We start from the raw sequence: 72,089 nt of genomic DNA, 5'->3' as shown, positions 1-72,089 counted from the left end.
CGTTAGTGTAGGCGGTGAAAATCGTAGAGGGAGACCGAGAGTGTACTACAGTAATCCAGTTCAACTGGGTGTAAGTATCGTTATGCAGACGTGAAGGGGTGCGTAGGGTACTGTGTTATAATCCGAAGCAAACCAGTTGTCGTACTGAAGACAACACGAAGCCGCCACACAGCGTCGGCGGCTACGTCCATGTAATCGATCTCGGAGTCAGTAACGAGTAAGTCTGGGATTGTATTATGATAGTTTGGTGCTGGGTGTCGGAAGGACGGTTAGAGTTTAAGATCCCGTCGTCATCGAGGTCATTAGAGACAGAGGGCAAGCTCTGACTCTTTCGAGGATGGGGAAGGAAATCCGCCGTGGCTTTTCGAAGGATCCACCCCGGCTTTTGCTTGGAGCGACTTAGGGAAATCACAGAAAACTTAAATCTGATTGGCGGACGCGGATTTGAAGCACTGTCACTCCCGAGTGCAGAGCCCAGAGCGGTCGCTAACCGCTGCTACGGCCACGTCGGGGGCCCGGCTACTCGGTCAGTCGTTACGGAGCGGGAGGTCACGTGGTGGCAGGGAGGCGGCCGGTTAGGTGGCGTGTCACAGCAGCAGGAGAGACAGACGCACCACTGTGCGCCGACGGCGTTTGTTGACAGTGGAGGCGGAAGGGCCGGCAGGTGGACGCGCCACTGCTGCCGCCCCCGCGAGCCAGTCGCGTCTCAGCCCCTTGCTCATTACACCTGACACTACACTGGGTTCAGATAAACCCAACTACACCGGAAGCACAACGCTACGCTGAAATGTAGGGTGTGAAGCCCACAGTAATTTCACTGGGAAAGGGACTGAAAGCGATTGAAATTCAACCACGGCTGCTATTGATGACTTGTCCACAGAATTCACGTAACAACAGCGTGTTCCCGAACAGCTCCCTAAGTATGAAAGCCATATGTTAGAAAACGTCTTTCCTATCATCCACCTTTACGCGAGCAAGCAAAGCAAGGTGACTGCTAGGAAAGTTACAGTCTTTGGTCGCATGGAGGTTGCACGTACGTTCGCAGTCTTTTGGAGGCCGTACTGGTTCAAGTGGCTCTGAGCACTATGGGACTTAACATCTGAGGTCATCATTTTCCTAGAACTTAGAACTACTTAAACCTAACTAACCTAAGGACATCACACACATCCATGCCCGAGGCAGGATTCTAACCTGCAACCGTAGCGGTCGCACGGTACCGGACTGCAGCGCCTAGAACCGCTCGGCCACACAGGCCGAGGCCATACTCTGTTGACGAATCTGGTAACACGGAGGCTCAAATTTCAGCAAACTTGCTCGTGTGGACGGAGAGACCGGGCACACAGTTCTGTTTCCGCTGATTAGTCGCGTACTTTTCGCCATGTGAACGCTACTTGCAGCTTTCATTGTTCTATATGTTAAGATCGTAACCATTAGACTAAATTTACTGCGATGACCATTTCGACGCTGCAATAGGCAATACTTTATGGTGAAAATATTGCCTGGTAGCACACTTTGGTGTCATGACCTGTTTACTGTACATGATCTTTAGCTCTATAGATGTGCTTCCTTCGTGAACAAGATTAAATGTACTGATCCAAGAAAGCAACTTTGTTCCATGTTTAGGGATCAGATCGGTCTTTCATTAATTCATCCATGAACAAAGGCCATGGCTCACGTTACTATCCCGCATATTTAGTATTACTACGGGGATCAGAAATCATGTGGAGCTCCGTTTTTTGTGATTAGTGGTATTATATTCTACGTGGTCCCATGGAGGTAATACGTAACTTCATTACTGAATTTTTGTATTTTCTGATTATGTTTCCGTCTGATAAGCTAACTACTGTCCGCACTTAATTCTTACTACGAGTGGTTGTAGGCTGTACGATCATTGCTACGCAATACACAACAAGAAACAGAAGCTACATAAAATTTACCTCTTCAAAATAAACACAAAAACATGCAAACATTCAGAAATAAATAGCGAAATTTGCTGAAGCATTTTCTCATAAACCGTATGACTGTGAACAGATGTTCTTGGAATGTTGATTCACAAACCAGATTCGCACACGAGGCAGCAACATCATACCACATGAAATATAGCAGTCAGTACAAAAGACGGGATTACATTCATTCCTGCATTAGCGGTAGCACGACTACGGTCCATTCAGATGCTTGAAGCTACACAATATTGAATACATAAAATACTAATCGCAATTAACCAAACAGAGTAGGTGTAAGTTCAATGTAGTGGTCTAAAATAAGCCTTAATTGCACACAAACTATCACGTGCAATACATCATGATTCCGATTAACGTTTTTGAGTTACCTAACCTGAAAGAAAGTTTCCTATTTTTTCCTATTTTTACTGTTATCCAGAACAGGGAAACAGTTTTCAGCTGTTGTGTCGTAAGAAACGCTACGGGCGGTTCCAGTTTTGTTACTCTTTTGTCGTATTTCGCTTTCTATTCGAGGAGGCTGGTATTACTATTTCTAACACATAAAAGTTAACAATCAGGGCAAGTACACGTAATCTTAAGGTTTCATACTTATGCTAAATATAGAGGAACTACATATATAGAAATCAAGTGAATCCTAGTTTTATTTTGGTGATATGCGCAGTACGCTATGCCCATTCTATACATATTCCTATCCTGATAGGTAAGGCTTTCTGTGTTATATATATTACAAATGATACAATATACTCAAGTGAAATTGACACGTCCTTTACACTTCAAATGTACTGAGAGAAAAGTTTTCAAATGTTTCATGCACGTTAAAATTACAACTTTATCATGGCTCGAATTCGGATACTCGCCTTTTGCGAGAACTGCGCCATCAATAGTTCCAAAACCCTTACAGCTTGTATTTCACAAGTGGCAATGAATAACAGCTTCGAGGCTTTCGGCAGACGTTAGCTGAATATACTAGGTTGTGAAGTCGCACCATTAGAAGTGTTCCCAGCCTAGCATTAACCATAGCTTAGGTTTCATCGTTTTGCTCTCATTTTATTTTTTCCGCCATTACTGTCCTTAGTGTGTTCTATATCCGGTACCAGCCCGCTAGCAAATTGCGGTGCACCTACAGGCCATAAGCAATGTGTTCTTGTCCGTGAAGGTAATATTCGCGGAGCATCCACGTTCAGTAGGCCAACAGCCTTACCGTTCTCACATACCAGCGCGTAGCCACAACGCGAACTTCACCAAGTGACCCCCTTAAAAATGTGACACGTTTTGCAGAGATCGCGAAACAGTATGCGTGTTGTGGATTGGCAAGAGAGCCAACCCACTATGAGAGGAAGCCGAAAGGCACGCGTTTTAGCTCACGCAGGCTGGCGTGAGGTCTGGAACAGGTCAAGGAAATTAGACTAGCAAAAAAGAACGTAGCTGAGGAATACTTAACTTTAATCCATAATTGGTGAACATCGCTCTTGACGGTACATGTTTTACAGCATCAATAGTAACTGGTAATTGCGCCTTGCTAGGTCGTAGCAAATGACGTAGCTGAAGGCTATGCTAACTATCGTCTTGGCAAATGAGAGCGTATTTTCTCAGTGAACCATCGCTAGCAAAGTCGGCTGTACAACTGGGGCGAGTGCTAGGAAGTCTCTCTAGACCTGCCTTGTGGCGGCGCTCGGTCTGCAATCACTGATAGTGGCGACACGCGGGTCCGACTTATACTAACGGACCGCGGCCGATTTAAAGGCTACCACCTAGCAAGTGTGGTGTCTGGCGGTGACACCACATTGCGATCCTCTATACGTTCTCAGATTTTAAGATGCAACAGTTTTTTGTATCTTCTTCCCAATCTTTACCCTTGCCACATTAGTACGTCTCTCATACCTCATTTTACAGCATATACAAACATTGAAGCGGCAAAAGAACTGGTATAGGCATACGTTTTTTGGTATTTTACACACTAGTTGATCGATGTAAAGAGGCACAATACGGAGCTGTTATCGGCACTACGTATATAAGACAACAAGAGTCTGCCACAGTTGTTAGATCGGTTACTGCTGCTACAATGGCAGCTCATCGAGATTTCATTGAGTTTGAACGTGGTGTTACAGTAGGCGCACGAGTGATGGGACACAGCATCACCGAGAAAGCGATGAAGTGGGGATTTTCCCGTACGATCATTTCGCTAGTGTACAGTCAATATCAGGAATCCGGGAAAACATCAAATCTCCGACATCGCTGGGGCCGGAAAAAGATCCTGCAAGAACGGGTCAACGGCGACTGAAGAGAATCGTTCAAATTGACAGAACTGCAACCCTTCCGCAAATTGCTGCAGATTTCAATACTGGGTCATCATGAAGTGTCAGCGTGCGAACCATTCAACGAAACATCATCGTTATTGGCTTTCGGAGCCGAAGGACCACTCGTTTACTCTTGATGACTAAACGACACAAACCTTTACTCATCGGCTGGGCCCGTCAACACCGACATTGGACTGTTGATGACTCGAAACATGCTGCTGGTTGTACCAGTCTCGTTTCAAATTTTATGGGGCGGATGGACGTGTACAGGTATGGAGACAGCCTCATGAATCCAGGGATCCTGATTGTCAGCATGGATCTGTAATGGTGTGGGGCGTGTACAACTGAACTGATATGCAACCTCTGACACGTCTAGAAACGATTCTGACAGGTGACAGGTACGTAAGCATCCAGTCTGATCACCTGCATCCGCTCATGTCATTTGTGCATTACGACGGACTTGGTCAATGCGAGCAGGACAATGCGTCACCCGGAACGTCCAGAATGGCTACAGAGTGGCTTCAGGGACACTATTCTCAGCTTAAACACTTCCGCTGGCCACCAAACTTCCCAGACATGACCATTATTGATCATATCTGGGATGATTTGCAACGTGCTGTTCAGAAGATATCTCCAACCCCTCGTTCTCTTACGGATTTATGGACAGCCCTGCAGGATTCATGGTGTCAATTCCCTCCAGCACTACTTCAGACATTAGTCAAGTGCATGCGACCCCTTGTTGCGGCACTTCTACGCGCTCGCGGGAGTCCTACACGATGTTAAGCAAATGTACCAGTTTCTTTGGCTCTTCAGTGTACCTTCACAGTGCAGCTATGGCAATACCTTTGAGAATTTATATAATAGCCAGTAACCACCTGACCTCCGATTATTTCTTTAAAGAATAGAATCGCTCCGTTTTAAGAAAAAAAAATCGTTTGTGTCGTAGATCAATGTTAGTGACGTCACATTTCCTGAATTATGTGTCATACACTGACATAATTTTGAGTATACATTCATTGGTACTGTATGCACAATATGTTGCGAGTAGATTTGTAAGTAAAGGACTAATGAATTAAATAATACGTCATGCTTGGTGATAAAGTTTTCCAACATGAACAGAAAATCTGTGGTAACTGACAAAACTTTTCCTTTCACAACTTTGTTGGAATCAGCGATAAAAAGTTTCGAAAAGCTTTTAAATTATGTGTAAACTTTGTTCGAAGTCTCTAAAGATTGTCAAATTCTGGATAGTTATAGTTGGTTAATTTGTACTCTGTGAGTTACGCTGCTTCAGAATATAAACACAATTTTAGCTTTAATACATGACTAAGTGTGTTAAATCTTCACCGTACGATTTTTGAAATTTTCAGTTCGATCAAGGAGTGTGTAAAATACCAAAAACCCAATTTTTGTTCTCCCTGGAAGCCATTAGGAAGGCAACCTGCAACTAGTATTGGGCGGTATTAGCCGTTTAGTATTGTGCACTGGTATGCAAAACTTTAGGATGGAGGTAATTTTCACATTTAGTGACTGCCAAGTAACATAGCTCGATTAAACTTTGATCACACATAGTAAGGACTGTTATAGTGTAGGTAACAGAAAGAAAAATGCAATGAGACGAAGAGAAATACTTTTATTGATGGATCAAATGGCTCTAAGCACTATGGGATTTAACAGCTGAGGTCATCAGTCCCCTAGACTTAGAACTACTTAAACCTAAGGACAACACACACATCCATGCCCAAGGCAGGATTCGCACCTGCGACCGTAGCAGCTGCGCGGTTCCGGACTGAAGCGCCTAGAACCGCTCGTTCACAGAGTCCGGCCACTTTTATTGAAAGAAAATAATCACTCTGAAGTCATCGTGATTCATGGAGGTTCCCTGATATTACAAAAGCGGCGACATGGTTCTTAATAGCGTATGTGATCACTGGTCAGGGCAATGCATGCTTTGAAATGGCTCCCGTGTAAGGATTTGTTGTGCAGGACATTCCATTCGTCCACTTGCACGGCTGTCAACTACGGGATGGTCACTGGTGCATGTGGACTTACTGCAATACTTTTGCCTGAAGCATTCCACATGTGGTCGGCGAGAGTTAAGTCGGGAAGCGGGCAGGTCAGTCCATTCGCAGAATATCCTCCACCTGCAGTACACTGTGTGGTCGCACAAGGTCATCCAGAAAAATGAAGTCAAGGCCGAATGCATCCCTGAAAAGACGCACGTGGGTAAGAAGTGCAGTACCACAATTACATTGACTGGTAAGTGTACCGTCTTCAACAATTTGGTGGTCAGCACCTTCGAAGACGGTACAGTCATTAGTCTACCTTTCTCGTGACCATGTACATCTTTTCAGGGGTGCATTTGGTGGCAAATATCATTTTTATGGACTGCAAATTGCGACCACACCAAACAGCGCAGGTGGAGAGCTCTTGGAACAAGAGCATTTTTAGCGAATGGACTGGCCTACTTAAATATCATGCGTGGCATATGTTCCACGACCACATGTATCAACGACCATCCAGCAGTTGGTAACCGTGCTGGTGGAGCAATGGAACGCACTACCTCAAGGACTCCACATGACTCCTGTGACCAGAAAGGGAGCACGTTGCCGAGCATGCATTGTCGCCCAAGATGGTCAGACATTCTATTAAAAACCATGTTCCGCCATTTGTAATGTCAAAAAGACATCATAAATCGCGGTGACTTTTGTGTAATTACTGTCTTTGAATGAAAGTGTGATTTCTGTTCCTCTCATTCTCTATATCTTTCAGTTACCTTCTGTATTATACTGTAGCAGTTCTTTGTGAACTTAAGTTTCATCAGGCTATACAGTTTAGCAGTGACACTTAATCCGAAAATTACTTTTGTCCTTAAGTTTTGCACAACAGTGTAGTAATATATTACAAATTATATATTAATATAGTAATACGTGATATACATTGTAATAACTATAATATCACACTATCTTCCTGGAAATAGCTGTTTCACAGCTCCACTTCAGTGTTGCTATTTTATTTACTTACATGTAATTTCGGTGTGGCAGATCCGTTGTCAAGCGATCATTCTTGTAATTAGTCAAGTTGTCAAGCTGGAACCTAGCAACATCACTGGCCACAGTTGGACTAAAAGTGCCTCGAGATAAAATGAGAGAGTTTCGAATGTACACAGAAGCATACAGGCTGTCGTTTGTATCTCGATTCATTCGCGAATGGAGTAGAAAAGGAAATCGATAACATTGGTACAATTGGTACGTCATGCATTGTACGGTAGAGTAAGGAGTATGCAGGCTGAATTAGTTAGAACTTACACCCCTTTCATTTCGTGAGCGCTTCACAACATCGACAATAGGCTTTCGGTAAATGATAGTAGGCGGAGTGGCTCTTAATGCTGTTATATTCAGATATTAAAGCACATGAGTATATTTTCATCGTTCAATGAGCTTTCTTACCGTTACTTAAAAGCCCTTGACCAGACTAGTTAATTGAAACTTTTTGCAAAAGTATCGGAGAAGTGTGTAAAGTTGAAATGCTTGGCGACATAAATCGGCTGTTTCGGTGTAAACAGTCCCAAAACGGGCTCTCATGTTGGGCTCCACAGTTGTATCTAGCGTTCCGGCTATTTTCTTAATTTCCACAAAACTGTTCATTTAAAAATGGCCATCTACATATTTGAAATAGTTGTCCTACACTGGTTCTGATACGCTAGCTGCTATTTACAAGACCGTCAGTTCAACCTGAAGTAAGAGACCCCACTACGCTGAGTTTACACCGCAATAGCCGATTGCGGCGGTCCTGCTTTTCAACTTTGACACATTCCTCGGATAGTTTTCCGGAAATTTTCAACGATGACGTTAACGAGCATTGTATCACTGGACTCGTCTATCACAAGACTCGTCTCTTCAAGAGCTTTGGAATGCAGTTAAGGTATATATCGCTCCATTAGAAAGTACATACTTGCTGAAGTATACAGGTCGATTCAGGAGATAACAACATCAAATTACGTGCCGCGCTGCCTGTGAAACTTTAGTTACTCCACCCTTTGTGTGTAGACTGGATTGGCTGGAAGTTACTGTTATCACACAGAACTGGACTTGGTCGAGAAAAATTGTTCTCTCTAGGAGATTTGATTTTGATTGGTGTATTAATAGAATCATCATGTGTTAACAAAACAACGTAGTTTCAGAATAAAATATACTACGTTAGATTTTTACGAAGAAGAGGGCGGGGGATGGGGTATTTGGTATTATAGGATTTTTGACTATTTTAGGTGCAGACGAAAGGAGCGAGCAGATGGCAATGAAACAAGCAAATAATCATAATACACACATCTCCAGAAACCGACACTGTTAATCACTAAGGCTACATTCATTCCGAAATACCTAACGTAAGCGAGGCGAAAATTACGAAGTGATAAGCGGCATCCTTTTGATTTTGTCATCTTTCCGGATGGTTAAGGAGTGTTTCGACAACAAGTGTATCATCGGTGGTGGCTCACTGGTTCAAAAAAAAAAATAGCTCTGAGCACTATGGGACTGAACTGCTGTGGTCATCAGTCCCCTAGAACTTAGAACTACTTAAACCTAACTAACGTAAGGACGTCACACACATCCATGCTCGAGGCAGGATTCGAACCTGCGACCGTAGCGGTCGCGCGGTTCCAGACTGTAGCGCCTAGAACCGCTCGGCCTTTCATTTCCGCGACTTGAACCCCCTGTTCTTCTGGGGATATTCTTTGATGTTTTGCAGTCTTGTTGATAGTTTCGATAAACTCCGGGAGAGCGATGTGGAAGGTTGTCAGTGGATTCGGAACACGCCTGGAATTTTTAAACATGAAAAGCTATCGATGAGGAGGCGTGGTGAAGCCTGCCTTCACATGAACGGTGACCATTTGGCTCGTATGTTGTAATGTGTTTGTACTCAAGAGAATATCTGCAGTTTAGATTCTCGGTAACTCTTTTGCAAGGTGTTCGTATACTGACTTGTAATACTTCGTAACGGAGAAACCACTGGCTTCGTGCCTCATGTTCATTAGGATTATTTTCTTTTTTCATTGTCCTATAGTCACTCCTTTCGTTCATACCTTTAACAGTCGAACAAACTGTAAACGTGTAGCGTAAACAGTTGGAGTGTACTGTGTTACTACCTCCCCTCGTTGCTTGTCACCCGTGAACATGATGGCTCCTAGACTCTGGCCACGTCTTCAGTTCGTTTTGCTACGTAATAAATATGGCACTAGCCAAAGGCCTTGTCACAGTGGTAACTCCGGTTCCAGTCTGATCACCGAAGTTAAGCGCTGTCGGGCTTGGCTAGCACTTGAATGGGTCATCGTCCGAGTCTACCATGTGCTGTTGGCAAGTGGGATGCACTTAGATGTTGTGAGGCAAATTGAGGAGCTACCTTGATTGATCAGTAGCTGCTCCGGTCACGAAAACTGACAACGGCCGCCAGAGCGGTGTGCTGACCACATGCCGCTCCATATCCGCATTCGTTGATGCCTAGGGGCTGAGGATGACGCGGCGGCCGGTCGGTAGCGTTGAGCCTTCAAGGGTTGTTCGGAGCTGCAAAGATGAACACTGTACAGTAGTTAAATGTGGTTTAGTCATAACGTCGAGGTACGTAAGGCAAGTTACCAATGCCCTGCAATGAAATCGTAGAATTATCAATAGTCAGCATTAACATGCCACGTCACTAGGTCCAGTTACGATTAAGTTTAATGTGGCGAGCACTATTCCCTTGTATCGCAGGCATCGCGAAAAATGGTTCCGTGTGTAGCCGCTAAGCCCGCATCTCGTGGTCGTGCGGTAGCGTTCTCGCTTCCCACGCCCGGGTTCCCTGGTTCGATTCCCGGCGGGGTCAGGGATTTTCTCTGCCTCGTGATGGCTGGGTATTGTGTGATGTCCTTAGGTTAGTTAGGTTTAAGTAGTTCTAAGTTCTAGGGGACTGATGACCATAGCTGTTAAGTCCCATAGTGCTCAGAGCCATTTGAACCATTTGTAGCCGCTAAGACTTTCTGTTCAAGTAGTTAAACGTGTGGACGATGATGAAACGTGCAAGGGAAACGTTAAAGTTTAGTACGCGTGGTGTATGCAAACTGCGGTAAGTCAGTTACGATGCTGAACGTAGCGAGATTCAAGTAACCACCGAAAAGAACAACAATAAGAAAAGGGTCAACTGACGCAGTGGATAAATCTGTTTTTAGGTAGCAATTTCTGAGATAATATGAACAATGCAATAAATACTAACTTTGCGAAAAACTGGCAGTTGCTGTTGCACTGGACCTCAAGACTGGTAAGGAAACACCGAGAAAAGTTTTTCTCTGCGTAGGATTTGGCTCTAAGAGAGGCCACCAGAAAGGGGTTGTCAGAGGTGCAAACGAGCTAACGAAGAAAAGAACAAACATGTGATTCAGAAATAAAACTACCTACCCGCTCGTATAGCATAACGCGTAATGCTACTGCTTTCCGAGATACGGAAGTGGCGAGATGCGGATCGCAGCCGTGCGGCGTATTAAAGTTTGTGACTGGCCAGCAAGAGCCCCACGTTTGCTTAGGCAAACACTGCGCTGGTCCCCTATTTCAGTCTCACAAAATATGCACACACAGAACAAAGTTTACGCGATTCGAACACAAGTAGCGCAACAGACTTCCCTTCCTTCGATAACGTCTGCGGCGTCAAGAACGGCCTCCGCCCTCAGAGTTTAAATACGATAAATTTGCCACATTTAAGTAGAAAGGATCCGGACCTAGGCGGGACTGACTCTAAGAACAATAAGAACTCAAACGACCAGTGGCCTGTTCAGAACAAATGTAAATTCATACACGTTCCATTGTGAATATACAGGAGTGGAAAAAAATACCGAAACACCGCGGGAAATTGATACTTGAAAGTAAATGTAGGTGCCAGCCGAGCCTGCGGGTTGCGCTGTTGTATTTCGTGGTGAACGACAGCTGTGCTAGGCCCTCAGCACGTTGCAAGTGTCAGTCATCGTCAGAACGGTGTTCTGTGTAGTTGTGAGTGCATCATGTTGAAGCCAAGTGAATTCGAACGATGGTAAATTGGGAGTGCTCGTATGCTGGGTCCTTCCGTAACGAAGATCGCCGACGTGTCTCATGTTTCAAGAAGCACCGAATCGATGATTTATACCACAAACAGCGAAAGTGGAAAAACATCATTCGCTAAACCACAAAGCGGACGAAAGTGCTAATCGAGTGACGGACGTTCATTGAAGAGGATTGTGACGAAAACAAGAAAAGTTATTGCATAAATGAACGTCAGAGTAGCGAATTCTGTCAGCACCAAAACAACACGACGGAAGCTCCACAAGGTGGCAACTGCAGGCTTAGATGGAATACCAAAACCACTCATTGGCGATGCAAATGCTCGGAGCAGGAAAACTTGGCACCGAAGCCACATCACTTGCTCTACCTGGATCAACAGCAGAAAGTCATTTCGCCGGATGACTCTCGTTTTATTCTATTTGCAACTTCCGGTCAAGTTTTCTTCCCGAGATTAAAATACGGCAGGGTTGCGTGATTATTTGGGCAGCTATATCGTGGTACTCCTCGGAGCCCATAGTTACTCTGCACGGTCGCATTACTGCCAAGGAATATGTCTCCGTTGCGGCTGATCAGGTCCATATCACGGTACAATGTTTCTTCCCCAATGGTGGTGCTGTGTTCGATAATGACAGCGCCCCTGTTCATACAACTCGCATCACCCTGGACTGGTGTCGTGGGCACGAGCATCAATTGTCTCACCTCCCCTGGCCATCACAGTCACGAGATCTCAGCATCACTGCGAAACATTTGTAAGAACGTGCGAAAAAGAAGTAACAAACCAACCATAGAAAGAAATACATTTTAAAGAGATAACGGTATTTTCGTTCTCTTGATGCAGCTACAAGAAAACGCGTATTTTTTTTCACGAGACGTGAGTCGCTTTATTGAAGTAAAGCGTAATCATTGGTCTGTAATTAAAAATACTTGTAATCTGATTTGTTTTCAAGATCGAAAAACAGTTCGTTAACAATATGTTGCTTTCTGATGGACGGAATCAGTTTTGGAGAGGAGTCCCAGAGGTAAACGAAGACCACCAATGAGACCACCAATGAGACCACCTGATCGCTGGGATAAGGAACTCAGCAAAGTTGCGCGCTTCAACTGGCAGAAGACAGCAGCCGACAAAGATGTATGGAAACACCTCTTAAAATGTATTTAATAACTTAAAGAGGCTACAACTTGTATAGACTGAATTAGCTGAACAATAAATAAATAAATAAATTGTTGCTTTTTACTTGCGGTAATCTGTTCGATCTTAAAAACATATCAAATTACAAATATCTTTAATTATAGACCACTGACGATGCTTTACCTCAATGAAGCCCAACGCATCGGCTTAAAAAAGCACGCATTTTACTGTAGTTGCAACAGCAGAACTAAAATACGCTGACGAATTGTAAAGGAGCTATGGACAATGTGGCCACACAAATGAATAATTTTAATTTCCACGTAACAGCTTAAGATTTGTTAATTGCGTACCATGCCTAATTTCGAGGATACGAACGTTGCTCAGTATGACGACTATCTGCGTCAACGCCAGCCTGGAACTGCGCTGGAGATGGGTCTGCTACCGTCCTAAGCACCTCATGTGGGGTGTGGACCATGCAACGTTCACCTGTCGTCACACACCTCGTGCACCGCTTCAAGTTCCCACGTTGCGTCCAGCATTTTTGTCCATGACCACAGATGTTCTTCAACAATTTGTGGCGCAATTCGCTGACGGCCTGTCGCAGGAGCAATTCCAAAATCGCCAGGTAACTCGAACTTTCGAATCATAGTCTTGAGCCACGACACGGAAACAGGACCTCTCCGTATTTCTTTAATGCGCCGATAGCAGCAGTGCTGTTGCTGCTGTTATCATAAAACAGCTGTACGGTTAAAGCCCTGCTCACCTTGTCCAGACCCATGTTGACTGTCTGCAGCTGTAATACGCACTGATGCGCGTGTTTCGTCCCTACGTCGTCGTATCAGTACCGGCGCCTGACAAGTGATGACACCAGTACTACTAACGACTCAAATACTGCAGCGCACAGTCCTATAAACTTGTGCGAGGTGTATTGTTTAACGAAAGAGCTAGGTCAGTGTTTAACTGTTGTATTTGGCACCGTATTCGGCGTACAGACGTGTAGCGTGTGCCAATGTTCCACGTGCGTGAACGTCTATGCTGTTACTGCATCACCCTCCCCCCCTCCCCCTCCCCCACCCCCCAAGCCCACCGTGTCATGGCGGTAATCATGACAGAGGTGCCACCATCATTGTATACTGATTAGATTCCTTTCAGGTTACGCTCATACAATAACTCACTACTTAGCCATCATATACAACCGCTCGCTCACCGATAGATCTGTACCTACAGATTGGAAAATTGCGCAGGTCGCACCAGTGTTTAAGAAGGGTAGTAGGAGTAATCCATCGAACTACAGACCTATATCATTGACGTCGGTTTGCAATAGGATTTTGGAGGATATACTATATTCAAACATTATGAATCACCTCGACGGGAACGATCTATTGATAAGTAATCAGCATGGTTTCAGAAAACATCGTTCTTGTGCAACGCAGCTAGCTCTTTATCGCACGAAGTAATGGCCGCTATCGACAGAGGATCTCAAGTTGTTTCCGTATTTCTAGATTTCCGGAAAGCTTTCGACACCGTTCCTGACAAGCGACTTGTAATCAAGCTGCGGGCCTATGGGGTATCGTCTCAGTTGTGTGACTGGATTCGTGATTTCCTGTCGGGAAGGTCGCAGTTCGTAGTAATAGACGGCAAATCATCGAGTAAAACTGAAGTGATATCAAGTGTTCCCCAGGGAAGCGTCCTGGGACCTCTGCTGTTCCTGATCTATATAAATGACCTGGGTGACAACCTGAGCAGTTCTCTTAGGTTGTTCGCAGATGATGCTGTAGTTTACAACAAGTTCACTAAAGAGACAGCTTACACTACGCTCGTTCGTCCTCTGTTAGAATATTGCTGCGCGGTGTGGGATCCTTACCAGGTGGGATTCACGGAGGACATCGAAAGGGTGCAAAAAAGGGCAGCTCGTTTTGTATTATCACGTAATAGGGGAGAGAGTGTGGCAGATATGATACGCGAGTTGGGATGGAAGTCATTAAAGCAAAGACGTTTTTCGTCGCGGCGAGATCTACTTACGAAATTTCAGTCACCAACTTTCTCTTCCGAATGCGAAAATATTTTGCTGAGCCCAACCTACATAGGTAGGAACGATCATCAAAATAAAATAAGAGAAATCAGAGCTCGAACAGAAAGGTTTGGGTGTTCGTTTTTCCCACGCGCTGTTCGGAAGTGGAACGGTAGAGAGATAGTATGATTGTGGTTCGATGAACCCTCTGCCAAGCACTTAAATGTGAATTCCAGAGTGATCATGTAGATGTAGATGTAGATCTGCAGGTCTCTAGTGCGCTTTGACGGCTAATAACGTCACACGCGAGGCGAGTTACAAGGCGCGCCGCTCAGACTGCACAGGCTGCACGCGGCTCGGCTGCCGTAGTGTTCGGCTCAGCGGCCGCCCGCAGGCACCTGCCGGAGCCGGGGCGGTCCCACGCCGCCTTATCGAGCGACCGGCGCCGCCATATTGCGGCCGCTGTTTATTATGTCATAAAGCCCTCCTCCTGCAGATGATTGGCCGCCACCTGGTGACGTCACGCCAGGTGCGCCATTGTGGCCGGCGCCGCAGCATCCTCGGCCGTCCCCCGCCCCCTCCACCCACACCTGCGGCGGCTGCGTGCGATAGCATCGCCTCTCCTGCCGCCGCGCTCCGTGCATACCAGCGCAGCGGCGGAGGATGCAAACGAGTAGGCAGCGTCAGCGAGCCGGGTGGCACGGTGCACAGCCCACGGGACGTGCCTTCTCGCGGAACACGGTTCCAACTTTGTCCGGCCATCCAGATTTAGGTTTCCCGTCATTCCCCTAAATCGCTTAAGGCAAATGCCGGGATGGGGCCTGTAGTGTTGGCAGAAGAGCCAACACCGTGTTACTAGAGGAGGCCGAAATTCACGCGTTTTACCTCACGCAGGCTGGCGTGAGAAGGGAAGAACTACACTGACGTGAGGTCTGGAACATGACAAGGAATTAGAATTCAGAAAGCGAACGTAATTAGTTTGATACTTAACTTTAATCCATCAATGATGAACGTCGCTCTTGACGGTACATGATACACAATATTATCTGTTCAGGATACATAGTAACTGAATATGGCGCCTTGCTAGGTCGTAGCAAACGACGTAGCTGAAGGCTATGCTAAACTGTCGTCTCTGCAAATGAGAGCGTCTGTATACAGTGAACCATCGCTAGCAGTGTCGGCTGTACAACTGGGGCGAGTGCTAGGGAGTCTCTCTAGACTAGACCTGCCGTGTGGCGGCGCTCGGTCTGCAACCACTGACAGTGGCGACACGCGGGTCCGACGTATACTAACAGACCGCGGCCGATTTAAAGGCTACCACCTAGCAAGTGTGGTGTCTGGCGGTGACACCACAGAGCCTTTGAAAACGGTAAGGCCATTTCCCTTCCCCAATCCATTTTGTATGCGTTTAAGCGTCTCAGATTTAGGGGCGCTCGCCGGCCGCGGTGGTCTAGCGGTTCTAGGCGCGCAGTTCGGAACCGCGCGACTGCTACGGTCGCAGGTTCGAATCCTGCCTCGGGCATGGATGTGTGTGATGTCCTTAGGTTAGTTAGGTTTAAGTAGTTCTACGTTCTAGGGGACTGATGACCACAGTAGTTAAGTCCCATAGTGCTCAGAGCCATTTTTTTTTAGGGGCGCTCAACGACGATGTTATCAACACCCACATGAAGATTGATTGAAACGAATGTGGTTCTAAAATAAGGCAGAAGAAGTAAGAAGCAGTATGAGATGAAATCGCCCCCACTCTATAACAGTTACACCCACAATCATCCACACGAGCTCAAATTCTGTTAATAGCTTTAAAATAGTCATATTTTGTAAAACCGACAGTCAAAACATAGGTGAGATGAGACAAAAACTAAAACATAGGAATGTGTGGCTGGGTGATCCCTTGCAAAAAACATGACTAAATCCACACCCGGTAGCTGAGTGGACAGCCGGCACGGTAGCTCAGCGTGTTCGGTCACAGGGTTGGCTGCTCTCTGTAATAAAAAAACAGAGTTAATCGATCAACAACAAACTTAACCTGAAGTCTTACGACGTTCGCCCAGAGCAGATTCAACTAACAAAAGCGAACAAAATGAGATTAAAACAAAAAAAAGAATCATCAGCGCGGCAGAATGTCAATCCTAAGGACCCGGGTTCGATTCCCGGCTGGGTCGGAGATTTTCTCCGCTCGGCGACTGGATTTTGTGTTGCCCTAATCATCATCATTTCATCCCCATCGACGAGCAAGTCGTCGGAGTCAAATCGAAAGACTTGCACCCGGCGAACGATCTACCCGACGGGAGGCCCTAGTCACACGACATTTACATTTTAGCATGACTGAGCATGCCAACCTGATAACATATTGAAAACGTTGCCCCAAAGCAGAAGATTTCAGAAAGCCTTAAACGACATGCCACACTCGTGTCAATTTCAGTTGAAATAGAGGGCAAATCTGTTAGCAAATGGGCTGCTGCTGTCTTGTCCGAATACCAAACACAGCTTACTAAAATGTGGTGTAACGTTATCTGCACGACACAAGCGTCGCACGTGGGTCTTCTAGCCGGAACGAGAAGCCGTGCGCTAGAGGGCTGTGGATGACTGTAACGTAACAGCGAGTGATAGCATGCAGGGGCGTGGCACACTGAAGTGTCTGAGTATCACGGCACGACTGCTTGGTTGCCACATCCGCTGTTTTGTTCCCCTCGGTACCACTGTGCATTTTTGAAGGTTCCCTGTTCTTAGGAATTATTAAGAATAGTATTATTCTTGTGTATTGACGTGTTCTGCTAAAATAACAGCTGATGAAAGAAATGTTTGCTAATTATAGCCTACTGAGAGTGATTTATGGGGAAAAGACCTATAAATGTTTATTAGAAATATTTTACGCTAAAAAAATAGGTTAAAATTTGGAAAGATTTACTCAATAGTAGCATACATCCTGTTAAAAAGTGCTTTTGTGTTAGTATGAGGTTGTTATTCAAATATATTAAAAGTAAGTAATTAAATTGTCCTACATCAAACAATCGTTTTTCTTCTGGAAAATGCATCAGTTGTTCATTTTCCTAAACATAAAGCTACAATTTATCACCAGTTATTAAATACCTACAACCCTCCAAAAATCGACATTTTGTGCCAGAAGTATGAAAAATTCGTAATGAAATAAATAAATATATAAATTTTGAAATTATTTCGTTTATGAATATGAGCTTTCTATTACTCTCCTTGAAATAAGAGCCGGCCGGGGTGGCCGAGCGGTTCTAGGCGCTACAGTCTGGAACCGCGCAACCGCTACGGTCGCAGGATCGAATCCTGCCTCGGGCATGGATGTGTGTGATGCCCTTAGGTTAGTTAGGTTTAAGTAGTTCTAAGTTCTAGGGCATGGCAGTAGCACAAGTTTATATGCCAACTAGCTCTGCAGATGATGAAGAAATTGATGAAATGTACGATGAGATAAAAGAAATTATTCAGAGACTGAAGGGAGACGAAAATTTAATAGTCATGGGTGACTGGAATTCGTGTGTAGGAAAAGGGAGAGAAGGAAACATAATAGGTAAATATGGATTGGGGGGAAGAAATGAAAGAGGAAGCCGTCTGTTAGAATTTTGCACAGAGCATAACTTAATCATAGCTAACACTTGGTTCAAGAATCATAAAAGAAGGTTCTATACATGGAAGAATCCCGGAGATACTAAAAGGTATCAGATAGATTATACAATGGTAAGACAGAGATTTAGGAACCAGGTTATAAATTGTAAGACATTTCCAGGGGCAGATGTGGACTCTGATCACAATCTATTGGTAATGAAATGTAGATTAAAATTGAAGAAACTGCAAAAAGGTGGAAATTTAAGGAGATGGGACCTGGATAAACTGACTAAACCAGAGGTTGTACAGAGTTTCAGGTAGAGCATAAGGGAACAATTGACAGCAGTGGGGGAAAGAAGTGAAGTAGAAGAAGAATGGGTAGCTCTGAGGGATGAAGTAGTGAAGGCAGCAGAGGATCAAGTAGGTAAAAACATGAGGGCTAGTAGAAATCCTTGGGTAACAGAAGAAATATTGAATTTAATTGACGAAAGTAGGAAACATAAAAACGCAGTAAATGAAGCAGACAATAAGGAATACAAACGTCTCAAAAATGAGATCGACAGGAAGTGTAAAATGGCTGAGCAGGGATGGCTAGAGGACAAATGTAACGATGTAGAGGCTTTTCTCACTAGGGGTAAGATAGATATTGCCTACAGGAAAATTAAGGAGACCTTTGGAGAAAAGAGAACTACTTGTATGAATATCAAGAGCTCAGATGGAAACCCAGTTCTTACCAAAGAAGGGAAAGCAGAAAGGTGGAAGGAGTATATAGAGGGTCTATACCAGGGCGATGTACTTGAGGACAATATTATAGAAATGGAAGAGAATGTAGATGAAGATGAAATGGGAGATAAGATACTGCGTGAAGAGTTTGACAGAGCACTGAACATTGCCCTTGTATAGACCCTCTATATACTCCTTCCACCTTTCTGCTTTCCCCTCTTTGCTTAGAACTGGGTTTCCATCTGAGCTCTTGATATTCATACAAGTGGTTCTCTCTTCTCCAAAGGTCTCATTAATTTTCGTGTCGGCAGTATCTATCTTACCCCGAGTGAGATAACCCTCTACATCCTTACATTTGTCCTCTAGCCATCCCTGCTTAGCCATTTTGCACTTCCTGTCGATCTCGTTTTTGAGACGTTTGTATTCCTAATTGCCTGCTTCATTTACTGCATTTTTATATTTTCTCCTTTTATCCATTAAATTCAGTATTTCTTCTGTTACCCAAGGATTTCTACTAGCCCTCGTCTTTTTACCTACTAGGTCCTCTGCTGCCTTCACTAATTCATCCCTCAGAGCTACCCATTCTTCTTCTACTGTATTTCTTTCTCCCATTCCTGTCAATTGTTCCCTTATGCTCTCCCTGAAACTCTGTACAACCTCTGGTTTAGTCAGTTTATCCAAGTTCCATCTCCTTAAATTCCTTCGTTTTTGCTGTTTCTTCAGTTTTAATCTACATTTCATAACCAATAGATTGTGATCAGAGTGCACATATGCCCCTGGAAATGTCTTACAATTTATAACCTGGTTCCTAAATCTCTGTCTTACCATTGTATAATCTATCTTACAGTTTAAAACCTGGTTCTTAAATCTCTGTCTTACCATTAGGTAATCTATCTGAAACCTGTCAGTATCTCCAGGCTTCTTCCATGTATACAACCTTCTTTTATGATTCTTGAACCAATTGTTAGCTTTTATTAAGTTGTGCTCTGTGCAAAATTCTATCAGGCGGCTTCCTCTTTCATTTCTTAGCCCCAGTCCATATTCACCTGCTACCTTTCCTCCTCTCCCTTTTCCTACTACCGAATTCCAGTCACCCATGACTATTAAATTTTCGTCTCCCTTCACTGTCTGAATAATTTCTTTTATTTCATCATACATTTCTTCAATTACTTCGTCATCTGCAGAGCTAGTTGGCATAAAAACTTGTACTACTGTAGTAGGCGTGGGCTTCGTGTCTATCTTGGCCACAATAATGCGTTCACTAAGCTGTTTGTAGTAGCTTACCCGTACTCCTATTTTTTTATTCATTTTTAAACCGACTCCTGCATTACCCCTCTTTGATTTTGTATTTATAACCCTGTATTCACCTGACCAGAATTGTTCCTGCTCCCACCGAACTTCACTAATTCCCACTATATCTAACTGTAACCTATCCATTTTCCTTTTTAAATTTTCTAACCTACCTGCCGGATTAAGGGATCTGCCATTCCACGCTCCGATCAGTAGAACGCCAGTTTTCTTTCTCCTGATAACGACGTTCTCTTGAGTAGTCCCCACCCAGAGATCCGAAAGGGGGACTATTTTACCTACAGAATATTTTACCCAAGAGGACGCCATCCCCATTTAATCATACAGTAAAGCTGCTTGCCCTCGGGAAAAATTACGGCTGTAGTTTCCCATTGCTTTCAGCCGTTCGCAGTACCAGCACAGCAAGGCTGTTTTGGTTAGTGTTACAAGGCCAGATCAGTCAATTATCCAGACTGTCGCCCCTGTAACTACTGAAAAGGCTGCTGCCCCTCTTCAGGAACCACACGTTTGTCTGGCCTCTCAACAGATACCCCTCCGTTGTGGTTGCACCTACGGTACGGCTATCTGTATCGCTGAGGCACGCAAGCCTCCCCACCAACAGCAAGGTCCATGGTTCCTGGGGGGAGGTATGAGACTTAACATATTGTAAGGTCATTAGTCCCATAGACTTAGAACTACTTAAACCTAACTAACCTAAGGACGTCACACACATCCATGCGCGATGCAGGATTCGAACCTGCAACCGTAGCACCAGCGCGTTTCCGGACTGAAGCGCCTAGAACCGTTCGGCCACAGCAGCTGGCTCGTTCGACTGAAAAAAAACGGACTAAAAAAAAGAAGAAAATAAAAAAGAAAACCATCGACTGGAGCCTCACTGACACCGCTGCTTTCTTGTAGCCGTCAATAGTAAAGCATTTTTTAACACACTGCTGGTTCACAGCCAGGCGATCGAGCAGCAGCCTGTGTGAGGGCGGCGGGCGGCTACAGGTAGGCCGGGCTACGGCTGCTGGGGAGGGCGGCGTCGTTAGTGCGCGGCGCGGCCGCCAGGGGCGCCCCCATCGCCACGCAGCGCGTCAATTACTGTCACTCCATTCCAGGCGCTCCGGCCGGCCATTAATCGCGGCGCACGCCGCCTGTCAGCCTCCAGCACCCTCCAGCAACAGCCGAGCGCCGCCCCGTGCCGCTTCGCGCTGGACCCGGGGTCCAATGGAGACTGCCCTGCCACTGTAAGCTACACCCCAGATCACAACTGCATTTGAAATCTTTGATCAAGGCGCAAAATTATTCGTGGTATTGCAGAATGGGACACTGAGTATTATGTCAAAGCTGGTAAAAACTCAGGCCCTCGACAGACATGAAAAGGCATTAACGCCAATATGTCACAAAATTCTGCGTGTGTTCAAAAGAATGCTCTACATCACATTACATTCTTCCAGTTTGACACTGTTTCCTACTGCAAGAATATTTTATGCATGGTTAAAATCTGGTTTACACGAAAGCAAATGGAACCAAACAAACAAAAGGGCACTGGCAGGCAATTCGCCAGTGTTCACTACCATTCGCTTGTATCTGTGAGCAGTCGTTTACACTAGAGGGGACGAAAGACGTCACGAGGTAACGAACGTACCTTATGAACATTGCGTTATTGCTTTTTGGTGCTAATAATCGGCACACAGGATACGACACTACATAGGGTGTAACAAGAAGGTATGGCCAAGCGTTTAGAGTAAGAAAACGTGTTTTATGGACGTGGGTTCTGAAACACTTCATTTCCGTGTTACAGATGATTTTCTCCTTCTCTTCACAATCACATTAATCATGGAAAACACGCAAGAAAAGAATGTATCAGCTCAGTATGAAACACTTTCCTAATTAAAATTTTCAATATGACCTCCTGCAGCAAGGATACGTGCATCAACCCGCCATCGCGTTGAATCCTTGACGCGCCACCGTATCCCTGGAGAACTGCGTACTGTTTCTAGCCTCCCACAACTCGAGCTTGAAGGTTCTGAACATCCTATGCCGGGATTTCAAAACCCCCCCACAAATGAAAGTGTAGTGGCCTTAGATCCGGAGAGCGTAGAGGCCAAGAAATTGGTTCACCTCTACGAAGGTGGCAAAAGTGGTTCAATGTGATTGCGGCTTGATGCATGTCTGCTTGCTAATGGACGACGTTTTGAACATTTCACTTAGAAAAATGTTTCATATTGTGCTGATACGTTCTTCATCTATGTGTTTCCTATGAGTAATGTGATTACGAAGAGAAATCAGAAGTATCTCTAACATTGAATTGAAGTGTTTCTGGACCCATGTCCAAGCTACATCCTTTTTTCCTCTACGTGTGATGATTGTATCCTGGAAGTCGGCGCATAGCCTGTATAGTTAGAGGACCCTGCAGAACTCTGACATTCAGAAAGGATTGTGCGACATACCGACGGGAGCAGTGTTTCCGGCGAAGTAAGCACAAATGGTTAAGAAATAAAGAGTTTAAGTATCTGAATGTCTGGCTGACTGCGGAAGCGCGCGAGTAGCACACTAAACGCTGAACTGCAGTTCCGGGTTTCCTTAGCACTAGTCCACAACTTGGCCGACATGTCGACTCACGCTTTTTGCAGGCTTCTCATTACATATGAGGAGGAAATTTAAAAGCAGAACATTAATTACCGACGGCCAACATAACCTGAAGTAAGTCTAGCAATTACACTCTGATTATTAACGACTGGAGATGTTTACGTTAGTGACGGTATCTCATTTCAATAGTTGCTGTTTCTCAAACAATTTTTGATGTCTGAACTGACATATGCGAAGCACATCGACGATTTTATTGAGCTACATGCATGGAATATGATGTCAGTATAATGTGGTGAATGAAATTATATGATTAATAAAATCGTCTATATAGTTTTCTGAAGGGCAGATAGGGTAATATTCGGTAAACAGTTTTCCTTAATCATCAAAAATCCCTAACATATCTGCGATATATCAGTAATGTAATTAGAGAGTCCACGTGCGTAAGCAACGAGATATAATTTAATTCTGATCAGCGTAATAGATGCAGCCTGTTGAGTAACATCGTTGGAAAAATGTATTTGACAACAGACTAAAACATACATATGCATCTTATATGAACAAAAGAAAAGTGCAATTACAATTAATAATATGTTGTAGTCACCCGCAGCGTCGATAATTGCTTGGCATCTCTCAGGCATGCTTGAAACCAAGTTTTCCCCGTATTCACATGGAAAAGACATCCAAATGAGTTGCAGCTGTTTCAGAGTGAAGATCTTTTTCCCTTGCAACTTCTTGTTCATGTAAGACCATACATTTTCAGTAGGGTTAGGGTTAGGTGACTGCGAGAGCCAGTCCAGTACCTGCACACCTTTTTGCTTTTCACTTTTGGGGTCAGTTTGCACACTGGGCCCCATTCTTCAAAGCCATCCACGCTTGTAGCCAATCTATAGCGTATTATCCACTTTTGTACAAATGACTTTAATTTTACCTTATTTTTAGACGCCCTGGCATAATTCATTTTTGAACCTTCATGGTGGCTACAGAGAAACACAACCTCAAAAAACGTTGCGTAAGGTGCACTGATGTCTCTTCTTGTGTATGTCAGTCACGAATTCAAACTAATGCTCTATGCACATTACACGAAGGACAAAGGTGCCCTCTATTGCACTGTGGAGCAACTAAGGCGATATCTTTTACCGTCTGTTTGTAATGCCGACCTCTTACTTAACAGACTGTACATATTCAATTACATTTCTTTTCCTTCGCCATTTGTGTTGTGGATCTCTTGTAGCCCAGAGCCGGTATGACACCTATATTGTTCTATCAACAACATTATACCCTCTTCGCACTATTCCGTCACTCACCAAATTCATACAGAAGTAGACAAGATAGTAGATGAAATCTTTCTGTACTCCTAGCAACGAAGTGGGGAGAACGTGAACGTCCCTATGATGGTTCCCTAGAACAGGAAGCGGAACATGAGCGATCACTAGCGAATGTGATCCAAACACGACCGAATGCAATTTGCTTGCACTTACGCAGCGTTTTCACAATTCGGATTTCTCGCTCTTTATTGCTTGTTCGACTGTGTTCATTGTTAAGCCTGATTTACACCAATCAGGCTTAACAATGAACGAACATAAGCGAAAGTAGCATTGTTCCAGACGTAAATGGCATGTGAATGTGAGCAAATAGCATTCTGTTCATCTGATATTTCTGGAGAAGTTCAGAAAACCAAGTTTACTTATATCTTTTTCAAAGTGATGTACTTGCTTTGTTAAGTGAAGCAAATTCAGTTTATATTTTCTAACGTCGTTTGCTCTCTAGTGCTTAGCATTCTCGCAGCGAGAAAGAATAGCACCGAACACATAATCTCAATGTTCGGAAGCGGTCGCGTGATAAGATGCTCGTGAAACAGGTATCAAGCTATAGAAGTGAATGAAAGAGACCGAGAACGAATTTCCACTTTCCCTCGTTCATCAGCTTCGATTCAGTTTGATTTAGCACTCATCACGCCTTAAAACAGAAATGAAAACATACGGTTGCCGCGCAGAAAGCGCAGATGCTGCAAGATATCAACATGCAAAATGGATAGGTTTTAGAGGGAATCGAGCGCTTACTCTCCTTTATTAGTAATTGACCGTAATTGATGAAATGCTCGATTTGCCATCTTCCGTTGATTTCTCTCATATGTATCGTAATTCAAAATCTGTTCCCGTAACCTTTCTTTCTCTTTGATGGAAATCTGAACTTTTAAGTTCTGGTCTTGTTTCCCCACAGTTGACGCAATCGCCGACATTCGGCATGACGTTTCAGTTTACTAGCAGCGTGATATCACATTCTGAAACACTTAACACTTCGCAGATGCGACAATGAAAACCACTTGAAGCAGCTCGCGCTCGGGCTGATATCTGCAAACGGAACGCCAACTGGTGATAGTTGATACAAGTTAAGGTCGTGGCGCTGTCGACACCTACTGGTCCTACCCAACTAAAGGAAGCGGAAGCTCATATTGGCCCGTACGTAATCTGAGGTTATACTACCGTCTGTGAAAAGTTCTTCTTACTGTACAAATCGTGTGGCTGTTACAATGTGACACCGAGTAGAGAAGAATTACAGATACACAGGACGTGCATGGACTGGCCCCACCCCATCAATGGTGTGTTAAGTGTTCTTCCGGATTCGTTAACAATACTGTGAACTGACTGCTATGACACACTATTCCAGTGCTTGTGTTTCTATTGTATTTAACGCGTTAATGTTGTCTCTTGTTTTCCTCTTGTGCTAAACATCTACGACACTGATGTGAGGAACCATTACTACTGTACTTTCAACATTGCAGCCCAGTCAGCAATCGTGATAATCTAATATATAAGAAACTATCAGCCTCGATTGCGGTGATGAAACCAACCTTTACCTAGGTTTCAGCCCAAGTAATTTAGCCTTTTTCAGAAGATAAACCTGAGTCTATAATATGTCTACGAGGGCATGGTCTAGAAATAAAACTAAAACAGCCTGAATAGGCGTAGTCACATTTCAAAAATGCGGTGCACAGTTACTAAGTCACCACCAAGACATAACAAGCTCCCGCGAGTGCCTCGTCTCCGTGGACGTTGTGCGGTGGGCCTCGGGAGCTCACGTGAAACTCTCTGGACTGTCATGTTCAGTACGGACTGTGCAGGTTGTTTACGAGTAGTGCACTCTTCGTATTTGCATTCAGAGGCCGAGGCCGACGTGCAATGAAAGACGTAACAGAGTTCCAAAGAGGGCAGATTGTGGGGGCCCGAGTAGCTGGAGCATCAGTAACCAATACAGCCAACTTATTGAATGTGTTAAGAGCAACTGTTTTAACAGTCATGGTAGCCTATACAAAACATTGAATGACATCATCTTGTAAACGTAATAGTGGTCGTAGATCACAACTAAATGACAGAGACCGTCTTTCGCTAACACGAATTGTAAAATGACCTTAGAGCTCAGTTGCCATCTTCGAGACCCCGCATCTGTCGAACTCCATAAAGCTAATATTCATGGACGAGCTGCTATACTGAAACCACCAGCGACGACAACCAACGCAGAGAAGCGGAAAACATGGTGTCAGGAGTATAAATCCCGGACAGCTGATCAATGGAAAGACATCATATGTTCCGACGAGTCAACGTTTACGTTATTCCCAACATCGGGCGTGGTTTACGTCTGGAGAACGCCAAAAGAAACCTACAATCCCGATTGCTTGGTTCCAACGGTTAAGCATGGAGGTGAAAGTATGGTGGTGTGGACAGCCATATGATGGTATTCTGCTGGTCCCACCATTACTCTCAAAGGCCGTGTTACAGCCAACGATTATGTGAACATTTTAGGTGATCAGATGCACCCCATGATTCAAATGTGGTCCCCCAACAATTATGTCATATTTCAGGATGATAATGCACCCAATCACACACAAGGACAGTACAATCGTGGTATGAGGAGCATGCAACTGAACTGCAGCGTCTTCCCTGGCCAACACAGTCCCCGGACTTGAACATTACCGAACCCTTGGGGCGGTATTGGAGCGCGGACTCCGGAGCAGATTTCCACATCCCTCGTCACTACAAAAGTTGGAAGAGGTTGTGATCGAAGAGTGGCATAGCATTCCGCTGGAGAGTATACCATCATTATATGTCAGTATTCCAAGAAGAATTACAGCTGTATTACGGGAAAATGTGGTCCAGTCCCTTATAGATAAACCATTACCAAGTACAGATTTCAGATTATTTTGCCTATCCCCTGTGGTATCAGTGAGCGGGCTATCCGTGTATAGAATGACGAAGGTGCGCTAGCTGTCTGAACATGGGCAGATTGTGATGGTCCGGAAGCTCGGCATGAGCATTTTGATAACTACACGACTTGTCGGAAGTCCGAGGAGTCCTCTAGTGAGTGTCTTCAACATGTGGCGAAACTAAGGCGAAACCACATCCAGACCTCGTGAGGTTGGGCAGCCACCCCTCGTTACAGATGTCGGACCTCATAGCCTGGGCAGCCTGGTAAAACAGGTGACGAACTGTAGCGGAAGTAATATGTGACTTTAATCCTGGGCAGAGTACGTGCGTGTCTGCACACGCAGTGCACCCAACACTCCTAACGATGGGCCTCCGCAACCGACGACCCATGCATGTGCCACAATATTAACAACACGACGTCGCCGACTACAACTGAAATGGACTCTTGAGCTTCGGCGCTGGAAGTTGGCGCAGTGGCAGAGCGTTGCATGATCTGATGAATCCCGATACATTCTTCATCATGCTGAATCCGTCGTCTTCCAGGGGAACAGCTCCTTGACACCTGTACTGAGGGACGGAGGCAAGCTGGCGGCGGCTCCGTTATGCTATGGCGAACTTTCACGTGAGCATCCATGGGTGCAGTGGAGCTCTTGCAAGGAGTATCGTGCACAGGTTGCAGACCACGTACACGTGTTCATGACGATCATGAATCCCGATGGCAGTGGTATTTTTCAACAAGATAATCAGCCATGTCCCAAGGCCTGGAGTGTGACGGAGTGGTTCGAGGAACACAGTAGCGAGTTCCAGTTGACGTGCTGGCCTCCCAACTCGCCAGATCTGAACCTGATCGAACACGTCGTGGCATCATAGCTCATCAGACCCCTCCCCGGAATTTACGGGAGTTCTGGGTTCGGACGCAGTGACATTTCCCTCCGGTGACCCACGACAACCTCATTGCTTCGATGCCACGAGGCGTCGTCGCCGCTGTTATCCGTGCCAGAGGTGGACATACCGGCTATTATACAGGGTGTTACAAAAAGGTACGGCCAAACTTTCAGGAAACATTCCTCACACACAAATAAAGAAAATCTGTCATGTGGACAAGTGTCCAGAAACGCTTCATTTCCATGTTAGAGCTCATTTTAGTTTCGTCAGTATGTACTGTACTTCCTCGACTCACCGCCAGTTGGCCCAATTGAAGGAAGGTAATGTTGACTTCGGTGCTTGTGTTGACATGCGACTCATTGCTCTACAGTACTAGCATCAAGCACATCAGTACGTAGCATCAACAGGTTAGTGTTCATCATGAACGTGTTTTTGCAGTCAGTGCAATGTTTACAAATGCGGAGTTGGCAGATGCCCATTTGATGTATGGATTAGCACGGGGCAATAGCCGTGGCGCGGTACGTTCGTATCGAGACAGATTTCCAGAACGAAGGTGTCCCGACAGGAAGACGTTCGAAGTAATTGATCGGCGTCTTAGGGAGCACGGAACATTCCAGCCTATGACTCGCGACTGGGGAAGACCTAGAACGACCAGGACACCTGCAATGGACGAGGCAATTCTTCGTGCGTTTGACGATAACCGTAATGTCAGCGTCAGAGAAGTTGCTGCTGTACAAGGTAACGTTGACCACGTCACTGTATGGAGGTGCTACGGGAGAACCAGTTGTTTCCGTACCATGCACAGCGTGTGCACGCACTATCAGCAGCTGATTGGCCTCCACGGGTACACTTCTGCGAATGGTTCATCCAACAACGTGTCAATCCTCATTTCAGTGCAAATGTTCTCTTTAAGGGTGAGGCTTCATTCCAACTTTATCAAATTGTAAATTTTCACAATCAACATGTGTGGGCTGACGTGAAACCGCTCGCAATTGTCCAATCACGTCATCAACACAGATTTTCTGTGAACGTTTGGGCAGACATTGTTGGTGATGTCTTGATTGCGCCCCATGTTCTTCCACCTACGCTCACTGGAGCACGTCATCATGATTTCATACGGGATACTCTACCTGTGCTGCTAGAACATGTGCCTTTACAAGTACGACACAACATGTGGTTCATGCACGATGGAGCTCCTGCACATTTCAGTCGAAGTGTTCGTACGCTTCTCAACAACGGATTCGGTGACCGATGGATTGGTAGAGGCGGACCAATTCCATGGCCTCCACGCTCTCCTGACCTCAACCCTCTTGACTTACATTTATGGGGGCATTAAAAAGCTCTTGTCTACGCAACCCTGGTACCAAATGTAGATACTCTTCGTGCTCGTATTGTGGACGGCTGTGATACAATACGCCATTCTCCAGGGCTGCATCAGCGCATCAGTGATTCCATGCGACGGAGGGTGGATGCATGTATCCTCGCTAACGGAGGACATTTTGAACATTTTCTGTAACAAAGTGTTTGAAGTCACGCTGGTACGTTCTGTTGCTGTGTGTTTCCATTCCATGATTAATGTGATTTGAAGAGAAGTAACAAAATGAGCTCTAACATGGAAAGTAAGCGTTTCCCGACACATGTCCACATAACATATTTTCTTTCTTTGTGTGTGAGGAATGTTTCCTGAAAGTTTGGCCGTACCTTTTTGTAACACCCTGTATAGCAATGTTAACAGTATACATTTGGAGTCCTGAAGAAAGACATTCGTTGCCCCCAATTTGCTTCGGTCAAAGAGTAGAACTCCTTCGTACGACAGTGTTTCCGTAGGCAACCGCAAACATTTTTTCATGACGGCATCGAGCATCTGGTCTCACAGAAGGATAAATTTATTAACAGATTTGGCGATTACTTTTGAAAAAATAAACACCCTACGACTTATCTTAGAAAATAGATTAAGGAAAGACAAAACTACATTTCTAGCATTTGTAGACTTACAGAAAGCTTTTGACAATGTTGACTGGAATACTCTCTTTCAAATTCTAAAGGTGGCAGGGGTAAAATACAGGGAGCGAAAGGCTATTTACAATTTGTACAGTAACCAGAGGGCAGTTATAAGAGTCTAGGGGCATGAAGGGGAAGCAGTGGTTGGGAAGGGAGTGAGACAGGGTTGTAGCCTATCCCCGATGTTATTCAGTCGGTATATTGAGCAAGCAGTAAAGTAAACAAAAGAAAAATTTGGAGTAGGTATTAAAATCCATGGAGAAGAAATAAAAACGTTGATGTTCGCCGATGACATTGTAATTCTGTCAGTGACAGCAAAGGACTTGGAAGAGCTGTTGAACGGAATGGACAGGATATAAGATGAACATCAACAAAAGCAAAACGAGGATAATGGAATGTAGTCGAATTAAGTCGGGTGATGCTGAGGGAATTAAATTAGGAAATGAGAGTTTTGCTATTTGGGGAGCAAAATAACAGATGATGGTCGAAGTAGAGAGGATATAAAATGTAGACTGGCAATGGTAAGGAAAGCGTTTCTGAAGAAGAGGAATTTGTTAACATCGAGTATAGATTTAAGTGTCAGGAAGTCGTTTCTGAAAGTATTTGTATGGAATGTAGCCATGTACGGAAGTGAAACATGGACGATAAATGGTTTGGACAAGAAGAGAATAGAAGCTTTCGAAATGTGGTGCTACAGAAGATTGCTGAAGATTAGATGGGTAGATCACGTAACTAATGAGGAAGTATTGAATAGAATAGGGGAGAAGAGCTTGTAGCACAACTTGACAAGAAGAAGGGACCGGTTGGTAGGGCATGTTCTGATTCATCAAGGGATCACAAATTTAGTATTGGAGGGCAGCGTGGAGGGTAAAAATCGTAGAGGGAGACCAAGAGATGAATACACTAAGCAGATTCAGAAGGATGTGGGTTGCAGTAAGTACTGGGAGATGAAGAAGCTTGCACAGGATAGAGTAGCATGGAGAGCTGCATCAAACGAGTATCAGGACTGAAGACCACAACAACAACAACAAACAGTTCACTCACCTTTTTCATCTGTTTCACTTTTATTTGACTGCTCCTTATAGACAACCTTCAGTTATCGGTATCCTACCAGTAAATCAAAACCTTACATTTGTTTTCCTTCAACCGGGAGGATTTCGTATGACATTCACCTCGTTATTACAACATTTCGTGAAGTACGCCGCTTTATATTTCAATAAATCAGTGCTTATTGCTTTTACGAAGGCTAATGTTTTATCAGCGGCTACGTGATTTTACTGCAAACATGGATAGATAAAACTCCTTCGCAGGTACCTGCATCTCATTTGAAAACAACCTTGACATTACAACTACTACTACCCGCTAAGTTGTGTCGCAGTGTCACTCCCAATCAATCCAGAGCATTTGTTTTGTCGTCTACGACTAATGCAGTACGATGCTGTTTGCACGGTATGTACAGTGCGCAAAAAAAAGGGCGTGTCATTACCCCACAATCTGAACTGCAATACCGCTTGTATTCTTACCTGGGGTACTAAATATCAAGCTACTTCTTCTTTGTCTCCATATGACTGCATATCTCCATCAAGGCGTTCTGCCTGTGCAGAAACTTTTATTCCAGGTTATTATCTGGTCAGTTACGCCATATGGACGTAATTTCATTAGTAGACTTCAGGTGATAGTGAATCAAAAGCGATTCGAAAATCCGTAAACATTGGGTTCCCCTGATTTATACGAACATCATGCACATACGCGTCAAAACAATATCATTAGATGCTGTTGTTCGATTTCTTTTTACTCTAGCAGTTGAGATCAAACGGCAGTTAAGTGTCGTTATCCAATATGACACGTAGTTTCGAACTGATATCGTAGAGAAGTAACATTACGAAAACATCTGAACCGGTAAAATGTAAATAGCAATAATCATAAGAACCTATTCATGATGGCAAAATATTGTCATAAGTGCCTGTATAAGAAATGACACTGTTTAAAAAATAGTCATAGGGAATGAGAGAATATCATTTGCAAAATACTTTCAGGCTTGTCATATTAGTTGAAACATATGCACATTGCTAAATTCTTCAAAATGTTGCATTTATTTCGTGCTGACTGGAATGAATGTGTACGTCAGTGAGGGTAAGAAATACGCGCTTGGCAGTCAAACCTGCTAGTCAAGGAAATAAAAATCAAACAACCTCTTGATTACATTGCAGTGAGCTGTCCTAGCATTTGTGTTAAGCTATTTCGACAAACTCCAGAAGACCTACTTTTGGATGGCCGGGCAGGGATTTGAACACCATATCTCTCGAAAACAAGTCCAAAGCGTGTCCATGAATTGCAGATCGCAGACCATTCTAGTTGCTAGACTACTCAATCTGATTTGTTAGAGAATGTACAGACAGAATGTGCTTTGAGACTGTGACGTTGACGTCTACTATCGTATCACCAGTAGTGGCCCACATGCACACGCGCACACACACACACACACACACACACGCACACACACACGCACACACACACAGATCTGAACTAATACACCTACGCTCTGCTAATCACTCTAAGGCAATATCACTTCAGAGTTTCTCCCAGTGCAACTCGCTGCCAAAGCGTAGGAGAATAACTGATGATAGGTCTGGTGGTGTACTGTTCACTAGTTGAAACTTTTTACTTACCTTAAGGATCCATAAAGAGCGAAATAATGCAGCCCACGTGATATTCTTGAACTCCCTTTCTGAAAAATCACTTGTTACATTCAGTTACTAAATTTTCACTGGATTCTAATATCTCACATTTATCTACTGTTCTCGTCACCACTCTTCCGAAAGCCGGTCTTCCTGTACGCTTTCAGCTGTCCTGCTTTTCTCGCAGCCGAGCAATCTGCACGACTGTTTTTGTACCTGAAACTGATCGTCGTCTAGTGGGCGTTGAGTCTTAAACATTCACTTGCTGGAACGTCACCGTATCTGTGAATCAATTCCTACCACGTAAGACACGTCTGACGTGAATAGCGAAACTGTCGATTCAGAGACATGCTGATAGATAGCTAAGATCTTCACAATAAAGGCAGCTGTAAAACACGGGATGTCAGAACTTTCCTAAAAATGCTGTAAAAGTGAGTTAAAAGAAACAGCGTCAACAGAACAACGTGAGCGAAACTAATCAAAATAAAACAGATATTCTGGATGAAGTATGGCTTACCAAGAACAAACAAAAATAAATAAATTTAATGTTGATCAAGACTTCCGTTGGCACTCGCCATAACGGCCAAGCTGACGCCATAGCAAGCGGGTTATTGTAAAGAGTCAGTTCAACGGTGGCGTTAAATTTTATAGTGATTTCATTGCTTAGTTTAAGATAATGTTTTGAAGATGTGTAGTCCAGCTATTAGGCAATAAAAAAGAACGACAGAGGACGATTTGATACTTAAGTTCAATTTATCACCCCACACAAGCCACGAATTTTTGAGCACTGAATCTGTCATGGGGATGTGGTTAGAGCAAGCCAATTAACCGACTCACCTCCATAGAATAAAGGTTCAGGAGGACGCTTCTTGCCTCTCAGAGGCGTGTCGAGTAGCCGATTTTAACCGCATCATTCTGGACAGCAGTAAGTGTGACAATGATCCAGTATATTACGTAACAATAAGTGAAATTCCTCCCATCTATCTTGTTTCTTTTTATGTGATAACAATGACACCAATTATAAGATTTTATAAAATCTTCTTTAAGTTGCGCTGCACAGCTTTTAGAAAAGACATTTTTATTATTACTACAACAAAGCTGTTAAAATCTTTATTGTTCTGCAAACACTTCCGACAGTGTGTCCTACCTAATAGATATTTAGAATTCTAAAGCCTGACGGATATTTATTTATTTTATTTATTTATTTCAGCTGACAAGATTATGGTTCTCTGAACCGCTCTCCCTCCTAACCAGACGTCCTTAGTGAATCGACACTACAATTTGTATAGTAGATGACCAATGCAATAATAGTAATGACTGTTTGAAATTCAAGAAGAGTCCATTTTATTCACATTGTGTTAAGCAATTTCCTCATTACGTTATTGTCGGACATGACATTTAACAAAAATGTGTGGCAGCAGTACTGAAGAATCAACGAGAAGAAGGGGAAAAGGTAGAAATTACAAGGTAAGATTATCAGATGAGATAGAATGAAGGAAACAGAAGTAGAAAGGGATGAGGAACGCTTGGGTAGTTTGGGGTGTCACAGAGATACTGGTTACCTGTTGGACGGAAAGAAAACAGTTGGAAAATGCCGAGAGGGAGGCTACGCCGATGAGCACAGATTACGCTTTAATCGCCTTTTGAAAGCAGAGTGGATTTGGATATGGAGCAGGTTACAGGGTAGTTTATTGCAGAGTCGTGTGGGTGAAATGGAGAAGGCGGTAGAGAAAGGTTTACTGTTACGCAGAGGTAAAGCCGAGACACTGGACTTTTCCGATGTGGAGTTATAGAATAATGATGAAGTACTGTCGAAAGTAGTTGCTCTGTGGTAGTTATACAAAAAATGTTATTCCTACCCGCGGTAAACATCACTTTATAAATCAGATGTTATTCTGAATCTATTCCGGTATATCAAACTGCGTAATAAAGTATTCGTCTTAGTGCATGTAACAGTATGATTTAATTAGTCTTTCTAATCTCACAATGGTAAGCATTTCATAATCGTTATGTGTCATATGTACAGCGCCAAGAATTATTAACAGTTTAACAGAGTGAGATCAGTAGAACGCTTCGTTCGCTCAGTATGCTAATTTTGTTTTTCTTCTCGCAGCCAAATCCTGAGATGCCATCCTCGAAGCCAGGGCAGCAGCTGGTTTAACATGAACAGTAAAGGCACCTGATAACCTTAAAAAAATTAAAAAATTTATTTTATCTTTAACATAATCTAGACCAAGCCCACGTGGTACTCGAGCTGCGGCAGTTAGGCGGATGGCGCCCGAGTCTTGCTCGTGCTGTGCGTAAAAATTCGTAGCTCACATTGGCTCTACTGCCCCCTGCTGGTAGCCAAGTAGACTGCACGAGGAAGGATCTCTGCACTGCCCTACGACATGGCTTTCGAATTCTGAACTGTCAGTACCCTGCAAAAGCGCATTGTATAACTCTGCTCTGTGTTGAATCTCCTCTTTCCTCCGTCTCCTAACTGTGCCATTGTTGGCCGCTGCTCGCATTCTGCATAGTTTTTGCATTGGAAACTTCGAAGATAGTGGGGTTTTCACTAGTCTGGAAAAACAAATCGGAGAATTTAGTTCAGAAGCGGAAGTTGATGATTCTGTCACTGATCCAGATTTCTGTATGCTCAAGTAAGTAATAAATAAAAGAAGATAATGAAGATGAAGCGTTTGAAGTACTGTCTCGCCTAAACGAACGTTTGGAAATCATCTCTGGTAGTAAAAAATATCATAAAAAACCACATCAAACACTTGTCTCTAAAGCGCGATCCGATGTCAACAAAAGGCAGGAGGGAAAAACGTGCCGAAAAGAGTCATCCTGGTGGTGTCCAAACTGTGATACAGTTTTTTGTGTGGCTGAATTTTTCAAAAGCTGCTACACTACAAATTATGTGTAATAACGGCATGCACAATGTTTTTTTCAGGATGAAAACATAACTCCGCAAAACAAATGCCTGCTAATTGTAGCCGGCCGGGGTGTCCGAGCGGTTCTAGGTGCTACAGTCTGGAACCGCGCGGCCGCTACGGTCGCAGGTTCGAATCCTGCCTCGGACATGGATGTCTGTGATGTCCTTAGGTTAGGTAGGTTTAAGTAGTTCTAAGTTCTAGGGGACTAATAACCTCAGAAGTTAAGTCCCATAGTGCTCAGAGCCATTTTTTGCTAATTGTAGTATTTCATACAATAAGATTTTTAAGATTACATAAACTAAGCATCATTTCAAATGAAGTATCCTACACATTTATGGCATTCACAATTACAAAGTGATAATTCTAGAGGAATGTGTTTAGAACAGCAGTCCAGTCACTCCGTCCAGGCCAGTCTCGAATCTGTTAAACTGGTAACTCGTAAATAACTCCAGCGCGATACCAGTAAATTTAAATTACCACCTTGTGTGTCCCTGCCTCTGTTTGCCTGGGCACTAGGTACATGCCTCGTGAAATATGGTAAACGAACCTCAGAAATTCGAAAGTTACGTTACTAGTGTCTTCATGGTATGTCTTTTAAGGATTCCTATTCGCAATTAATAAATCACGCTTCATGAATAGTTTTAAAAAATATTTTTATATCACTTGATGTACAGTGAAACTATAACAGCAACGATTTTTGCGTCAGTGTTGTTCACACTGTCGCCATATTCTGGAAAACTTCATCAGCTTTATATTTTTATTATTAGTGACCTAACTGACGTTATTTTGGTTTCAAGTTCAATAACAATACGAGTATACACAAGATGCAAATTCTAACGGATCTATGCGTTGCTTTGAAGTTAGTTTTTGTATAAAAGCGGCGGACGGTCTGAATCTGCAAAGAAGCTATGTGAAGGAATGTGAATGTAATGATAACCTATACAACCCACAGTAAAGCACCGTGGCGGTGGTTTAATACTACGTACTTGTGTGTTTTCGTCTGACGTGCGTCACCTTATGTTTGATGGCGACAGTGTTTCAAAAGACAATTACTTCGAAATTTTGAAAGAGTGTTTACACAGTATTATTAAGAACTGGTTGTCAGACCGATGTTAAATTCTCCAAAGTAAGAACTACACTCTTCACGCTTACAAAACAAAACAAAACATCTCTCTCATATATCAGACCTGAAATATTGCTTGTTCACCACACTTCTCTCACTTTTCTGTCTTCTGGCTGCTGAACTTAAAGACACATAGCATCAAATACGATGTTCTTGAAACAGTGTAGACAACGACAAATTTGACTGAGCCTGCCACGTATATTCAACGATTTCTGATAGGAAGCCTCTGTTGAAGCTACGCAACGCTGCTTCTCATCGAGAAACACGAAGCCAGCAGTGACCCAGGGCACTTGGCCGAGCAAGTGGGTCCCAGATCATGACTGTAGAGTGTGTCTGCTGTGGAAGATATTCAAATTATGGATTTATAATATATGTCATGACGATTTCCCGCTGAACTGAAGGATCATCAAAAATGTAAACTTTCTAATGAATTTGTCTGCCAAATGTGCTGATCAGAATTTTCTGGTATGGAAAACCAGATCCAGTACACTCGCAACCCTTTGTAAGATACATATAGCAATAAAAATGAGTAGACTACGAGGAAGAAACCTTATCTAGAATTGTTCTCATTTCTAGACGACCTTTATAATAGTTAACGAACAGTACCTGAGGAGGTATTTTGTTTGACTGCAAACATTCAAGTAAATCTGTTGAAAGCTCTCTCTCCGTCTCTCTCTCTCTCTCTCTCTCTCTCTCTCTCTCTCTCTCTCTCTCTCACACACACACACACACACACGCACACACACAAATACAAATATACAAATATTACATTTTAGCAGCTATCCATATCACTTTCTAATTCGTAATCTTTCCATTATTCCAATATCTGTAATTTTGTAATATTTTTTAAGGGTGAAGCGTGTGATGGAGCAAAGTCTTCGTAAAATAGCATACCAGCTCTGAAAGTTTTTATGGTCTTGTTTCCTGTAAAATGAAACTCTCTTTCTCCTACGCAGTGACAAAGGACGCCTACAAAACCAGTCCGTACAAAAATGCACATGTATTTTAAGTTAATTTTAACATAACTCACCAGAATGCTACTATAAACGCAAGTAATGAAACTGTTTACGGATATTTGGTTATTTCATTTGAGAAATCGTATTAAAAGGAAAATTTTTGAATGTTTTGCATGCCATGAAAAAAGATGAAGCTTTAACATAAACTTCAAAACTTTTAGCATACCTCCGTATCCAAACGACGATCCTTGAAAAATTTTATCAGCTGAAAAACCATGTTCCGTGGAACTGTAAGAGTGGTGGCAGCAAGCACTATAGATTATCGGAGAAGAACTGTATTGTGTCGGACTGGTACAGATGATGAAATATGTGGAATTTAAAAACGGTGAGTCTGTGTAATAGAACCTAGGGATATGACTTTCCGATAACTGGTCACGTGTGTAGTATGAATCAATTAAGGGTGAAGTATCATGATTAGACTGTAACGCTTTCTAAAATTTTCATCCGTTATACAATATTATTTGATTCTCTGTTCCATAAAACGACTTTTGAAGCCTCAAAATCAAAAAGCACATTAACAAGACCCATTAGACTAGTCAAAAGTAGCAACAATTGTAACAATTCCGACATTAAAATAGGAAGTACTAATTGAAAACGTTAACACAAGAAGAGGAGTCAATCAAGAAATGTAATTGACATCGACTACAGAACACTCATCGAAGCGACTGTACCCTGAGAGAACAAAGATGGTGTACACTGAAGTAAAGTATGCTACTGACTGAGGGCTGAAAATAGCGGTTGTAAGTGTAGTGGTAGACTATGTCAGGTATTAAAAGCAATGATAGAACTATACAGGAGGAGAAACCGCAAAATCCTGCTTGTTATTCTCCTAAAAGCAAAACTCATGCAAATGGTGCGGAACAACCAGTGACAAAATTCAAAACATAATCAATTCTATAAAGGGAAGGAAGATTAGGGTTTAACATCTACGACTTTGAAGTCATTAGAGACGGACCACGGGATTAAATTGGGGAACGGCAGGGGAGAAAATAGGAAGTGACTTTTTCAAAGGAACCATCCCGGCATTTTTCTGCAGCTATTTAAGGAAGCTATGGATATCTGAGCAGAGACGGCAGGGCTTGAACAGCCGTCCTTCGCAATGCGAGATCGACTGGAAACACACGAATGTATGGTCTACAGAAATTAGCGGACAATACTTAAAATTCGCAATCCTCGGTTAAAATGAGAAGAAACTCTTACACTGATAAGGGACCGGACATGCTTAGCCTCCGAAACACAAAACGTTAATATGCGACTCCGTTTTATTTCGCCGCCACAATGAGTAACGAAGACACTAGAGAACACCTCGTGTAGAGAAACATACCTCGCATGTTTTCACTACTTGCATACGACGCCATTGTTTTTATGGTTGACAGGCGATGCGCAAATCGACGGCCTGACAGCACACCGCAGAAATAAGGTCAGTGGGCTTAAGCCGGATGATCGTAGAAGCAAACAAATTCTCTCATCTGCCCACTGAACAGGATATGAAATACTCAGGTGCTCACGTACATGCACGCTGAAATGCGCAGAATCTTCATCGTTCTTGCTGTCCAGCCTTCGAAAGACTATAAGTGGTGTGTCGTTAAAGCGATCAGGAAGTATTCGTACAATGCAGCATATCGCGAGAGTAAAGCATACGTGGTTCAAATGGTTCAAATGGCTCTGAGCACTATGCGACTTAACTTTTGAGGTCATCAGTCGCCTAGAATTTAGAACTAATTAAACATAACTAACCTAAGGACATCACACACATCCATGCCCAAGGCAGGATTCGAACCTGCGACCGTAGCGGTCGCTCGGCTCCAGACTGTAGCGCCTAGAACCGCACGGCCACTCCGGCCGGCCATACGTGGTTCGAATTACATACTAAGTGTATTCTGATACTTACAGAGTACCCTGTTTACATTATTTTTTGTTGTTATTTTTACATAAACTAAGAGCTCGGTAAGTGCTGCGTTCTGTTCTCGACACACTCTTGTATACGTCAGACAGGCTTTATCACCCAGTTTCAGTCATTGACTGAAAACTGGTATAAAGAACACGCGAAAAATAACAACATCAGTTTCGGATTTTATGAGGAAGCCCCAAACCTCTGCTTGAAAACAAAATGAAAAGTCTGTAGACCATATCTGCTTCAGCTTTACATACAGAACGAACATCTAACTAAAAAAGATAGAAAAAAAATTAGATGGATATCGTAGCAATTGAAAAGTGGCCAGCAACATATAAGGGGAAACGGATTTCAGTATGGCGTAAAGGACAGCTAACAGAACACTGAAGTTTCGATGGATAGGATATTTCGAACGAAGATAATTTAAGAGATGAAGCAACGAAGCTTAAAATTGGTGACCATACAAAGTAGAAGAGAGAAGGAAGCGGATTTTCTGGATGCGTACGAGGAATTTGTGTCGCCAACGATAGGGCGAGACAGACTCCAGTAGCAGACGAAGAAACTGGAGCTAACAACAACAACAATGTCGAATCACAGATACTTCAATGCTCCACACTGAAAAACTGCATAACAGCATTTTTAATAGAGACCCAATGGAATGGTTTTGAAATGTTTGTAGTAAATGTAAAAAAATTAAAACTGCATCACGTTTTTCGGTTTTACGCACAATAACAGCTATAAATGGGAAGACAAGATTGCCCTCGCCGGTAGGGTGCTTTCATCACAGCAGTGCTTTAGCAGACGTGATCCTACTGGTTTTAAAGAATCCGCCCGCATTATTTCAAGGGCCATCAGAGCCCAACAAATACTACATGTAATAAGTAAGAAAGGAAGAGTCATGGATGCACTCGAGGAACTGTAAATATACATGATTGCTAAAAGAGAGTGCGAGGGTCCATTTAGTTTATAAATTATCTCTTCGCTGGTCTTAACCTCAGAGAATTCTGTGATCCTCCGAGTCGTTGATAAACTCTTCTTAAGTCTGTAGAACTCAGCTACTCTAATATGTATGAAGGCTTTTATTATGCGTTAGATTACAAGCATGATATGAAATTAATGAGTTAGGTACATCTCGTTTGAACAAACTCCAAACTTCCAAAGTCAAAAACAAGAGTATATACATCAGCATTTACATTATTAATCTTCCGGAAATTGGAGTTCCAAGACGTCATGATTTATGCAGAAGACTCTTTGCCGCCTCTGACCACTCCACACGTCATGACGCCAGTCACCGCTGGACGGCACAAAGGTCATGCGGAGTACCTCAGACAAAAAAAAGTAACAAAACAAACGGAACAAGATCCGAACCTTACCAAATCTTCCCAGAAAATAGCTGAACTTTTAACCTCTGTACAATTTTTCCAGATGAACAAGTGAACAGATATTCTGCTTATTTAGCCTGTTCATCTAAAAGTATATTCAAAATTGGCACGAGATTTCCCCATCAGTCAACGAAATGATTCATTTTCAAGAACTTTGGCCACAAAACATCTCATAAATCTCTTACCCTCACAATAGCGGGACAATATATTGAACGAACAGTCAGAATTATATAGCATGAGATTTTTACAGAATTTTAGCCGAGTATATGATGAAATGAAAAGGCATAAATGTTGTCCAAACAGTTTGCAATCATATTTTTGTTATTACTGTATGTGACAACTTACTATTTCGGCAAATTTGTGAAATTTTTAAATTTCGATTCTCGAAATTGTTGTTTTTATAGTCTGACTTCATTTTATACAAGCACTTACTACATGACATGACGTAAGCATGAACGTATTTCTGTGTGCCACGTGGAACACGTGTATGACATCAATTTGAAATATACCGATAAACCATATATAATGGAGAGGCACCATATCCCCGGCACATATTCACAGGTACCATCAGCTGGGCGGCAGTCACTGTATGTCGTTATATCTTTGGACAGCTGTTTACTGTAAACTGTACAGAGTCGAATCGACCTGCGCAGATCTATATTCTGTGCGACATATTATGAGATTTTATGTTTACAAACTTATTCCACCCTGAGAGTAATGTTATTTTAAAGCGTTGACGGATATGGAACGTTGTTTTAACTTTTGTTTTCAGCGGTTACGTACTAAAATGACTAGTATATCTTTGTATACACTCGCAAAGGGTGACGGTGTAAATTCACGAATATAGGAGTACGCGCTTGAAAATGGCAAACAGCTGAAATCAGCTATATAAGAGCCAAGATGGAATATGGAAATGTCACTCCATTGGATGTATAATGCCCTTATCTTCCTCCCACGTTTGAACTGACTCGACCAGACGTTTACATCATTGGTGGGGATTTACTTTAACGTGATCACCTAATCACGATTCGGGCTGAAATTTTTTCTATTAACGAATCGTTGGCAGAGGTGAAAGACAAGTGAGCCTCAATATCTAAGGAGGTTTGTGTCTCACAACAAATCCAGCGTTCTGTGACTCGCTTCCCAGTCGCTCCTGAAGTTTGTTCTGTTACATGCACCTTTCTTTCCCCCTGGCAGTGACTGATTAATGCATGAAAAGCCACGTTAAATCTTGGTTCAGAGTGCACGTTAACTTGCAGTTCAGCTGTAATGGTACCATGCCTAGTAAAGCACTGCGGTGTTCAAACCAACCACAAGGTTTACCATTTCCTTAACCAAAACGGCTGTGTTTTGTTATCCAAACGATCCTTTTCCGCCCACAACAACATGTTACAGCAAAATCAAAAACTGTGGCTGCTCAACTTTAACATCGTATACGAAATCAAAACACTTACAGAGACCATGTTTTCTTCACGAGACCTGTGTGGTATTTTATAGCCTGCTAAATTTCCATTTTTCCCGGAGCGTTACTCTGATCACGTAACCAAAGAAACTGTGGAAACTCGTTTTGTAGACGTTCTATAGCAGCCAAGACTTAAGACGTCTCGGTAACTAACTATGCCTAGTTGATTTATTACTATCATGTAGTGACACTCGGCGATTTTATGAACAATTTGCGACAAAGCGGCTTTTCCCTACTATATTATTAATATTACATCCCTCCCTTAACACGCGGACGTTAAAAATTCTTACCACCAACGTCTTCAACTGCTTTCGGTTGGTGGAATGCTTGCTCATTAATAAATCTTATTTTACCGATTCAAGTACTTTTTCAGATGTGACTGTACATACCAAAAAATAAAAGCTATTCCAGACTCCAGATGAATGTCTCAGTCAAATGGTACTAATGCTCTGTTTCGACAATTTATATTTTCGCGTTTCCCCCTCACTCCAAATACAATGGAAGTAGGATTGCAGGTGAACTGCTACTAGCAAAATTAAACTGCCAAAATGCCTCAGAACAAAACACTAACTCCACAGTATAACAAGGATAACGCTCGTTTGACTACATTTCCTGCAAACGTGACGTCATTTTGACGTCATGGCGCAGTATCAGTGACCGCATGATCCTCCATTGACTTTGCGATACGTGAAGGATATGAATGTTATTGCTCCTCGATTAACCTGCAACAATTTACACTGTCCTCATAGATTCCTGCCTAACCACACACTCGAAAGACCGTACATAGTTGTAAAAAAAAAGCCAATTATTTATGAGAAGGAAAAACATGCATTTTTATTGTTGTTTGTTTCAGTCGCAGCAATTTAAGCTGTCCTCCGTTCCTGCCTAAAACGTACTCGGAAATCGCATAATATTTATTTCGTCCTCCGTTCTCAGATCAAAGTGATTGTAAATAACATCGAATATTGCAAAGCGTACTTGTATTACATTCATAAGAAAGTCCCAGGACGTGTTGACAACACTGACATAAAAAATAAAATTGCATGTGACGGGATGCGAACTCACAACTCTCCGCACAACGATGTCCATTACGCTACCACTTAACTATGCGTTATTTATTTCCTGTCTCGGATATCACACTCTCTCTTGAAGGCTTATATCGTTGATGCGTCATTAAGTGACATTTAATGGTGACATGTTTGTGATAAATTTTCAGTGCTCCTTTGCTTTGAAGCGGCTTACTGCAGATTGCAAAACAATCGTGTTACATGCTTCATTTATAAATTATTGCGATAATAACTCACTCACGAGAGAGCACTCTTATATGAAGGCATTAACCGTCGACAAATCATTATGTGACTTTTTATTATAGCAATAATTATAATGAATCATTCCAAGAATCATATGCTTTTGTAAATCTCCAGTACACGAGCATGGAGTCTTGTGGGAGGCGCGTATGGAACACTAACTAAAGTCGATAGCCGATTATGCGGTCGCCGACATTGTGTGTGACGTCAAAATGACGTCACGTTCGCAGGAAGTTCTATGAAACGAGTGTTACCCGTGTGACAATCACAGAGTTCACAATATACCATGAGTCATAGACGTTACTTCACAAAGTAACGCTAACATTTATAGCAGGTAATTGATTTGGCGATAAACTACAGAAATTTATGTCTCATTGTTAATAAAATAAAGGAAAAAACAACTACCATTACACTATAGGAAGCAGCGCAACGCTTCAAGGTGACCAGGTCCACCCTTGGTACGTTTCAAATGCTGTGATAATGGCACCTGCATCAGAAACAAACGCACAGATTAAAAAAGCTGCCCCTCCGTTCATGTTGGTAACTGGTGACGTGGTGACATGAACCCTGTTTACTTGCCCAGTCCATACTAAAATAACGCCAAGTACTTATAGGACTCTCCGTGACACGTTATGCTCCGAGTTACCTTAGAAACTAAGAGTTCCGGGTTATTAACAGGCTGTAAAACACTTGTGTGCCTCGCGAAGAAAACCTGTACAGTCTTGTAATTTTTTTTAATTTCGTGGCGTAAAGGTAAAGGCGAGAAATCACTACGAAACGTATAGAGTATTATAAAAGGATTCTAGTACAATGTGTACGCCGAAACAGGCAATAACTAAATCCACGCACAAAGCGTATCCTCATATCCACACCATGCGTTTCCACCTGTCGTAGATGGCGGCTGGTACTCTTCATACTCAAAGATACTTGTGATTTCTGTTCTAAAATTATAAATTATAACATTTCCGTTCCCTCAGACGTATACAAATATCATCCAACTGTTAGAAAAGACTCATAGAACGAAAAAAATATAGCCATTTACTTTCATTCTGAATAGACAAACCGATGATACGCTAAAATGAATAACTTCCCCATACTGTTGTTGAAGTTCTGAATAGAGACTTTTAAGGAGACCCTCTTAAATATGCAGGGCCATGATTATGAACAAGTTGCCCAACAATCGCGTGTTATCTTAGGAGACATCATGCAACAATTAGCACAGAGATTATATCTCACTTTCATTTTATCATTTAGTCTCTGGTATGGAGAATCTTTTGCTGTCTCCTGATTCATCAAGGTACTTGTCTGTCAGGATTCCGAAAAACCACAGAAAGCTATTAGGGATACCAAACCACCGCCCACACACAGAGTGAAAGACAACGGAATTTACGTCGGTAAGATCTAAGAGCAACCTCACGTATCCGGACAGATTATTCTTTAATTTTGTTTAAGTACGCGAGTTTAAGTACGCGAGCATTTTGTTTCCCGTGGGCTGGGTTTGAAAACGTAGCATGGCATAAGCGAAAACGAATATAAACACGAATTCATCTAAGATTTCGGGCGAAGCAACGCGCACTGGCACTTACCTGCAAAGTATTGCTGGCGGCTAGATTCAGAAACTGCGCAAAATTGGATATGAAACACATATATTCGATTGAAAACAAAATGTGATGCTAATGTTGTGTTATTTCGCCAATGAAATGATAAAGATCCCAGTTTGAGACCACCTAGCATTCTTTCGTGGCTTTGTTACTGGAAACGTACCTGACGAGAAAGGACGGAGAAAAAACTGCAATGATTTCTCCTGAAGGGACTGCGCCTTCCTAATAAAGGGCTGTTGGTGAGACTTTTCCATATATGCCTAAAAAAGCTTTGTGGAGATCAAGCAGGCAAATTTCAATACAGCCTACACGATTTTTATGACGGTGTTAGCCTCGAATGTATAGAATCTCTTTTTTTCGTTAGTAAAAACGGCATCATCGTAAATTACTATTGGTGAGGGGCCCAACAGTCTAGCTGTATAATGATCTTCTGTTAAATGCTCCTTGAGGAATATACTTCACAGGAGGCAAATTTAGAATAAAATAACCGAAATAACTTGAATTAATCGGGTACTGTGTATATCTACGTTCCATGTGACTAAGAGTATGGTGCTATCGAAATTAAGGGAAGGAAATACTTTTTCTTAATAATCACACAGTTACTGCCGTATCACAATAGATGTATGAATACATTTCTTTTTTTGGCCGAAAGGAATTGATAAGAAGAAAATTTTCGATAGCAAAACCTGTAAAACACGATTTTACATATCGGACAGAACATCAGTGTGTAAGCAACGTGCCTAACAGAAACGCTTTGGAATCGTCTCGGACCACTGGAGTTGTCTGCGACAAAATACGAAGTCGCCCTATATTCACCTTCACAGAATCAGATATAAAGTCAAAAGTACATGCCCGGTCAGCAGAATTTTCCCTTTCTTCATACTGTATAACACCCGGCTGCCCGTTTCGTCGCGGACAAGGAACACCATGGCACTGTGAGTTCTTTTGAAATATTGCACATTTCCTCATCTACTGCAGCTCTGCATGTCAAACCGTCCATGATGAACACACAGTGTTAAACTATGGTTACATTAACAAAAACGTTGAATATAAACTCGTTGGAAACGAAGCTTAAATGCTAATTTTATTAATTCCTGAATTGAATGGTTTCATAAACAGGCATTTTTGAAGATGTAGCAACGTTCCCAGTCATAGTAAATCTGTTTTATACACTTCAGTGTACCAAGATTTACAACTTTCGTCACAGTTCAGGCTCGATCAATGGTGTGTACTGGGACAGTGGCGCTTTTGCCTGTGTTTGCTAGTGAATGAAACAATTTCACTGTACCAGTCACCATGCTCCCTACTGACCGATACTGCGTGTTCTTAGGGAGCCTTTGATATTTTCCTGGAAGGTATTTCCGTTGTCGTGTACTGCTTTCGACCAACCAGTGATGTTCTGAACACATAAACATTTAAACAAATAAATTAAGAAATGCTATACTCGCAACATTTTACTAAAGAAAAGAATAGAAAGATGAGATCCTACACACCTTACTTACTGTGTAAATGATAAATACCATGTGTACAAGCAAATTTCTTTTATTTCTGTTAGTATAGAGTTAGGCGTGCAACGATTCACTTTTAGTTTTTTTTCTCTATCCTGTTACGTACATTTTCTGATGACCTCACCATGACCAGGAGTGGTACGTGTGCGTGACTACAGAAACAGCTGTCATGTACGCACAGTACAACGTAAAGGTACTTGTTAACGACTGGCATGTATATTATTAAACGAAAAACGGCAGTTATAAAATGCTACAGGGAACAAAATGAATGGCTAGAACGTATTATAAACCACAGTACTTGGTACCAAACTTTGACTTTAATATTCCTGGAGAGTTAATACGTATGATGTATAAAGGTTTGACAATGACTATAGTCCAACCATATAAAAAAGCGTACTTGCGTAGGTACAACGTCCTTTGAATATACTGTGCAGGTGACTTAAAACGTCAGTCAACACGCTTAGGATAAAATGAAGTGTTTCGCAGAGGATGTGGTCCTTTGGAAAGTGTTGGTTAAACGTGAAGGTGCAATGCACCATATACTGGAGAATATGATTTATTTTCGGTATAACCTTGATTAGAATACTCTGTTCTGTTCTCAGATATCAGTAGTTTAAGGCCAAACTTTTCTTTTGTTGTCCGTACTTGTGTATTAGATTAATTCAGAATCAGAAAGCATTCTGTATTGTGTTATACGAAGTTAACGTTTCGTACTGTGGTTTACCGTTACCAAAACGACCAAATTCGTAAGAGATTATTATAATAACTCAGAGATGAAGAACAGACAAACCTGTAGAGCTACATAAAATTCTTCGAACTGAAGACCACAACAACACCAGTAAGTAATATGTGGAAGCCACAAAGCAAACAGCTGCGTATCGCAAAAACAAAAATGGTAAATGTTGAAATTGTGTAAGAAGTTTTTGGGACAATTCGCCTGCAACGTCTCAAAAACCAGCTCGTACGACAAACGCACAAATTTTTAATATTATGTTGTTATGTCTACTTGAAGCAAAGGCAAAAAAAAACATTTTAGGGCTCAGCCTACATTTCATATTTAACCTAAACTACGAAGCAATAGTTGAACTGTTACTTTAGTCAAAATGACAGCCTATTAATCAGTAGAAGCCCTAAACGTGTCGTTTATTATCACAGGTAGGAATAATCTACACGCAACACAAAACTACAGTTGATGCTACTAGCCGCTCAGTAGAAGAGAAGTAGTCACTGAAGACAAGGTCAATATTCATACACAGCAGCTGATTATATAAAGTAATAGTCGTAAAGGTAAAAATACAGTGACAGTGTGAATTACTCCTGGGCACCTCTTTCAATTAAATTAGCAAGTGGAATTCTCATTTTCCAACTACATTAATTCCTAGAACATTAATATTAAAATTCGTCTAAAATCATTTCGATAGATTATGTTATTATCCTATCTACTACGGTATATTGATAATTTTTACTTATGGACCGTCTGACAGCAACTGAATAAAACACAATTTTAGTGCCATACGCGTTTCGCCTTTATTTTCTGCAAGGCATCATCAGTGGCAGGTTGCGTGGACAATTTCTTACATATTACGCTCCTGTTGCATTTTATGTGTTGTTCTTCTTCTTATGAACGCCAATTTGCGGTTTTCTTCCACATTCAACAGCACTGTGAACTGAACGCTTGTTTTAATGCGATGTTTTGGTTTCTGTTGCCGACAGTCGGCAACAGAAACCAAAACATTGCATTAAAACAAGCGTTCAGTGCATAGTGCTGTGGAATGTGGAAAAAACCGCAAATTGGAGTTCATAAGAAGAAGAACAACACCAAAAATGCAACAGGAGCGTAATATGTAAGAAATTGTCCACGCAACCTGCCACTGATGATGCCTTGCAGAAAATAAAGGCGAAACGCGTATGGCACTAAAATTGTGTTTTATTCAGTTGCTGTCAGACGGTCCATAAGTAAAAATTATCAATATACCGTAATATTACACGCAACTGAGGAAGACAGGATTACAAAAGTTGAAGATATCCTATCTACATTTTGTAGCATTGCTTCATCCCCAAGGTTTCAGCTGGCTTTTGAATGACCTTCATTGCGACGTCATAGCGACAGAAAAACTTATTTGTGGGCATTTACAGAGAATTTTAAATGAAGAAATTGTCTTACATATTCAGCTGTACTTTCTTCAATTTTCCTTTCTAAAAAATTCTCAGTAAACATATACCCATTTCTGTGTTGTTAGCATCAATACAGCCAAGATGAACTTACGCTTCAAAAAGTATAATGGGTCTTAAAATAAGTTACTTTAACGATATCGGGCTGATTTCATCAATGATTTACCGTTCATTTCACTGTCGTATATTGCCAATAAAAGTCATTGTGTCTAAGTCATCAAATAAGAGGATACCTTTCTCTTGGGATCGGCCGATCCCGGTATAACATGTCACCCTGGAATTTTAGCTACTTGATACAAAAACGTTATTTCTAATAAGTTTCTGACGTCAGTAACTGGCGCTTAATTACGTTATTTTTTCCGGTGTTGTTATCAATCATAGTTATTACGATACAGTCCATAGTGGACGTAATTTTTCCTACTTTGTATGAGAAAAAATGTAACTTCTTTGTTTGTGTACATATCTTCAACAATCACTCCTTCCCTTGGTGAAGTTACGAAAACAGTCTGCATGTAACTGCTAATTTTTTGTACTCGTTTGCTAACAAAAATGTAATTTTTTAAAATTCGTCAGTAGCGTTATAGTGCGACTTTTTTACCACGTATTACAACAAGAGGAGTGTTTCTATAACTCTATATTACTAGGATGTGAGCAATTATTGTATGTAAGAGAGATACACGAAAAATAAGAGATTTGTGAGATAAAACCGTCCAAAGACCAGTCACTGCCCACGTGGCGATACGAAGAAGCAGAAATAGACATGGATGAGTCAAAGGGCGACCAACCTACAAATATCGACCAGCAAAAAATGTGAAACTTTTCCATCCCTACTCTCACGTCCTCTATAAGACATAGCATTCTAGTAACATAGAAATATCGAGATCTCATACGGAAAACCAGTACTAAGCAAATATGGGAAAGATTAAAGGTAGAAGAACACACAGTGAATCCTTATAAGGGTAACAGACTTGAGAACAGTAATACAGAAAGAGAAGAGGGATAGTTGAACATGAGATACGATATATGGTACTGCGAGAAGAATTTGAAAGAGCACTGAAAGTCTCAAGTGGAAGCAAATCACCTGGAATAGACGACATCAGCTCTGAATTATTTATATCCTTGGGAGATCCAGCCATGAGAAAATTATTTCATGTACAAGATATATGAGAGGGGAATACCTTCAGGCTGGAAGAAGAATATAATAATTCCCATTCCGAAGAAGGCAGATGCTGACAGCTGTGAATATTATCAGACTACCAGTATAATAAGTCATGGACGCAAAATATTTCCAAGAATTATTTACAGAATAATAGAAGAACTGCTAGAAGCCGGTCTCGGATAACATCAGTTTGGGTTAGGGAGAAATGTAGGCACGCAGGAGGCAATACTGAGCCTATGACTTACCTAGAAGATAGGCTGAAAAAAGGCAAACCTACGTCTACAGGATTAGTAGAGTTAGAGAAAGCTTTAGAGTGCTGTCTACATTACACTCTCTGAAATTCTGAAGGCGGCAGGGGTAAAGCAGAGGGACCGAAAGGTTATTAACAACTTGTATAGAAACTAGATTGCAGGTTTGAGAAACGTGACAGGGAAGCCACCGATGAGAAGGGCGTGAGGCAGGGTTGTAACATTTCGCCATGCGTTTCAGTCTGTACCTTGAGCAAGTAGTAAAGGAAACCAAATTGAGATTTGAAAGGAGAGATAAAAACCTTGAGATTCAACGATGAAACTGTAATTTGTCAGAGACGGTGGTGAAACTGGAAAAGCAGGTGAACGGAATGGATAGTGTCTTGAAAAGAAGTTGTGTGATGAACATCAAGAAAACCAAAACATGTAGCCGAAATATATCAGGTTATACTGAGGGAATTAAACTGAGAACTGAGACACTAAGAGGAGCAGAAGAGTTTTGGATTTGGGCAGCTAAATACCTGATGATGGCCGAAGTAAAAGGGATACACAATTGAGACTGACAACAGTAAGAAAGTTATTTCTAAAAAACAGCAATATATTAATATCTGATATAAATGTAAGTGCTGGGAAACTTTTTGAAGGTATTTCTCTGTAGTGTATCCTTCTATCGATTTGAAACGTGGCCTATGGGCGATTAAGGGAGGCCGACCGGGGTGGCCGAGGGGTTCCAGGCGCTACAGTCTGGAACCGCGCGACCGCTACGGTCGCAGGTTCGAATCCTCCCTCGGGCATGGATGTGTGTGATGTCCTTAGGTTAGTTAGGTTTAAGTAGTTCTAAGTTCTAGGGAACTGATGACCTCCGAAGTTAAGTCCCATAGTGCTCAGAGCCATTTGAACCATTTTGATTAAGGGAGAAGAGAATACAAGGTTTTGATATACGACGCTACAGACTAATGTTGAAGATTAGATGGGTAGATAGAATAATTATTGAGGAGGTACTAAATCGAATTAGTGAAAAAAGAAATTTGTGGCTCAACTTAACTAAAAGAAGGAAGCTGATAGGCCGCACCCAGACGTACTATCGGTTTGGTAATGGAGGGAACTGAAGGGAATGAAAATAGTAAAGGGAGATGAAGGCATGATACAGTAAGCAGGTTCCAATAGATGTAGGATACAGCTGTTATTAAGAGATGCAGAGATTTGCACAGGATAGACTCGTTCGGAGAGGTGCATCGAATCAGCCATCGAATTGAAGGCCACAGCAACAACACAGAAACAAGCACGGTCGATATTTTTAAGTTTAATGGGAACGTTTTAGATTAGATTTTACCGTGACTGTTACTGATATCATTTTAAACTACTGTCAACAGTCACAATTTATTTTATTTCGACTACCCGTTTCAGAGTTTTAAGTCTCCAACATAATTGTCTTCTACTGTTGAACTGTGTGGCAGGCTACACCAAAGTCGTACACTCAACATACATACGACTGATTACTTCACGTAAATCGTGCTCATGAAACGAGTAGAGGAAATAAAATAAGGTGCGACCTTTTACAGTTAACTTGTAGTTTTCAGAAGAACGATATGCTGAATGCAACACTAATAGCAATTATTATTTTTATTAACACTTGCAGCTGTGTATATCTCGGTATGTACCCACAGCAGTCCAGTTAACCTAGTTAGTAAATAGTTCATTTAGTAACGTAAATAAAACTGAATTCGCCTGTAGTCACATACTGCTAGTTAGGTAACTGACTGTGTGAGAGTAAAAGAAAATATTTATCTAAACATCGTTAATGCAAGAAAATACGAGTATAATAGTTGTTAGAAAAATAACTTCCTGCTTTATTTTAAAAGTAGCTAGCCTATTTTTATATCAGCTAAAAATACTTAGAACTGTTGTAATAAAGCATTAGCAGTCGGTAGCACTGCCTCTGGATTCTTGGATTTGTCGTCGCCACAAAACTCGCTAACGTAAAACAACAACAAAACAGTGAATTAGAAAAACACTAAAGATGATGCAAATGGTTGTTACATTACTTCTATGAAAGCTCTATATGATGATACTTGCTAAGTTTCCAGTGCAGAACCACGGTAGACTAAACATGTTCTGTCGGTGAAACATTGACTGTACGTATGCGCAGATAGCAGTGGCTACGTGACAAACGCAATATTTCGATAGGTAGACCGAATAAAATCATGTTTTGACATTACTGCGTAGCCTACTTGCTGAGAAATAAGGCAGACTATTAGTGGTAATGCTGAACGTAAACCTGAAGGATTAAAAGCCACCGACAATCGGCCTCAAGGCAGCCAGGAGAACGTGTTTCCAGGTCGCGCGACAAAGGAACAAACAGGAAATGTTTCCAGTGGCGGCACAAAACGCCGTAAACATGAAGCGCTGGAACCTCAAGGCAAGCGACTGACGGTACCAAAGCGAGCTCTGTAGTTTGGCAGTAACAGAAGCTGTAATACAGTCAGTAGTGACTCAAGGTGTACAAAGTCGATGGCATCGAAAAAGGCGTTAACATTTCCACACTTTCCACGAGACAACGAAAGTAGCCTAATTTATGTACAGTACTGAAAAAACCTGTGTGCATACAGGTAGAAATATGACAGCCAATACCAGTATTTTTCACCCAGACCATTTCTCAAGAACTATTGTTTCTTGCCCAGCAATTTATCATTTCGGCGAATTCCATATGCGACAGACTTGTAGTGTTGAGAAGCAGTGGTGCAGTAGCGGAAGTGAGCCACTACAAGGAAGACGCTTGTATTTTAAGCAAATACTTTTATTACTTTGTATTTACATTAGATCATTCTCAAGGTATTTAACATATAATAATTTGAAACACAACCATGATCTCATATGTACAAGATTAAGCACCCTCATTTACATCCGTGGTCCGGAATGTTGTCTTCCAGAAGATGTATGCAGGGGGCACAGTCTTTTCCGAACTCTAGTATTAAGGACACAGTTCAATCGCACAAAAATGGAATATGGAACCGATATTGGTAACTTCTGTATTTCAAAAACGATATTGAAAATATTGTTTAAATGGTTTTGCTGTTTGGAGACAGCCTGAAAAATCAGAGCGATAATGCTTCACAACTGAGCAAAAAGAAACACAAAGTTCACAGAACAATTTAATTTTTGTCTACGTACTTCTTCTACACCATTCAGCTGAAAATTACTGCAAGTCTTAAATAAAAAGTTTTCTTTTCAGTACAGTTGCATTTTTCAAAATCGCATAGTAAAGTAAATATCTGTCGATTACAAAGGAAAAATGTGTTCGATTCCTTACACTATATCTAGGGATTGTAAAAGTGGATAACCTTGTAGATGTGACTCATTATATTACTTACTCCAGTAATCAGACAGTGAAAAGTGCATGCCGACAACTGACACGTTATTCTGTAGCGCCTTAGAATCTACAAAGTACGTTCCAGTTCTCAAGGTCTCAAATCATATACTCATACACTCATTCGGTCCCAAGTACTCCATTAACGAGATCTACAGCCGTGTAATCTCTCTGAACTAAGCAAACAGACGTCGAACAAAGATATTGTAGCTAAACCCGTCTAAGTAAAGGAAGAGGTGAGTTTTGGACTTGAAATCGCAACACCTATTGCAACTGGAAATTAAGTACATTATTCTCTCACAGGGATAAAGCAGTGTGTGTTAAAAATACAGTTCAAGATACTGCCTCTTTAAAAATCTAAAGAAGTTCCAGTAGTAGAAATGTTCGAACCCGTAATATCTGATATACACTGTGTCTCAAAGTCCTCGTTCACCATCAGCGGTGAGATGCGTCACTTCACACGCTCACGTCCGTGTCTCTATGTCCGTCACTGAAATCAGCGACCGGGCGGTCCCCAGGGGGAAAGTCCTCCAGTTCGCGAAGGCTCATAGTGGCCACTGGCTCTCTTACGAGACAACCCGCTACGAGGGAGGGGCGAAATGCAAAGTGTGAAGACACAACTGACCCGAGAATCACGCACCCCTCTCAGGGTAGGGTAATAGCTGCCTTTCTTATTCTGTCCGCCAGAACTGGGATGAAAAAAGGTCGTTTGTTTTCAGTGTGGGCAGCACAGATTCCAGCAACTTCCGAAAACGCACGAATTTTAAGTCTCTCCTTGCATTTGTTGCTCCCAATCCCTGATGCAAGAAACGTAATAAATTGTTCCGCACCACTTTTATTATACTGCTAACTCTTGACACGTGAGTAGTGGGCTCAAGTACATGAGAGAGAGAGGAAACTGTCTCACCTAGATTGGAAAATCGCATTTTGTTTCCATGGTGGATAACTGCAGTTTTCAATTACTTCCGAATAAAGTGTGGCCTAAAGGAGCTACGTAGCACCGGCAGCTTTGTACGCCTGAAAGTCTACACACCATACGGAACAAAAAGAGAAAAAAAGTTATAAAATCGTTCTCCGTTTCTTTGATTGTGCTGTGACTCTTGACAAATGAGTAGTCATCTTAACGAAAAGGAGTGTGAAAGTTGGCAATGAAGACCCCCTGCTGCTCTCGTGAGTATATTGAGAAATGAAACTGTTTCGTAATCTAGCAGTATCGCTGGGAAGAACATGTGCGGTTTTGTGCCGTAGCGAAAGCAACAAAATTCTGAAGTAATAATAATACCAATTTGTTCAAGTCGTAAAGAATCTAAAAATTTTGAATTTCTCTACGAAAGCTCCGCTTTGGGTCTGTAGCTTTCTTCCGAAAGAAAATTTTGAGTAAAGTCATCAAATTACGAAAGAGACGGGATTGAGGCTACGGATGACGTGGAATTTGGTAAATTTGTTATCTTTTTTATTGTTATTATTAACAATAGAGACGCTCTGCAAACAACATGCGCTTTACAAATTGGTTCACCTGTTTCTTAAGTGGCACTAAAGTCGTCGGTGAACGAGAATTTTGAAATTTTTTTTACGTATGAAGCTTCTAAGATGTAAGACTATTAAGATTTCCACGTGTTTCCGTTTCGCGGCTTGCCAAATAGCAAGAATATACTCAGTGCCAACAATGTACTCAGTGCTTTGAGGTGACGGAAATTCCAGGGGCCATATCGCAAAATGCGAACGAGTTCTTCTTTGCGAACAGATTTGTCGACGACTTGCAGGAGGTTACTAGACCCTGTACTTATGCACGTACGCGCATCCACGCAATGAAAAGGCAATCGCCCATGCTGCGCATTTACGAAGAGCTAGCTGCGTAAAAAGCTGTTGAAATGGTGGACAGACATCTAAGTAAATAGACGCTTGCTTATCAGATGTTCAATATAGTTGACGATGCTAATTTTGCGTACAGTATTTGTACTGTAGACAACGAAGTGCTACGAGATTTTAGCCTTACTTGAGAGAGATAACCTGGTAGGCATACCGAAGGAGACGAAGAAGACTGGAAATGAGGGAATGAAAGATTAATTCCCTTATTTTTGTAACATATTAGCAAAGAACTGGATACGTGTTCCACTGAAAGCTCAGCATCGGTCGTCCCCGTAGTTCCGTGAGAGTTGCTTCGTCAGAGTTGGCCCCCTTCTGCCCTGAATACTTTTGTAAGTCAGTCGAAATATTGTGTGCGGAAGTGAAATCTTAATTCCAACAGGCACTTAGAAGCACTGATTCCGCAGTCTTATTAGCAGCAAACTCTCCACACTTTCTCCGAGTATCTGTAGCTACTTACAGCCTAAAATTTTGTTTCGTGTCGTTTCATGTTCTCAACTTTTTTCCCCGTTAGAACTCTGTGCTTTTCAACAGTCGCAAAGAGATAAAGACAATGATTCGTTTCCATTAAGCCAGCCTCTGAGAATGTTGACATAATGTCTAGTAGTGAGATAAAGATTTCCAAGAAACATTCGGCGCTTTTATAGAAGAAAACAGCGGCTCATTGATTTCTTTTTAAGACATCTGAATTGTGTTATGTGGCGCTGCCATGCTCGCCAGCGAATGTTTCTGGAAGATCTGCTTCTCGCTCATTAACAAAACAGAAAGCGTCTAGTGTAACACGTCCGAGACTACGTGGGTAGAAGGATAACTACAGCGCGTAATGATCGATCAGTATTTGGTAACTGTGAACAAATTTGTTGGTAAAGAAGAAGTCACAAGAAGTGCGTAAAAGGACACGCCAGGTCGGCTGCAGCTGGTGGCAATGTGCTGTCTTGCCATGTTCACAAACTGCAAGAGCAATCTCACCAGATTTCCCTCCATTCTGTCTTAGCAGATCTGAGTATGGACAGGTGGTTCACTCCCGTCTTCCCATGACGCACCGTCTACCAATCACGCCATGGATTTCATCCAAACAACTTTCGCATGTAAATAATGAGTTTCTTTCGGGTAGGTTCCACAGTTGTGCAAAATTTTTCAAATAAAATTTCCGCTTTTGATTGTAGTTACTGTTTATTTTGCTCTGTTGACCAATATCGGCTGTTACGCCGTTTTGAAGTGGCAGTTGACGTACACTAGGGCAGGCCCCCAAGCTCTCCAGCTATATGGCAGACAACAAAAAACTTTCGAAAAGTAGTCATGTAGACAATTTGTCTAAAAGTAAGTTTCATGTTTGCCCACCATATGTCCGATCAGCTTGTTGGCATGTGCGTGGGCACGTCAGACCACCACTTCGGAATGCTATAATAGTCGGAATTAGTCGATACTGCAAAACAGCCAGTAAATACAGTGGAAGGCGGAAATGTAATTTGAGGAATACAAAACATTTTTCACAGGGCCCGAAGTATGAAGAAAGTAAATCGTGGATGAACCTTGGGGAACCCTACAAGGAAGTAACAGAGACGAAAGACCGAGTACTCACGTGAACTGAGAATCCTGCTACCTAGGCACAATGTCTTCTAGGAGCCAACCGCTTTGAGGGTGCCGTATCAACAAACAACAACAGCCCTACTCGTCCCCATCTGATGGTGCGAGCGGCGGCCGTGCTCGGGCTGCAGCGGGACTTTAACTTAAAAAGAAGACTGTTTTCAAAACATTGCGCAGACGAAACATAAGCGTCATCAAGACGAACACGTCAATTATCACACCGAGGGAATCTGAGCATCCAGTTACGAAGGAAATGACTTGCGAACGGGAACTTCCACCAGCTTTATTTCGCTTTTATATATTTACCTTAAAGTTTTGTTACGCGAGCAGATTCGGTGTCACAGCTACCCCATTCTCAAGTGTTCATTCACGTGCACAGCCAAATTGTTGAGCCGCTCGAAAGCTTGGCTGAGTATAAGAAAGAGTGCTTGAGGATGACGTTGCGGCGACACGGATAACTAGTCGCGAAAAAATGAAACATAAATAAATAAAATAGAAAAAAATGGGATCTGGTACAACTTCTGTTCCAAAACTCTGTATCAGTTTCGTGACCGCAAGCAGTGTTCCCATTCTAGAGTAATGGAGAAGATCATTGAAAACTTGGAAGTTATGGCTGTCCGAAATCACAGCTTTAGAGGGGTGCAAAACTGTTGTGTACGTAGGTAGAGTTTTGGAGAGGGCTGACAGTGCACGAAATTCTCGGCAAGGCCACAGGGAAGTAGCCAAGATGAGGGACATATTTGATGTCGTTCAGTCAGAACCGTTTTCTGCCCTCCGTGAGGAAGCGCGAATATCAGAGCGGCCTATGGACAGACGAGGGGACACTTTCTGGAGACTACTCTTTACCGTGTCGCGCACACCTTACGAGAGCAGCCTCGCAGGGCGCGTCGGAGGTGGCGTAGTCGTGGCTGACAGAGACGAGGAGCCGACTACTCACGTGTACTGAGAATGGTAAAAAGTAGGCGGTACGCGTTTTAGGACCTAACCGCTTTGACGACCCCGTATTTTGCGCACAATATTGCGACAACGATCGTTGCCGAATTCATCTGGTGGTGCCACAGCAGGCCATACTTTCTCACTGGACTCCAGCGAGGCTGACACGTTACGAAGAGGACTAGGTCCGATTTCAAACCATTGTGCACAGGGAGGAAAGCCTCAGCTCGAGTGGCCTCTAGACAGTCACGCCGAGACACTTAGAAATTACGGGTATCCGAAATTACGGCTTTGGAGGGGTGGCAAGCTACTGCTTACGCAGGCAGAGAGGTTTGGTGCGTGAATCTCGCGGCAGAGGGGATCACTCGACCTCGTCCACTGGGAACTCCGTCCCGCCCTCAGTAACGCGGAGGAGGCTGCAGAGAAGTAGGGGCCACACCTGGAGTCCACTGTTTACCGTTTCCGGCACTCCTAACGGACAGACGCGTCGGGAGGCGGCGTCGTGGCGGCGGCGCCTCAGGACCAGGCGGCCCGCGCCGCTCGCTGACGTCACATGTAGAAGTCGGCGGCGGCGGCGGCCGGTGAGGCGGCGGAGGCGACGTCGGCGCGCGGGGGCGGCGCGGGGGCGGCGTGGCGCAGCTGCTGCTCGAGGCGCTGCTTGTACAAGTCTCGCTCCTGCGTGACGCGCGCCAGCTCCACCTTGAGGCGCTGCAGCTCGGCCACCAGCGTGCGGTTGGTCACCTCGAGCTCCTGGCGCTGCTGCAGCCGCTTGCTGCGGCAGTTCTGCGCGTAGCCGCGGTTCTTCAGCGTGCGCCGCTTCTGCTTGAGGCGCACCACCTCCTCGCGCGGGTAGCCGTGCAGCTTCTTGTTGAGCTCGCGCACCGACAGCGACATGAGCGCGTCGTCGTTGAGGATGTCCTCGGTGGAGGAGGCGGTCGAGGCGGCGTACTGCGGCTGCGGCGGCGGCGGCGGCGCCAGCTCGTGGTGGTGCTGCTGGTGGTGGTGGTGCTGCGGCTGGTGGTGGTGGTGCGCCGCGGGCGACACCGAGCCGGCGCCCAGCGGCCGCACCGGCACCTGCTCCTCGCCGTGGTGGTGCCCGTGGTGGTGGTGGTGGTGGTGGTGGTGGTGCGGCGCGTACTCGGCCAGCAGCTTGCGGCAGCCGCCCGCGATGACGGAGGTGGCGCCGGGAGCCCAGCCGGCGGCGGCGAGCACCGGCGCGCCCTGCGGCTCCATCATGTTGTCGGCGGCGCAGTTGGGCCGCAGGTCGAGCGGCTCGGGCGCCAGGTAGCGCACGGCCGACTGCGGGAACCAGCCCATGTCGTCGGCGAGCGCGCCGGCAGCGGCCACGGCGGCGGCGGCGGCGGCGGCGGCGTAGTGCGGGGGCGACGCGCTCACGGGCGGCGTGTCGGGCGGCGTGCCCGGGTGCTGCAGCGCCACCAGCCCCGGCTCGCCGCCGTGGCCGTGCTGCGCCACCGCCTTCACCAGCACGCCGGCGTGCTGCTGGCCCGCGCCGTACAGCGGGTGCGCGTCCTCCCCCGGCGGCGTCAGCAGGTGGTGCGGCGGCGACGGCTGCAGCAGCGGCATCGACGGCAGGCGCTGCGGCTGCTGCTGCTGCGGCGGCGGCGGGGGCGGCGGGGGCGGCGTCTCGGCGCCCGCGCCCTGCTCGCGCTTCACGGCGCCCTCCAGCCGGTCCAGCTCGAACTGCTGCAGGTACTGGCCCGCCAGGTCCGAGTCGTCCGCCTCCATGGCTGCTCCTGCAAGCACGCCGCCCAAGGCTTCAGGCGAGCGCGACCGCGAACGCGAGCGCTGCGTCTCCGCCTCCACCTCCGCCCCCACCTGCTCGCGGCGCGAGTCTTCCCCAGTGTGGGCTTCGGCGCGGCGCAAGGCCGCTGCCTCTTTCGCGTACCGCACCGTGTCTGCCCCTTAGTTTCCACCCACCACTCTTGTAGGCGGCAGTAGCGGCTGTTCCCCCAAAAACGGTCCGACTAGCTAAGATGACCCCAACCGGCGCCAATAAAAAGACCACTCCGTCGCAAAATCGCCCAGAATAGCGTCTCGACTCTGAACAGTCTCAATTGCACCTGAACTGCTACATTGTCACTCCGTACAGTTACTGTAGAGAACACTACCAGACTTTCAGCTTTACTGCCCCTGTCAACCTAGCCCTATTTAGCCCGCTGCCGCGCTCGGTTGGCATACCCCCAGTCGCACTCCGCGCCGGCTAGCCGCGACTTACGTGTGTCCTGCGTCATGTCCCGCCGGGCGGCGACTGGCGACTGCTGGTGCGTCTGCTCGGCGCTGCTCGGCCGTCGTCGCCTCGGCGTCGTGGTCGCGCGCGCAGCCCGCCGCGCCGTTTTATGCGCGCACCGCGCGGCCCGGGGTGGGGGCGCGAGCCGCGCTCCCTTTGGCCGGCGCCGCCGCGGCCACGCCCACCGTCCCCCACCACCGCCGCCGCGGGCCGGAAGCCGCCGCGAGCTGCGACCGCCCACATTCTGCGCGCCGGACCCTGCCTCGCTCCGACATCACTTTCTTTCAAAATACTCGGAAAAAATAGAACGAAATAAATTACATCCAATAGCCCCCACAATTCGTCCATCACTCAGTTACGCCACGATTTTTGCGCCCCTTCACACCCTCTTGCATCCTCCGCCCGGGGACCGTACGTTTCGTGATCACCAGTTATGCGACCGCCATCGACAGAGAACAGGTGCATGCGCACACTCGGTAAAAAAATGTGGATTTCCACTACAACCAACGAGCCCTCGTATAGCCCTCGGACGGACAGTTACACATATTTTCTAACCAATGGCTATTTGAGACAACACACTGTTGTCGCATATCATTTCTGCGTTTAATAACATGCTCTTTAATTACTCCACTGAAATGTGGATAATATCCTCCTACTCTTTAATGGAAATAGTGACGAAATCAAGAATGTCTTCAGCATATGGACAGCATGCATAACAGCGTCAAATTTACCACTGAAAATAAAGAGACAATAGCATGAACATCTTAGATATAAAGAAAGCTAAAGGTAATGGTATCCATTAATCTGACGTATTTCGTAAAATAGACATAAGCGACTTTATGATGCACAACTCTCCATGTCACCCACTGGCATATAAAACAGAATATTTTCACGCTATGGTATATCGTATGATTAGAGTTCCCCTCACTACAGAAAACAACAAGACACAGTTAAAACTGCAGCTCCAAATAATGGCTACAAACATAATCTAGTTAATAAAAAAACGGAAATGAGAAATAAAATTAGCGAAAGTAGATAGAACGAAGAAACATAAATTTTTTACACTACCATATATGGGAAACATTTTTTGTACAATAAATTACACATTTCGCAATACTACAAAAATTAGTTTCTGTACAGAGGTTGAACTAGGATCTAAGGCAATACGTGGAACAAATAAGCCTCAGATATACGACCAGTCAGGAATACAGAAAATGAAATGCAACAAATGTGCCATGTTCTGCACAAGACAAACGGGAAGAAAATTTACTACACGATAGAAAAAAGAAATAAATGTGTAAAATGGAGTGAAAAAACCTATCCACATTAAGTATGGAGCTTAGAGAAAATCAAAACTCTACACACTGATCTTTCCGTTCTTTACCGAGCCGAAAAAGGAAGCTAATTGTATATGAGCATCATGTAGGAAACAGAAAGCTACACACATTTGCAAAAAGACTCAAAAGTCACTCCAAACGAACAAACAGAACGAAAAAATAAAAAAAGTACGTTGAGAACATCGACACAGTTGTTATAGGTCACAGACAATTCAGAACAAAAGAGTTTTAAAATTTACTTTCAACATCAATCGATTTTCATCAAAGATAAAAATTTAAAAGTAAACCATATCTCTGACACTTAGGTCGACAATGTAACAACCATGAACAAATTCAACAATACAAACGTACATCATATTGTACTGATAATAGATTGATTATATTGAGGTACAGCTTGAAAATGAGCCATGCGTGAAACCTCTAGCAATTAATAAAAAACATATAAGAAAGCAGCTTTGGTGAACTATCAACAAAATACATTTTATGCAATTTGTAGCTACAGAACAGCAAGCAATACAAACATTCGGAATGTAATATTCACTATATCCCATGTCGACGACGAAGTTCAACTATGATTTCAATTGGCAATTTACGTACGTATTTTTTTATTCATTTATCGTATGGCGTGCATCGTAATACATACATATTTGTATAATAGTTAAGTCAGCATGGGCTACTTCATGTGCACATATACACGTTATGTAGCTAACTTAGTCACATATTAATATCCACTGATATAATCGCTCCCCTCATCTGTTGCTGCAAGTAAATTGATTAATAGTCCCTTCCACACCCAGTCTGGACGTGCTTTCACTATGAGTCAGGATGTTAAGACTTTCTGCTCCGTAGGCACATTCTGCATTTGTAGAGGACGTTGGCACTTCCGCCATGACCAGCGCGTATTCGGTTTAATGTCATCTACACTTTGCGTGATTGTTTGATACCAGCTGGCTTCTTTGTGACCCTGAACCTTTGACATTGTGGTGGGCGGTTCCCCTGTCAGTGTTGTTTCCAGACACTATGAACGTCAAAGTTTGAGTTCATAAGTTTTTTAGCTGCGACCAGTGCCTGTTCTCTCGATTTTGGCCTTCAGCAATCCAGGTCAGCTATGGCATTATGTATGAGTAGCAGAGGGTTAATCTTGTGGTGCTCCTTGGAAGAGCTGTTTTACGACGTCTATGGCTGAAGGACGACAGCCATGCGGTAGGGGTGGATTTTATTGCGCCGCTAATAGTGCGCATACTGACATTTAGTACCGTATTAACCTTGTTCGTGAGCTTACTATTAATCTGGACAGGGGCGCAGAATTCCTCTACCGAATAGACGATCCGAACTGCTGATAAGCGAAGTGTATTTGCTGTGGAGCCCCAAGATGTGCTGCGCAATTTACGGATGTGCTAGACCTCGTATTAAATGAAGACAGTCGCTTTTTGACTTTGAAACGACTTAATGTACTATAAACTGGATCTACACTATTGCAGGCTCATCACCATGTTTTATATGAACATTACTTTCCAGACTACGCGCAGTTTGAGTCTACGGTCATTCTGCTGGCAGAAAGGACTGAAATTTAGTCAAAACTCAACGAAATGTTTACGAAACGAAAATAGCGTAATGTTTTAAGATATATACACGGCACGGCGTCTTGGTATTCGTGAGAAATTCATTTCGACAATGTACGTTGTAGCTAGCTTACACGCATGCACGTGCACGCAGACACACACAGACAAACACACACACACACACACACACACACACACACACACACAAACACACACGCAGAGAGAGAGAGAGAGAGAGAGAGAGAGAGAGAGAGAGAGTATTTAGATGTATTTGGTTTTGTAGTAAGCAGGCACTGAACGTAAAATATTGTGTGTGTCTGTGTAAAGGCTGGATAAAAATTACATTAATCAAATGAGAAACATAAGTATCTTCTTAAACGTTTCCACCGGCCGGAATGGCCGAGCGGTTCTAGACGCTACAGTCTGGATCTGCGTGACCGCTAGGGTCGCAGGTTCGAATCCTGCCTCGGGCATGGATGTGTGTGGTGTCCTTAGGTCAGTTATATTTAAATAGTTCTAAGTTCTAGGGGACTGATGACCTCAGAATTAAGTCCCATAGTGCTCAGAGCCATTTGAACCATTTTTTTAAACATTTCCTTAACTCACGCCTAAATTTCCGTTTTCTCCACCAGAACCAAGAACCTAGGTCCAGACAATAACGTTCCTGTTACACATCCATCCGATAACGAATCTGTAGTGGCACCAAAATCAGTTAATGGTACAATAAATCGTATCAGATTTACAAAGAGACTGGTTGCATATCATACCTAGGTAAACCGCCGGTTAACAATCTTCAATGAGGCAAGTTTCTCGTGTGCGGAATGCCATCTTCGGTACGAATCACAAAAATTGCAATCGAATGTAGAAAACAAACAATAAAAGCGCATGTTAGAGTAGCTTTTGTCTCCATAATATTGCATGCAGGGTGTTCCAGGAGGGATGTTCAACATTCAGCGATATGAGAGGAATGATCATTCAAAGCAAAAAAAAGTCTAATAAACATGGGCCCTAAAATGCAGTCCTCAAGAGCTATGAGCACTTGTTCACTAGCAGAGAGATGTTGCACACTATCGAAGATGAAGTGCTAGTAGCTCTTGAGGTATGCGTGAGACCACGTTGACTGCACTTTGTGCTTTGAATAATCGATCCATCACATCGCTGAGTGTTTACCATTCCTCCTGGGACACGCTGTACACGATAGCCTCCTTCTGCGAGGTTCCGAGCACATTTAACGTGAGAATCAAATTCGTTACGTCGCTTGTGATGTATTTTCGCCTGCAAGTGTATTGTCACTGCTTTGTGCATCACCCGTGATATACAGCGTATACCGTTTTCTGAAATTTAAGGAGGAAAGTAACTTTTCGCATGATGTGACGCCGCCAAGTCGTTAAGTAGCTTTTGAAACTCGGACCTTAAAAATAATGCTAGAGTACGAGGGCCGTTCAATAAGTAAAGCCCCACATCTTTTTTCTCAGAACATATTTATTGTTAAGAGTCAGAATTTGGTGACAATATACATCAAAATGCCTAAGCAGGGATGGCTAGAGGACAAATGTAAGGATGTAGAGGCCTATCTCACTAGGGGTGAGATAGATACCGCCTACAGGAAAATTATAGAGACCTTTGGAGATAAGAGAACGACTTGTATGAATATCAAGAGCTCAGATGGAAACCCAGTTCTAAGCAAAGAAGGGAAAGCAGAAAGGTGGAAGGAGTATATAGAGGGTCTATACAAGGGCGATGTACTTGAGGACAATATTACGGAAATCGAAGAGGATGTAGATGAAGATGAAATGGGAGATATGATACTGCGTGAAGAGTTTGACAGAGCAATGAAAGACCTGAGTCGAAACAAGGCCCCCGGAGTAGACAACATTCCATTGGAACTACTGACGGCCTTGGGAGAGCCAGTCCTGACAAAACTCTACCATCTGGTGAGCAAGATGTATGAAACAGGCGAAATACCCTCAGACTTCAAGAAGAATATAATAATTCCAATCCCAAAGAAAGCAGGTGTTGACAGATGTGAAAATTACCGAACTATCAGTTTAATAAGTCACAGATGCAAAATACTAACACGAATTCTTTACAGACGAATGGAAAAACTAGTAGAAGCCAACCTCGGGGAAGATCAGTTTGGATTCCGTAGAAACACTGGAACACGTGAGGCAATACTGACCTTACGACTTATCTTAGAAGAAAGATTAAGGAAAGGCAAACCTACGTTTCTAGCATTTGTAGACTTAGAGAAAGCTTTTGACAATGTTGACTGGAATACTCTCTTTCAAATTCTAAAGGTGGCAGGGGTAAAATACAGGGAGCGAAAGGCTATTTACAATTTGTACAGAAACCAGATGGCAGTTATAAGAGTTGAGGGGCATGAAAGGGAAGCAGTGGTTGGGAAGGGAGTAAGACAGGGTTGTAGCCTCTCCCCGATGTTGTTCAATCTGTATATTGAGGAAGCAGTAAAGGAAACAAAAGTAGGTATTAAAATTCATGGAGAAGAAATAAAAACTTTGAGGTTCACCGATGACATTGTAATTCTGTCAGAGACAGCAAAGGACTTGGAAGAGCAGTTGAATGGAATGGATAGCATCTTGAAAGGAGGATATAAGATGAACATCAACAAAAGCAAAACGAGGATAATGGAATGTAGTCGAATTAAATCGGGTGATGCTGAGGGAATTAGATTAAGAAATGAGGCACTTAAAGTAGTAAAGGAGTTTTGCTATTTGGGGAGCAAAATAACTGATGATGGTCGAAGTAGAGAGGATATAAAATGTAGGCTGGCAATGGCAAGGAAAGCGTTTCTGAAGAAGAGAAATTTGTTAACATCCAGTATTGATTTAAGTGTCAGAAAGTCATTTCTGAAAGTATTCGTATGGAGTGTAGCCATGTATGGAAGTGAAACGTGGACGATAAACAGTTTAGACAAGAAGAGAATAGAAGCTTTCGAAACGTGGTGCTACAGAAGAATGCTGAAGATTAGATGGGTAGATCACATAACTAATGAGGAAGTATTGAATAGGATTGGGGAGAAGAGAAGTTTGTGGCACAACTTGACCAGAAGAAGGGATCGGTTGGTAGGACATGTTCTGAGGCATCAAGGGATCACCAATTTAGTATTGGAGGGCAGCGTGGAGGGTAAAAATCGTAGAGGGAGACCAAGAGATGAATACACTAAGCAGATTCAGAAGGATGTAGGTTGCAGTAGGTACTGGGAGATGAAAAAGCTTGCACAGGATAGAGTAGCATGGAGAGCTGCATCAAACCAGTCTCAGGACTGAAGACCACAACAACAACAACATGTCTTGTCCATGTCCTTTTTTTCTACGAAGCCTCCATCACGTTCTATGGCCGTGCGCCAAAGTTGTGGAAGAGCATGCATTTCCTGCTGGGAAAAGCTCTTGTCCCGTAGGCGTAGCCATGTTTCCACTGCATGACTGACACTCTCGTCATCTTCAAAGTGTATTCCCCGTAGAGAATCTTTAAGTTGTCCAAAGAGATGGAAGTCCGATGGTGCCAGGTCTGGACTGTTGGCTGGATGAGGCAATAAAGTCCATCCCAGTTTGACGATGTTATCCCTTGTTCTCCGACTTGCGTGTGGGCATGCGTTATCGTGTTGGAGCAAGATTTCTGCTGGATTCTTGTCCGATTGAACATGTCGGAAACCGTCCTTGAGTTTATTCCGAGTCTCACGTATGCTTCTGAATTGATGGATGACTCTCTTGGCATCACATCCATGAGGATGACGCCATCACAGTCCCACAAGGCTGTCACCATGACTTTTCCAGAAAAGGAGCTTGTCTTGAATTTCTTCTTTTGTGGTGAATGAGGATGATGCCACTCCATGGACTGCCTCTTTGTTTCGGGCGCAAAATGGTGCACCCATCTTTCGTTCCCCGTAATTATATTTGACTGAAAGGCCTCTTCGTCGGTTTCAAAACGCTCCAACAATTCAGATGAAATCGCCTTTCTTTGGGTCTTGTGCTCCGCTGTGAGCATTCGTGGAACACATTGTGAGCACCTCTATGTATATCCGAGAGTCTCGATCATTGCAGGCTCACTTCCAATGCTGACCGACAACTGTAGAGCCATTTGTCGAGTTGTGATGCTCTGGTCGGCACCAGTAATGGCATCCGCACGATTGAGCAGTGGCTGTGACAGGATGTCCCGAGCGTGGCTGATCATAGAGCTCTGTTTCTGCATTTTCTGAGGCTGTAACTTTCTTTACCCATTTCCCAACTGTACACCTATCAACTGCAGCATCGCCATACACTGCACACAAACGTTTGTGGATGTTCACCACCCTTCCTTTTTCTGCACACAAAAATTCAATAACAGCACGCTGCTTGTAACATGAGTCCTACGTAGATGCCATTTTGAGGCTGCACTACGGCTCTGCCATCTGCCAGAACGGTTGGAAACTTCACCGGCACACAGAACAAACATCAAATGTGTAGCACCAACAAGGAAGTTTGTCTATGTATATTAACGGCTTTTTAAAAAGATGTGGGGCATTACTTATTGAACGAGCCTTGTATATTACAGAAGCCAGCTGGAAGAATCGAAATGAGAGGAACAGAGATGACACTTTTGTTCAAAGCCAATAATTACATTGTAGTCACTGCGATTCATGATCTCAACATTACAAAAGGCAGGACATGGTTCTTAATAGAACGTGTGATTATCATAGACACCCCCTCACCCCCCGGTTGCTCCTCTCCTCTCCCATCCCTACCCCCTGCCCCGTCTTCACCGTTGTGTCCTCCCTACCCTCCATCTCTACACCCTACATCTCCTTTCCCAAGGTGGCTTCCATCAACTCCCCCTCCCAGATGATGCCCTCTCTCCCTCCATTTACCCCTCCTATCAACTCTGATCCTCACTCCCCCTCCTTTCCTCTGTCCTTTTCCCGGGCTCCCTCTCCCCCCCTTCCATCCTCTTTCTTCCCCACCTCCCCTCTCTTTGCCCCCTTCTCTCCCCCGTGTCCTTTTACATTTCCCTCCTCTGCCTCCTCTCATTCCCTCTCGCGTCTGCCCTTCTCCCATCTTTATTAGTCCTCTCCCTCCTTGGTCCCCCCCCCCTTTTCGTTTTTTCCTCTCCTCCCTCCTTGTTTTTCCCCCTACTCCAGGTCCCCCCCCCCATCTGCCTTGGGTCGGGAGTGCCATCTTTGTGCCGCCTTTTTCGTGCAGTGTTTTACAGTGTGTTTTTCCAGTGCGTGCTCCGTGTTGTGTCTTTTGGGCAGTGTAGCGAACAGCCATCATACTGTCGCTGGGTGTGCTTTTTATCACTTGCGAACAGAAACCAGACTGTCGCCATGTTTTTTAATTGTGTGTCTACTATGTTACTTGTCTGATTCCTGTGTATTTTATCAACATTGCCGTCCCCTTTTGCTTTCTGTTTTAACTTTCCGCATTTTTACGCCATTTTCCACTTTAAATCACCATTTTATCGCCTGTTTTTTCTTTCTTCTTCCTTTTTTTTAAAAAAAAAAGTCTGTAGGCTGTAGAGCAGCGTAGTAAGCTGCTGCCAGCCCGCCCCCTTCGGGGGGAATTGAAAATCAATAAAGAAAAAAAAATCATAGACGACCCGTTTCCACCACTCATATCCCGTCGAGTACGAGTGGGATGCCTTAGACAGAAGTATTGCAGCACATCCCTATTGAAAAGTTCTTTAAAATTCGATCTTTAGATTACCGTTACGATGAACGATAGTGGAACGATCTTTAAATAATTTTCTTTTAGATTACATTGGATGAAAGTGTAACGTTCTTTATAATTTAATCTGCTTTGTAGTATATTACGTGAATGAAAGAATGAAGAGTTTGAGCAACTGATTTTGCTTACTAACGTACAGGGCTATTACAAATGATTGAAGCGATTTCATAAATTCACTGTAGCTCCTTTCATTGACATATGGTCACGACACACTAGAGATACATAGAAAAACTCATAAAGTTTTGTTCAGCTGAAGCCGCACTTCAGGTTTCTGCCGCCAGAGCGCTCGAGAGCGCAGTGAGACAAAATGGCGACAGGAGACGAGAAAGCGTATGTCGTGCTTTGTTGGTTGGTTGGTTGTTTCGGGGAAGGAGACCAGACGGCGAGGTCATCGGTCTCATCGGATTAGGGAAGGACGGGGAAGGAAGTCGGCCGTGCCCTTTGAAAGGAACCATCCCGGCATTTGCCTGGAGCGATTTAGGGAAATCACGGAAAACCTAAATCAGGATGACCGGACGCGGGATTGAACCGTCGTCCTCCCGAATACGAGTCCAGTGTCGTGCTTGAAATGCATTCACATCAGTCAGTCATAACAGTGCAACGACACTTCAGGACAAAGTTCAACAAAGATCCACCAACTGCTAACTCCATGCGGCGATGGTATGCGCAGTTTAAAGCTTCTGGATGCCTCTGTAAGGGGAAATCAACGGGTCGGCCTGCAGTGAGCGAAGAAACGGTTGAACGCGTGCGGGCAAGTTTCACGCGTAGCCCGCGGAAGTCGACGAATAAAGCAAGCAGGGAGCTAAACGTGCCACAGCCGACGGTTTGGAAAATCTTACGGAAAAGGCTAAAGCAGAAGCCTTACCGTTTACAATTGCTACAAGCCCGACACCCGATGACGAAGTCAAACGCTTTGAATTTTCGGCGCGGTTGCAACAGCTCATGGAAGAGGATGCGTTCAGTGCGAAACTTGTTTTCAGTGATGAAGCAACATTTTTTCTTAATGGTGAAGTGAACAGACACAATGTGCGAATCTGGGCGGTAGAGAATCCTCACGCATTCGTGCAGCAAATTCGCAATTCACCAAAAGTTAACGTGCTTTGTGCAATCTCACGGTTTAAAGTTTACGGCCTCTTTTTCTTCTGCGAAAAAAACGTTACAGGACACGTGTATCTGGACATGCTGGAAAATTGGCTCATGCCACAACTGGAGACCGACAGCGACGACTTCATCTTTCAACAGGATGGTGCTCCACCGCACTTCCATCATGATGTTCGGCATTTCTTAAACAGGAGACTGGAAAACCGATGGATCGGTTGTGGTGGAGTTCATGATCAGCAATTCATGTCATGGCCTCCACGCTCTACCGTCTTAACCCCATGCGATTTCTTTCTGTGTGGTTATGTGAAAGATTTAGTGTTTAAACTTCCTCTACCAAGAAACGTGTCAGAACTGCGAGCTTGCATCAACGATGCTTTCGAACTCATTGATGGGGACATGCTGCGCTGAGTGTGGGAGGAACTTGATTATCGGCTTGATGTCTGCCGAATCACTAAAGGGGCACATATCAAACATTTGTGAATGCCTAAAAAAACTTTTTGAGTTTTTGTACGTGTGTGCAAAGCATTGTGAAAATATCTCAAATAATAAAGTTGTTGTAGAGCTGTGTACTTTAAAATATCTCTTCTTTGTAATACTTTGAATGATTGCCTGAACTGTAAATGCATACATAACTGCAGTTGTGTAGCGTGTCGTAACTCACGTGGTGTACTTACTCTGAGTTATTGTTAGCAAAAACTTTATACGAACTGACTGGGCAATGCAACACCCAATACCAATAATGAAATACAGTCACTACAAAATACGTTCAGCCCCTTAGGTACTGAATCCTCTGGCCCTGTTCAAAACTGATAACTTTGGTCCCTGTGCACATAACAAATAAATTAAACTGTCTTACCTCTAAAGCAGCAAAGGTGGAACGCGATATATTCAGGTCTCTCATAAGAAAATAAAATATACTAGCTACAGGCTCAGCGGTGTGCAATGGTGACCGTATTACTTTGAAACGTACATGAAATTCTTTTGGCTGATAAATGAAAATATTTAAGAAAAATCCAATGTCTTTGAAAAACATGTGGCCTGGACAGGGAGCCCACAATATGGGGTGAATTACTAACATTGACTTTTTCAATAGTGAAATTATATTAGAAATTAAGTTTGACATTCCAAAACATCTGACAATTAAAATTACACCACTCAGAAAAATTACATGCTTTTTACAAATTTATTCTCAAACAATGAGATATGTTCAACATTGTTCACGTCTGGGGAGTTTGGTGGCCAGTGGAAGTGTTTAAACTCAGAAGAGTGTTCCTGGAGCCAATCTGTAGTAATTCTGAACGTGTGGGGTGTCACATTGTCCTGTTGGAATTACCCAAGTCCGTCAGAATCCACAACAGACATGAATGGATGCAGGTGATCAGATAGGATGCTTACCTGTCAGAGCCGGATCTAGATCTAGCAGTCCAACTGAACACGCCGCACACCATTATAGAGCCTCCACCAACTTGAACAGTCCCCCACTGACATGTAGGCTCTATGGATTCATGAGGTTGTCTCCAAAGCCGTACACCAATGACCTCAGCAGTTTGGTCCCTTAGGAATTGACACACACATTTCCATAGTCTTACACCATCCGCTCGATAAAATTTGAAATGAGACTCGTCCGCCCAGGCAACATGTTTCCACTCATCAACAGTCCAGTGTCGATACTGACGGGCCCAGGCCAGGTGTAAAGCCTTGTGTTGTGCAGGCATCAAGGGTACACGACTGGGCCGTCGCTTCCGAAAGCCCATATCGACGATGTTTCGTTGAATGGTTCGCACGCTGACACCTGCTGATGGCCTAGCATTGAAATCTGCAGCAATTTGCGGAAGGGTTGCACTTCTGTCGCGTTGAACGATTCTCTTCAGTCGTCGTTGATCGTGTTTTTACAGGATCATCTTTATGCCTCAGCGATGTGGGATATTTGATGTCTTACCGGATCCCTGATATTCACAGCGGTACACTCGTGAAGTGGTCGTACGGGAAAATCCCCACTTTATCGCTACCTCGGAGATGCTGTGTCCCATCGCTAGTGCGTCGACTATAACACCACGTTCAAACTCACTTAAATCTTGATAACCTGCCACAGTAGCAGCAGTAACCGTTCTAAGAACTGCGCAAGACACTCGTTGTACTAAATAGGCGTTGCCGATCGTAGCGCCGTATTCTGCCTGTTTA

General features: G+C 43.4%; 1 protein-coding gene across 1 annotated transcript; it reads right to left on the bottom strand.

Moving 5' to 3' along the window:
- Nucleotides 1–34,478: 34,478 nt before the first annotated feature.
- Nucleotides 34,479–59,686, bottom strand: LOC124798144 (transcription factor MafA-like). Its single transcript, XM_047261423.1, has 2 exons — nucleotides 58,551–59,686; nucleotides 34,479–34,584 (listed from the first exon to the last, which is right to left on the bottom strand). Exons 1-2 carry the CDS (start codon nucleotides 59,684–59,686, stop codon nucleotides 34,479–34,481), a joined length of 1,242 nt encoding a protein of 413 aa, XP_047117379.1.
- Between the last annotated feature and the right edge of the window lie 12,403 nt (nucleotides 59,687–72,089).

This window comes from Schistocerca piceifrons, chromosome 5, assembly GCF_021461385.2.
Source record: "Schistocerca piceifrons isolate TAMUIC-IGC-003096 chromosome 5, iqSchPice1.1, whole genome shotgun sequence".
Lineage (NCBI taxonomy): Eukaryota > Metazoa > Arthropoda > Insecta > Orthoptera > Acrididae > Schistocerca > Schistocerca piceifrons.
This window is presented reverse-complemented; position numbering and strand designations above follow the sequence as displayed.

Coding starts and splice junctions, on each gene's coding strand:
- LOC124798144 (XM_047261423.1), bottom strand. CDS start 59,686: ATGGAGGCGGACGACTCGGACCTGGCGGGCCAGTACCTGCAGCAGTTC. Junction 34,585..58,550: donor GCCGCCCCCGCGCCGCCCCC/GCGCGCCGACGT, acceptor AATTTTTTTAAG/GTTATCAGGTGCCTTTACTG.